Source organism: Lygodium microphyllum, chromosome 22 (assembly GCF_053477565.2).
Source record: "Lygodium microphyllum isolate KBCC chromosome 22, Lygodium_microphyllum_v1.1.10, whole genome shotgun sequence".
Classification (NCBI taxonomy): domain Eukaryota; kingdom Viridiplantae; phylum Streptophyta; class Polypodiopsida; order Schizaeales; family Lygodiaceae; genus Lygodium; species Lygodium microphyllum.
Window position 1 is genome coordinate 20,899,824 of NC_141156.1, and position 72,089 is coordinate 20,971,912.

The following is a 72,089-nucleotide window of genomic DNA, read 5'->3' on the forward strand; positions in this document are numbered from 1 at the left end:
TGACGAATTATTTGATATTGTTTTGGGCGACCTGTCTTGTCCAGTTCAACCTATTGATGTGATGAATAACAATTTTGTGATTACTGATGGTCCATTATTTGGACAATGGAAAATTGATCATACTGATTGGATTCGTCGTGACAAAGTAGCTCGTCGTTATATATTGTATGCACTTCTTGACTCACTTATGTTGGATGTCTTTCATCTGGAAACCTCTCATGCTATTTGGGAGTATCTTATCTAAACGTTTGAGAATAAATTGGTCACCGAAATTTTATATCTCCAAAATTGTTTGAAGAATCTTCAATATAAGGTTGGTACTTCTATGCACTCTCATATCGAGGCTTTTAAAGACATTATCAATCAACTTGGTGCTGTCGGTGCTCCTGTTGCTAAAAATCAGATTGTTACTCAACTTCTTCATACCATCAAAGATCCTTTATATGACAATATCATCACTATTTTGTCTAACAAGGATGATATCCACTTTGACAAAGCATGTATATCTCTTATTGAATATTCTCAACGTCATGAGCATCATTTGGAAAAATCTGATGTTGTTTTGGTCACTCGCGAACAAAGGGATTTTGATGATGCTTTTGTTGCTCGCAAGCATCCCGCTTCACGTTTTCAGCAGGGGACACCCTAATCAAGGTAGTAAATCTTCTCGTCTTGCTTATCCTAACAAACATTGTTCTTATTGTGATAAGAAAGGCCATGTGGCTTCTGATTGCTGGGCACGTCAATATGATGAGGAGCATGGAGTTACTACAAAGCAACCTTGCTCGTCCAAAAGCTTTCCTCCTTGTGATTATTGTGCACATACAGATCATCCATCTCGTCATTGTTATAAACGCAGATATGATGAAGAACGTTCTTGAGCTTATATTGTTCAACAAACTACAACTGATGATGATCATACTCATCAGGAGCTCAATTTCGTCCATCATGATATCTCTCCAGAAAAGGTACTTCATGTTCATGATGGTTCTCTATTCATCGTTGATTCAGGTGCCACTGGAAACATGACATAACAATCGCAGTGGCTTCACATTTATCATTCTCTTCCTGTCAAGAAGTTTGTTTAACTTGCGGATGATACGACTTGTCAAGTCAAAGGAGTGGGTGATTTATATCTAGGGACTGTTTCATCCACTAGAATATTAAGAGGAATTCTTCATGTTCCAGATTTGCAAAGAGATCTTCTTTCTGTTGCTTGTCTAGTTGATCTTGGTTTGTTTGTTGGCTTTGATCATAATCAATGTCGTATAGAGAAAGACGGGCATACTATAGCAGTGGCTCCTCGACATGGTAATCTATTTGAGCTATCATTGAACGATATAGTTGCAAAAGTTGTTACTACCCCTGGAGATGCAGATTGCAAATTATGGCATCAACGATTTGCACACTCTGATTTTGCCAAAATTCTTGATCTTCATCGTCATGGTCTGTGCAAGGTATGGATCTTAAATATCATCCACGTATGGGAATATGTGAGTACTGTGCACTTGGAAAACACCATCGTTCGCCATTCCACACTTCTACTTCATCACATTCCTGTGCTCTCTTGGATTTGGTTCATACCGATATTTGCGGTCCTTTTTCTGCCTCAAAGTCTCAATATTGATATTTTATAACTTTCATTGATGATGTCTCATAGTACACGCATGTCTATCTTCTTCGACATAAGTCTGAGGCTTTATCTATATTTAAACAATACAAGATAAGTGTGGAGCTTCAAACTGGATTCTCTATAAAGACACTTCGCAGTGACAATGGTGGTGAATATGTATCCAATCTATTTGATGACTTCTGTAAGGATCAAGGTATTCATCATGAGTTTACAGTTCCTTATTCTCCTCAGCAAAATGGTGTTGCTGAGTGCAAAAATCGCACTATTCTTAATGCTATACGTTGCATGCTTATACACTCTGGTTTGTCTCGAAAGTTTTGGACTAAAGCACTTCTAACATCTGTTTTTATTCAAAATCATCTTCCAACTACTGCACCTGCTGGTAAATTTCCTATAACAATCTGGACAGGGAAGATACCTTCAGTCTCTCACTTTCTCACATTTGGCTGCATTGCTTATATTCATGTGCCCAAGGACATTCGACATAAGCTGGATCCTCCAGGTTTGAAGGTTATTTTTCTCGGTTATTCAAATCATTCCAAAGGTTACAAATTTTATGATCCTTCTACTCAAAAGGTTATCATTAGTCGTGATGCTATATTTGATGAGAAGACTATGGGTGGCACATGGTCGTCAGATGTTTCAGATGATACGCAGTCTTTGCTTAGTGCATTTCCTTACTTGCTTTGTGATTCTACTAATTCTGATGATCATACCTCCTTCACCTCCAAAGAAGATTGATGAAAATTTGGAGATCTATGTCAATCTTCCTATTGAGATAGAGCATGGATTCTATTCTATTGAATATAATGTCTTTGATGATGCTATGTTTGTCCAAGAGGATCCAATATCGTATATGGAAGCTATCAATTCGTCTCAAAGGGATCAATGGCAAGAATCTATGCAAGCTGAGTACGATTCTTTAATCTCCAAAGGTACATGGATTCTTACTGAACTCCCCCCAAATCGTGTTCCTATCAAATGTAAATGGGTTTATAAAACTAAGACCAAAACTGATGGCTCATTTGATAAGTTCAAAGCATGACTTGTTGCAAAAGGTTACTCACAGATTGCAGGAGTAGATTATCAAGAAACATTTTCTCCCATTATGCGCTCCACAACTGTTCGTATGATTTTGGCTTTTGCAACACTATTTGATCTAGAAATTCACCAAATGGATGTTAAAACAGCTTTTCTCAATGGAGATCTTGAAGAAGAAATCTATATGGAGCAACCTAAAGGTTTTATGATTGCAGGAAAGGAGCATCTTGTATGCCAGCTTCATCGTGCATTATATGGATTGAAGCAAGCCTCTCGTGCTTGGTATATTAAGATTGATCAGTTCCTCACATCTAAAGGTTTTGTTGCATGTTTTGCTGACCCAAATCTTTACATCAAAAGGAGGAAAAATATTTTATTATTCTTGCTCTATATGTTGATGATACTATTCTTGTGTCAAATAATATTGCTTTCTTGGATGCTATGAAGAAGCTTTTATTGACTGCATTTGAAATGGTGGATCTTGGTGAGATACATTCTTGTTTGGGTATTCAAGTTCAACGACACCGACAATAAGGCATTCTTCTTCTTCGCTAGACAAAGTTTATTAATGATATTGTTCAGAAGTTTGGGTTGACAAATGTGCACTCTGCCAACACTCCCATTCTTTCAAGCTCTACCAAGGATACATCTACAAGACGCAATGAAGAATCAGCCATTTATCAACCTTTTTCTAATCTTATTTGTTGTCTTCAATTTATTGGTTTAAACACAAGACCAGATATTTTATTTGTAGCTAACTTTTTGGGACAATATCTTTCTTCCCCTTCCACTATTCATTGGAGTGCTGCAAAACATATTCTTAAGTACCTCAAGGGTACTAAGGAATTTGGTCTTATTTATCATCGTCGAGAGGATTCTTCTTTATCTTCTTCAACTTCTCTTGACCTTATTGGATATACATATGCTAATTGGGCAAGTTCACACTTATCCATGCGATCTAAAAGTGGGAATTGTTTCTTTGTAAATGGATGTTTGGTTTCTTGGTCCAACAAGAAACAACGATGTGTTGCGGTTTCTACAACTGAGGCCGAATATGTTGCTGCATCATTAGCAGCTCGCGAGCTAGTTTGGCTTCGACAACTACTTGCAGATTTGGGACATCCTTCATCATCTAGTACACCTCTTCGATGCGATAACCAAAGTGCTATTAGTCATACCAAAGACTATATACAACATAGTAAATCAAAGCATATTGCTATTCATTATCATTATGTTTGACATGAAGTCAAGAAAGGTTCCATTATGGTGGAGCATTTTCCCAGTGATCAAATGGTTGCAGACATCTTCACAAAAGCTCTTAGTGAAGCTCGCTTTAGTTCATTAAGACATGCACTTGGTATTGTTCCAAGTTCTTGTCTCACTGATTGAGGCATGTATCATTGTATTCAAGAAAACTTTATAGTAAATCATTTTTTGTATTGTAGGTATGTATAGGGGCTCGGGTTTTTCCCTTGTTCTCCCCAAGGGTTTTTTCACTCACAGCCAGAGACCTTTGTTTGAGTGGGGATGTTACAACTATATATATCATCTCTCACTTGACTTGGGTCTCACCTATATATACTAACTCTACATCAATATGAATCATTCTTTGGGAGCATGTCTTGTGTATCTCTCTCGTACTCTCTCTCTCTCTCTCTCTCTCTACCGCACCATCAATAACACTATTTCTGGATGGCTTTCATAGGCTATCAATTCCTTCCTCGGTCACATGCTTGTTTCTTGCTAAATATTTTTCCATACCTTCCCATAATGCACATAATGCTATTTCCTTTTCTTCTTTTTCCTTAGTCTTTTCCCCCAAAAGCACTGTCCTAAAGGCTAAACTTTTCCATTGTCCATGCCTTCACATGTAAGACTCCAAAAATGCTAATAGTACGCTTTCCTTTACAGTAGTACATTTGCTCCCTAAAACCATGTCTTTTCAAACACACACTTGCATAAACAACATTTTTCACCCAACACCAACACCTTATAAGGTCTCTAATAATGATGAAAACAAGGTCATATATGAGCACATATGATCTTTCTCACTTGAGAAACACAGTAATATTTTGTTGTAGATGCTACTTATGATAACGAAAAGTGTCATTTTAACCTCTCATCAAATGTTCTTAATGCATTCCCTTAGCTTGGGATTGCTCATTAGTTGCAACATTGGGAGCTTTCACTTAGTGGATGAGAATCAACAAGAGATCTATCACTCCCTCTCATTTCTTACTCTCTAGAAACCAAGTCATCATTGATCTTGACTTGTGAATGTACTTGCTCAAGGACTAATGCTAGATAAGCTATTAGGTGACCTTGATGTCAAATTTGGGAGCAACTAGGTTTAGCAAGAACACTTTAGTTGTGGAGTGGACTTGAGAGAAGCCTAGGTAAGAAACCTTGTGTTTTTCTTATGAAATATCATGATGAACCAATAAATTGTGTTGTTGAGGATTCCTTAGTGAGGCATGTTACATTTCTTAAGAAGAGGTTTATTACCTTGGAAAAAGTCAATCTAGCATTGACCACAATCCTAATACTAAGGAAAAAGGATACCTTAGAGACACACTCAATAATCACAAATGTCTCATTTGAAAGGCTTCTTATGCTAGAGGAGATGGTGAGATTATAATACCCCATCTCAATATCAAGTAACGTGGTGAGCTTGATTAACTCCGTTAGTTACTTTCATGATTACATTCACATGTAGCATCTCTGGATTACCTTTGTTTACTAGCTTATTTTTAAAATTTTATCATTCCTTTGATCTTATTATCTTATCTCTCTATGACATAGATACTTATCCATCACTCATCCACATCTCTATTCACCCAGGCTTCTACCCAATGCTTACTATCTATCACTTCCATGCAAGTTTCATTGGAAACCATCCTAGTTTTCCCTTGGATCCCTTGTTATTGCACATCCTAGAGCTCATTACATTTGAGTCACATATGAATTTCTTTTTGTGAATGTATCTTTAAACAGTCTCTAGATCACTTTGTATTGCCTCTCAAGCTCTCACAAGTTCAATCCTACTTGGAGCTTCTTGTTAGAAGTGTAGCATGGAAACCTTGTGTAAGCAAGGGTACATGAGGGAAGGTGATGTGTGAATGGACTAGAGGGTCGGGGAAATCCTAACCTTGGAGTGTTGAGATCACCATGGCACCATGGGTTTCAGGGGTCACAATCATCCAAAGCTCCCATAGAACTTTGGTAGCCCCCCAAGTGGACCTTTTAAACCTAAAAGTGTTTTGCATAATTCTCTTTCTCTTGCTCACACAAAGCAAAATGCCAACTATGGGTCCTAATTGCCATGAAAGCTTCATTGTAAGCTTTAGGGTTTTCTTAAACCCAATCATTATTTCAAATCTATCAATTATTCTAATCACTATAAAAAATTTTTATGATCCCATTGCAAGTTTGAAGACTCGTTCTTTAAGGTCCCTCTCTTAAGCAACAAGGAGTACAAACAATTTTACTTAAGCTTCAATCACCTTTCTTCAGTGAGTATCCGATAAGCTTAGTTGAGTGGTGCTTCTAAGAAGCAAGAGTGTGTTTACACATTGAGCCACTACTAGTTGCTATTCAAATCAATGTTTTTTAGAACTTGGAAGAAGATCTTAAAATGGCACAAGTAAAAAAGCATTTGTTTCACATGTATGGTCAACATTTAGACCTACCTACCAATTAGTATTGTAGCTGCTGGCTTGGCTAGAAGGCTAGTTGCCAAAAAGTAAACCACCCTAATTACACACCACCATATTGTCAATTTGATTAGGAAAAAATCATGATTACATTGTATTATAACTATTGGATATTATCTCTAGTACACCCATCAATCATCAATCATTAAGTCATTGCAAACATATCTCCACAATCTACAATCATTATGATTAGTTCCAAGTAGATCTCCCATAGATAAGTAAAGCATGGCGAGAGAATAAATGAACTATATGAGTGTTTTTGTGAACATAAGTATTTGACTGCCCATCCATAAGTGAAGCATGGGAGAGCATATGTGTACTATATGAGTGTAATCATGAATAGAAGTATTGTCCATAATACTCACAATATTTTGTGATGGATGAGCCAGTAGCTCATAACATAAGGCAAAAGATTACAATGAGAGTAATCAAGATTTTCTTTTTTATAATCCTTGAAAGATCATGGGCAAGTCATGTGTTACTATATGGAAGGAAGAACCCATTTGAGACCTTACGTAATCATAATAGAAGTGCTAACACTCGTAGGCAGCAAGTTATATACCAAAATTTTAAGGCCATAGATGTTGTGGAAACACAAGCTTATCTCATCTTTATAAAATAGCACAAGAGTTCAATGCATTTAGTAGCAATATGAGGTTAAATATTAGTATTGCATTGTGCTACATGCCAGAAGAGTCTAAACAATTGCTAATTAGCAAATTTTCTTTTGGTAGATAAAATTTACACCAATTCTATCTATTAGTGAAATAGATAATCCCAAGAAGACGTATCATATAGAAAAAATATGCTAGAATACATCATATCATAAATTATTGAGTATGGCTGCATTTCACACCATAACCTTGAGTATATGCTACAACAAAGTAAAAATATTACATGGATAGGTTAAAGGGGAAATTTTCCATACAAGGTACCAAATCTATAAATGAAGAGAAATGCTGTTATTGCACAATGTAAAGTGATACAATGTATACTAGTAGGCCAAAGAGTATAAAACCATGATATAAAAGTGAGCATAAAGCACTGGTATTGGTGTGCAAATCGGATGTTGGATGTGTACGTAGCAAGCACCAGAAGGTCCCCAAGAACAAAGAACTCTACTTAAGCTCAAAAGGCAAGAAAGAAGATTTGCATGACATGAAGAAAAGAGACAAATTGGGTACAATCTCCCTCCATGCCTTGTGTGAGCGCTTCACAAGGCATGCATTTATAAATTTATTCATCTCAAAGCTAAAAAATAGCCCAATTTTACAAGTAGCATGCTTTAGCTTTTGTCTTTACTTTTATCCAAATAAAGAATAAAGTGATTGGGCGGCCCAAAAGTCAGGTTATGCCCAAGACAGTGTCCCATAATGAAATATTTAAATCGTGTGCCCATACGCATACAAAATAATAAATATTTATCAAATGCTTCAATAAATAAGAGTACCTAAATAAATATTAGTACCACACCTTTAATCATAAGAGGCACGCCCATCAAAAATGATAATTTATTTTAGGTAATTTGAATACACATTATCGCCCGGTGCTTCCCAATACCACCACTACCTGCTCTACACATCAATCGAAGCATTTTCAATTGTTAGAAAATAATAAAATAAAATCGAAAAAAGTGAATACCTAGTATTCTTTAGCTACAGAATAAATAAATAGGTTGGAACTCTCTCCTAACCTTAATTTAATACGAGTGCACTTTAAACTCATTAATGTCCATTAATTTAAATATGTATTTTGCAGAATCACCGACCATGGAATCACCCATGTGCACATTAAATTAACATGACGCCCAAAAAGGACAGGCATCCCCATCAACTTCTCGCACAAGGAAGCCACCTTGTGTACAAGCCCCATCAAATAAATATAGTTTGAGAAATCCACCGTGGAATTAAAAAAACTCATGAAATACACCATGGTCTCATCGAATCCACCATGGAATATGCTTCCTGGCATCATACCCCCGAGGTGGAATAGCAATTGTCCTCAATTGGTACTAGCTCAATGTGGAGCGAGCACTGAGGGGTAAGCACTTATGTCACGGGCGTGCATCCATTGGACCTCTTCAACAGGATGATTTTAAACTTAACCAAATATCTAGAGTATCTATGACCAATTCTAGTAGTCATAAAGTCGGCATCTAAAATAGTTTCAAGTTCAAGGATTTTAGTTTTTTCTTCTAAAAAAGGAGGATTTTCATAGACAAGATGAATAGGTAATTGGCATCTAAAAGGTCGTAACAGACCGATATGAAAATTATTGTGGATTTTTTAGTGTTGGGGTAGTTCTAATTTAAATTCATTGTCATTGATTTTGTGAATGATCTTGAAAGGTCCATAAAATCTAGGGGCTAACTTAACAACAAGGTGTTTCTCAACACTTTCTAATCTTCTCTTTTCAATGCGTAACCAAACATAATCATCAACTTTGAAACTCATGGCTTTTCTTTTCTTGTTAGCTTTTTTAGTGTATGATTGCTAGGCCTTCCAGATTTTTTTAGCTAGAAACTCTAGCTTAATTATTTTATAGCAACACAGAGAACCATGGACACAATCTCAAATGCATCTAGTCTCGGCTAGGGTTAATTGTTGTAACTCACAAAATAACAACTCTTTCTCGCCACAAGGTCACAATGCTCACAAGCTATATCCTAAGAACTCAAATGCTACCTTGTCTTGGATGTATATAGTTATTATAACCAACATCAATAATATAATAGCTAACCAACAAAAATCAAGATCATAATATTTTGAAACAATATGTATGAACCCCTCAAGAATATTTTAAAATTTGAGTCATACTAGTTAAGCCACACACAATCAAAATTATTCTCTTGATTATGTACAAGAAAGCACACTCCACGAGCAACAAGTGTTCAATGAAAAGAGCCTTTAGACAATAATTTCTAACTACTTATCATAACATAAGTTGTTGATTTTTCTCAACACATTAGGCCACTTCTGAAAAAGGCACTATACATTCTCCAAATTTATGTTCATAGATCTAAGTGCCATTGCACATAGTGCAATATCTATTAGTATCTCCAAATTCAACATAGCATTGATATCAACATGCCATAACAAAGGGGGTAGGACATGAACATTCTCTTTTTATTAAATCAAGTGGAAAGGGGATGAGGGACATCGCAACAAATTCTGGATAGATAGGGATAATTTAAACCATCTTGATAGGATAATTTGAGTAATTGTGATAGGGCTAATCTATAACGAACAACAAGGGTAAGAAGGAGATACTATAGGAAAAATAAAACTAATATATAAAGAATTGAAATAAAAATAAATGAAGAAGAAAAAACTAGGATAGATTAAATTGTATTAGGATTATGAAGATATGCTAGCATTTTTCATTGAGAAACTAGATAATGCACAAACACAACTAAAACATAATCATTCAGACAACAACATTCTTCAATGTTTCCATGTCCACTAGTTGAAAACTTACAATATCTTTCTTAGTCTCAGCATGACACTATGAGATTATCTTCTAATTATTTATGGTGAAAATTACTTTCTTTATGAGCATTCATGAACTCTGCAGTTAGTTTTACACCACAAGTGAGAATTAAGTGTCTAGGAGATTTTTTATAGAAAACAATTAAGTGACCCATTTCAATGATCTTAGACAAGTGGGAGAAGAGTTGAACATGTGTGAGAGCCTAGAGGTTGTTGTATAATGTACAACATGCTTTGAGGGTGCATATAGAGCCTCCCATAATTGGGAAAAGAAGCCAAGGAAAGATCATACTATATTCTCCTCAAACAGAAGGAAAAAGCAAGGAAAAAGCTGGAGCAAACATGGAGTAGATAGGAGAAGACTCATTAATACTTGAGGATTCATGAAGAATGAGAGATATGTGTATTCTTGTATGCATTATACATTCTCGCGTTCTGTTTTTCAACATTATATTACATAATTTTCTAATACGATATCACTTTCATTTTCTCTATCTACTACTCTATTTTTCAACAATGAACACACTTAAGGAAGCACATACAAAAACATATATAAAAGTTTCTCTAAAGAATTTGTCTATACTAGCATTTTGCTAAATTGTACCTTAAATTCTTCATCGATGCCATGGATGCAATCCTCTTTCGAAAAAGGTAGAAAATTTTCATCATTAAGTTCACTATCAATTAGAATAGTGATGACTGATAGTTCTTCAAGTCTCTAATTTTAGTGAGAGTTCAAGAAAGAAGAAAGTAACCATTAGGTGCATAGGGAGCCAAGATAGTATGAGATGATAGTGGTACCAGGAGAGGCATATTCCATGGTGGATTTCATGACTATATTTACTTTTGTTGGGTTTTATCTAATTATTTTCTAACAATTGTGAATTCTTCAGTTGATGTGTAGAATAGGCCGTGATGGTGTTAGATAGCATCAGGTGATGACGTGAATCCAAATGCCTAGAAGAATTACTATTTTTTATGGTGTGTTCCTTATCACTTAAGGCATGGCACTAAGATTTATTCAAGCGCACTTATTTATTAAAAACATTTATTATTTTGTATGCGCATAGGCACTTGGTTAAATATTTCATTATTTGATATTTGTATTTGGACAGAGCAGGACTTTTGGATACCCAAACACCTTACTCTATAATTGGAAAAATGCATACGCAAAAATAAAAGCATGTTATTTGTAAAGTGGGCTATTTTTTAGCTTAAAGATAAATAAATCTATAAATACATGCATTGTGAAGTGCTCATACAAGGCATGGGGGAAGATTGCACCCAATTTGTCTTTTTGTCTTATATTGTGCAAATTCCCTTTTGGCTTTCATGAAGGTTTATAGAGTTCTTTGTTCTTAGGGACCTTTCGACATTTACTACGTATGCATCTAGCATTTGATATGTGCACTAGTGGTATCAAAGCGAAGCTAAAATCAAAAGCTTCCAATCCCTTACCATCTCGTGCGAAGGCGAAGCTCTTGGAACAAATGGGCTCTGTAGGTTGTCTCGCGAATGAACTATTGACAGAGGCATGTTCTTTGCAGTGAAGAACCCCCTGATGTACCCTCTAATCTCGAAGGACCTCTCACATCAAGCAAAGGACCACTCGAGAATTCTCCTCTTCAAGTCACATTTATCAAAGAGAAAGCAATTGATGCTAATAAGAATTGTTAAGATTTATGACATCTTAGACTTTAACTCCACAAACTTGATGAATTGTGGTGGAAGTATGTACTCATGGCTGTTAATTCAATCAAGGGCATGCTACCATCCTGCGCACTGATTCCATGAATTGCTTAAGCTTTTTTTTTTAATAAAAAACTTTAAGGTACTAAGCTTAATCAAAAGCTTAATGTTTAATCATCAATCTCTTCCATAGTAGGTGTTCATACTATGGTACTCGTGAACTGGTTTGAAGCTTCAGTAAGCTCCTGTTCCCACCTGCAACTTGACTAAGTGGACTTACAGCAAGTAGGCTGTCATGTGCAGTCTATGAGAAATACTATTTTTCTTGGAAGAATACCATTTTCAATTGTCATACCCAAGAAAAGCAAGATCGTAAATAGCAAAGGCATACTAATCAACAAAGCAAGTTCATTAGTGAGCTTCTTCACACATGACTAAAAGACAAGCGATGGATCTTCAATCAAATCCAAGATGTTGCATCATAATATGGATGATTTTATGGGCGAAGGCGATTCACCATTGCTGACCATGGAGAAAATTTTGGATCTAATCATGAGCAGAATTTGGATCTAATCATGATGTAGCTTCAAAAAGAGCGAAGGGCACATCAAAACTTACAAGCACCACTACAAGGATATGGAGGTATAGCGACGTCGCTTTGCAACGCAAAATAGTGGCATCATTATTTGTGTCGCTATTAGCATTTCAAATACATTTGCGACGCAAATAACAACGGTACTCAGATGAAAAAAACGCAGGCCAAAACTCGAGTGCGTTATTTTGCGCGTATACACGAAAGAGAGAGCGAACATCTTGCATTTGAGAGGGAGAGGGAGAGAAAGAGAGAAAGAGGGAGAAGGAATGCTTCTCGCCGCCACCGCCGCCGTTCGCAAGAAGAGGAGGAAGTGTATGGAGGCGAAGAGGAGCCGTTGTCGTGAAGAGGAGCAGCCAAACCCTTCTTCAAGCCTTTACGGAGTGCATTGTTCCTTCTTGCTTTGTTTTTGTGTTTTCTCTTTCTCTTTTACTTGTTTTTGTTAAAATTCATGTGTATTGAGAGAGGGATAGGAAATGAGAGAGAAAGAGAGGGAGAGAGAGAGGGAGGGAGAGGAAATGAGAGAGGGAGAGGGAGAGGAAGAGGAAGAGAGGGAAACATTAAACATAATAGGGAAAGAGAGAAAGAGAGGGAGAGGGAGAGGGAGGGAGAGGAAAGAGAGGGGAATATTAAACATAATACGGAAAGAGAGAAAGAGAGGGAAAGGGAGAGGGAGGGAGAGGAAGAGGGAAAAAGAAATGAGAGAGGGAGAGGAAGAGAGAAAAAACATTAAACATAATAGGGAAAGGGAGAAAGAGAGGAAGAGGGAGAGGGAGAGGGCGAGGGAGGAAGAGGAAATGAGGGAGGGAGAGGAAGAGAGAAAAGGAAATGAGGGAGGGAGAGGAAGAGAGAAAATGAAAGAAGGAACGAGAGAAAGAGGAAAAAAACATTAAATATAATAGGGAAAGAGAGAAAAAGAGGAAGAGGGAGAGAGAGGGAGAGGAGGAGAAAAAATGAAATGGGAGAGGGAGAGGGAGAGGAGAGAGAAAAAAATTAAACATAATAGGGAAAGAGAGAAAGAGAGGGAGAGGAAATGAGAGAGGGAGAGGAAGAGAGAAAAAACATTAAACATAATACGAAAATTGAGAAAGAGAGGGTGAGGGTGAGGAGGGAGAAGAAATGAGAGAGGGAGAGGAAGAGGGAGAGGGAGGGAGAGGAAAGAGAGGGAAACATTAAACATAATAGGGAAAGAGAGAGGGAGAGGAAGAGAGAAAAAACATTAAACATAATAGGGAAAGAGAGAAAGAGAGGGTGAGGGAGAGGGAGGGAGAGGAAAGAGAGGGAAATATTAAACATAATAGGGAAAGAGAGAGGGAGAGGAAGAGAGAAAAAACATTAAACATAATAGGAAAAGAGAGAAAGAGAGGGAGAAGGTGAGGGGAGGGTGAGGAAGGGAGGAAGGGAGGGAGAGGAAGAGGGGGAGGGGGAGGGAGGGAGAGGAAAGAGAGAGAGAGGAAAAAAACATTAAACATAATAGGGAAATGAAAGAGAGGGAAACAGTAAACATAATAGGGAAAGAGAGAGGGAAAGGAAGAGAGAAGAAACATTAAACATAATAGGGAAAGAGAGAAAGAGAGGGTGAGGGTGAGGGAGGCTGAGGAAATGAGAGAGGGAGGGAGAGGTTGTTTTCTTGTTTATTGTTGTTGTAGTAGTAATAGTAGTTTTTTTTCTTTTGAACTTGTTTAATGTTGTTTAGTTTTCTTTCTTTTTGTAGTAGTAGTAGTAGTTTTTCTTTTCTTTTCTTGTTTATTGTTATTGTAGTAGTAGTAGTAGTTATTGTTGTTGTTGTTGTTGTTGTTGTTTTTTATAGTGGTAGTCATAGTCGTAGTCGTAGTCGTAGTGGTAGCCGTAGCCGTAGTCGTGGTTGTAGACATAGTCGTGGTCGTGGTCATAATCATAGTCGTAGTCATGGTTGTAGTCATAATCATCGTAGTCGTGGTTGTAGTAGTAGTGGTGGTTTTCTTGTTTATTGTTGCTGTTGTTATTATTGTAGTAATAGTTTTTTTTTGTTTTCTTGTTTATTGTTGTCTAGTTTTCTTATTTGGTGTTGTTGTCATAGTAGTGGTAGTAGTAGTAGTTTTTTCTTTTTTCCTTGTTTATTATAGTGATAGTGGTAGTGGTAGTGGTAGTGGTAGTGGTAGTCATAGTCGTGGTTGTGGTCGTGGTCATGGTCGTAGTCATAGTCATAGTCGTGGTCGTGGTCATAATCGCCGTCATAGTCGTGGTCATGGTCGTGGTCGTGGTCGTGGTCGTGGTCGTGGTCGTGGTCGTGGTCGTGGTCGTGGTCGTGGTCATAGTCGTGGTCGTAGTCGTGGTCATGGTTGTGGTCGTGGTCGTGGTCGTGGTGGTGGTGGTGGTCGTCGTGGTCGTGGTTGAGGTTGTGGTCGTAGTCATAGTCGTAGTCGTGGTCGTGGTTGTAATAGTAGTAGTGGTTTTCTTGCCTGTTGTTGTTTTGCTGTTATTGTTGTAGTAGTAGTAATAGTTTTTTTTGTTTTCTTGTTTATTGTTGTCTAGTTTTCTTATTTATTGTTGTTGTTGTAGTAGTGGTAGTAATAGTAGTTTTTTTTTTCTTTTCCTGTTTGTTGTTGTTATTGTTGTTGTTGTAGTTATTGTTGTTGTTCTAGTAGTAGTAGAGAGAGATATATATTTTGTTAAAGAAAATGAGAGAGAGGGAGGACAAGAAAAAGGAAGAAGGAACGAGAGAGAGGGAATAAACATACAGCATAATAAAGAAAGAGATTTTACATATGTTAATTTTTGCTGAGTTATAAGAGAAGAAATCCCTTCTCAAACAATTTAAGAAAGAAAAAAAGAATGATAATAAAAACAAATTGTTTGTCGTAATATAGACAAAATGAAAAACGATGAAGGTCTTGATGTTCAAGATCACAAGGCATATCTTAATCAGCATGTCCCATGTCCTTGCTCTAAATGTAAGCTGAAAATTAGACGAAAAGACCCATTTTCTATAGAATATGTACAATGCTTTGGCAAGTTTCAATCTGAGATCATTGATCAAGAGATCTTGGATTTTCAGCAAATGGTAAGAAAAGTTAATATCAATCGTTCATTGTTAATGCAAGCTAATTGAATACCATATACAAAAAGATTGGGTGTAGTTGGCAAATTTTCTATCCAAGGAGGCGACGTCTCGCCCCAAGGAGGAGTGCATCCTTTGCGGCCAATCAGAAGAGTTTGTGGACATGTGATGGATGGAGTGCTTGAGCCAATCCACCACTTGGAATGTACTACCCAATCTATACCGTCAATACCAGAGGAGACAGACAGCTTTCGAAACCATCCCTCAAAAAGTTCTTAGACACTTTTCGCTTATCTCCTGCATAAACCACATGTTTCGTACGTCTAGCATGCCGAGCTTGACAATGTGGCATGCACAGAATAGGTCCACAGATTGAGTTCAACAAATATCAATGGATTCACATGCATCAAGCCACATTGACTCTACCTTCCCAGGCTTTGCCCGAGAGCTAAGGAATCTTCGGCTCGGTCTTGCAATGGATGGCGTGAACCCATTCAGTCTGCGCTGAAATTCTTACAGTGTGTGGCCTATAGTCCTTGTCAACTACAATATCCCTCCATGGCTTTCTACGAAGAAAGGACATCTCATCCTTAGCTTACTCATCCCCGATCGCTACAAAGTCAAAAATATGGACGTGTATCTTCATCCATTAGTCGATGAGCTTAAGATTGTGGGAGAAGAGGGTCACCGTGCAAGATATGAGAAAGCACAATGATCGACGGTCTGCCAATATTCGAGTCATTCTCATGTGGACCATGCATGACTTTCCGAGATTTGGAGAGTGCTCAGGTAAATAGGCTTCCGTTCTCATTGGTAATATCTATCATAGATCGTTCAAGTTTGTATTCACTGGATAGAGGTGTTGGGACATGTCTGGTTACCTCACGTTATCATGCATGTCCATTGTGCGAGCCACAGCTAGACTCCCAAAGGTGACGAACCACGAAGAAGATGGTATATCAAGGACACGCCACTTTCTTACCAGAGGGTCATGAACTCAAGGAAGGTTTTCTTAGACGACCTCAAACACATATGAATGCCCAAAGCCAGTACGAGCTAAAAATGGTCCACGCGGAGTCACATCCAAAAAGAATACGATAGTTCTCAATTTTCTATGAGTTGCCGTATTGGACCAACTTAGAGATTAACTACTTATTGGATCCCATGCATATTTTCAAGAACACGAGCAGCTTGCTATGGGACCACATCACAGGAAAGAGAGACATTATAGGGGAACGAATGGATTTGAAGGAGGTAGGAAAGATGGAGGCGCTTTGGCCGCAGTCGAGTGCTGATGCTCGTGTGTAGCTACCTCGTGCTCCTTAGGTTTTGTCCACTAAAGAAGAGCTCATTGTGAAGAAAATAGTCAAGTCTAACCGCACTTCGACAGGTATGATGCATTCTCTTAGGTCTGTATTTTCTAAAGATGACCAATTATCAGGGCTAAAACCCCATGATTGGCATAATATATATCAAGTTTGTACTACAAATGGATTGTGCACATTTTTCTATTTGGAGTGTAGTCAATGTTCATAATGCTTTCTCATTTGTGGAGGTTTGTACTACCGATCGTGATCACAAGATGCCTTACTCCAGAAATACGTGGGGCCATTTACACGTTGTCGACTTTAGTGCAATGGATCTCACAGAAGGAGATTAAGACGTCCTCTATTGAATCTGCGAGGCGAGGAGCAGTGGAGAAGGTCTGTCTCTTTGAGAAATACCTGCCTACCAGCATGCTCACGATACAAATCCACCTTCTTGTGCATCTTGTAGATGAAGTGGAGATTTCTCGACCTTTCCATACGCGATGGATGTTTTTCTTGGGGCACTTCATGAAAACCCTGAAAGGCTTTATGCAATAACGAGCTCGGTTAAAAGGTAGCATGGCTGAAGGTTGGTTGGTGTCTGAGGCGCTAGTTCATATTTCAGAATGGCTACCAATAGTGGATTCAGACAACAGTATGCTATGGTCATTGAAGGATGATGATTCTGACCGAAGATGTGGTGGTTGAAAATGGGGTAGAAAAAAGAATGGATGATGCAATGGAGGAGAAAGTGAATTGCTTTTATATGTTGCACCATGCCTCCATGGAGACGTGGCTCGCTAGGTACTAGCAAGCTAGGAAAGATCGGGAGGAAGCGCGATTTGAATTTTAACGTAGTACGTGCGATCGATTGATTCAATATCCCGAGGGCATGGAGGAGATGCCGCGGTTTATGTCAACGTGATGGTTGCATGAAGCTTTGACTACAGCGTCTCGTGAAGGGGCAGATGTCTCAACCGAGGAGTGGGAATTCTCAAGGGGATGTAGTCCAAAGGTGATGATGTGTTTAGGGTTTGTCGTATCTATATTTTATATGCGACAACTAATTGAGTGTTTCAATGTACAGTACAAAATATATAATGCAGCGTGGTCGCACGGATGGCATTTTCACGTGGATCGTATTGACAAAATGTGCTCCACAACAGACTGTGGTATCATGGCAAGGTTCGAGCAAGAGATCCGACGATGAGCAATGGATCCAAACACGGTTATAGATGAGATGGAGTATTTTGAAAACTTGCAAAGTATTGTTACGGTGGACTACCATATCTTCTCCATGATATTATTCGATGTGTAGTGGTTCAAAGTGGTACTTGAAGGAGCTGGAGCAACAGTTCGACGAGGTCCATCTAGATTTCTCCAAATAGATTCCAGAAAAAATGGAAGGATTTTCGCGGCACCTTTGTGTTGCCTGACCATTGTGAACAGGTGCATGAACTCATTTGTTTGTTAATTGTCTTATGATATGGTACATGTCACAATAGTTAAATCTCTCTTGTACATATTTGTGAACATGTAATCTTCTATCCAAACCCCCGACAACCTCAATGGTGGTATGTTATACCTTCAGCTTCGCGAAGTGCGAGAATATATGATCAAAGCAATGTTTCGAGTATAGATTAGGATAATATGCAAATAGAGGGTTCGATATTGCAAGGGGTAGAGGCCACCGAAAGCTTGGAGCAGTAGAGGAGCCAGCATCGGGTAACAATGATGGAAATATAGGAGTCCAAGAAGTCTTTGAGAATGAGATGGACTCATCCTTTTGTGGCAACATGTCTATCGACCTTCCAGTTTATTCCGAGTTATGTCAGGAGATTAACATGGGACCATAGGATACTTCATACTTGGAGCATCCACTTACTCAATTTGTTGACTAATCACTTATAAGGGTACATAAGATATGCATTTTAAGTAAGATCATTTTTTTAAGATTTATATTACCGTGCTTTTTATGATTTAAATTGATTATGCTAACATCATTTTTTGTCTGTGCAGGTGGCATTTGTGGATACTTAGATCATCAGGATGAGTCGAGGGATGAGTGATGAGGAGTTGCAGGATATATTCATGCACATGTCTCCAAATCAGATGGCGAGATTCAGAGACATGGCGGACCAGGAGCTGTCTCGGACATCGTCGAGCCACTCTATTAGATCTACTTTGGTGCGATCAAATCCTTCAGTTTCGAGCAAATGAGGTCAATGCTCCAGACTTGGGTCAGACGGAGGGAGTGCTTCAGGGTCAGGTAGTTGATGCAGAGATACAGATGCAGTGAGCCCGCAATCGGCTCGGGATATAGGTGCTACTCCTCGCTCTCGTGGTGGTTCCAGAGAGCGCGGCTCAGGTGGTTGCTGTGGAGGCACGGACGCAATGTCTCCGTCTTGTTGTTCTGCTAGAGTTGCGTCACCTCAGGGATTTGTCACACCTGTGGGGACGTCTACTCCAATCACACCGGCTTTTGCTCAACCGTCCACAAGTGGCACCCCTATGGGTGCTATTCCGAAAGATACTACCGCAGTCGGTACACCAAATGTACAAGGGTCTCCTCGATATGCCCAAGAGCGTGGTCGCAAGTGGGAGAGGGTCCATCTTAGGCATATCCCAGTGGGGTATGCCTACCTTTTAGATGATAGGTTATGAGCCATCATCATGAATGATGAGGGGAGGAGGGTGATAGCTTACATGAGACAGTTGTGCCAATAAGTTTTTTGGCACAACGTCTTGGATCATTGGAAAAACATACTAGAGGGGAGCAAGGACTACATAGTAGCATCCTTGTATGAGGAGTTTCCGGTACTACCAGCCGCAGCAGATAGGTTTTGTATGGGTTGGATGATTGAGTGCATGCGTGTATATATGTCACACAGACGATCAGATGCACGCAAGGCACTCAAGAGTAGGATTGCAAAGCCCAAGTGGCTAGACGTGGACGACTGGCGCCGACTAAGGGAGGAGGCTACAGATTCTCCACGACGTTGGAGACAGCAGCGCAAGGTAGCGAGGACATGACTAGAGGCAAGAGCGGTCTGTCATCTTGGGAGTGGCGGCCATATGACATATTTGGAAGACTTTGTAAGTTTTTCTTTTGTTTTGCTTGCTTATTTTTTTGCAATATCCTTTATATTGACAATCGTGTTTCTAACAGTTAGTATTTTGTTTCCTTTGCAGCACTCCATTACAATCGCGATCCGACCAGCCTTGAGACTCGATATGTAGAGAGGCACGGCCTCATGGACACGGTAGCCCTGTAAGTCACTCATCTTTCTTATCCGTAGTTACCATGTTTAATTAGAATGCATTATTGTATGGTGGGCTGATGTGTAGTTGTTTCTTTTTTTGCAAAGTCCATTCGATGCTCCTTTGCGGCGAGACGAGCTTTTGGATGGTGAGGGTCTATAGCTCGCGCCCTTGGATCCCTGGAGCTCACACACCCTTCTTTTTTGGTCATGTGATCTGTGTAGACATTTTTTATGTAGTAGTGATATCTTACCATGATTGTACCAGCCGCTTTCATTATGGGATCATGTATTTATTTCATCTATTAGTGCTATGATTTAAGTACACTTTGTCTTTATTTACACGAGCATTATACACAGTGCAGAAACTATTTTGTATGGCCCAAATAAAGCACATAGTGCTATATGTGGCCTACCCTGCCACAAAAGTTTTTTTCCATGTTATAGTAGCTATCAGCGTCACAAATTTACCTGCATGTGTCGTTATTGGCATCATTGTTAGCGTCGCAAAGCATCGTTATCAACGTCGGTATTAGCGTCACAAAATGTGACGCTAATAGCGATTGTTCTATGGCGTCGCCAATAACGACGCTTTTTGCGACGACGGGGGAAATTTTCTTTATTTATATTTTTGTCGCTTTTAACGTCGGTATAAGGCCTATATCTTGTAGTGCACAATTGGCTACACTTCAACAATCCACTGTCGATCAAGACAAAGCACAACTTGAAGATGTTATTCGACGTACTATTGATGTGACACTCAATGCACAAGCTCTTAGTAAAGAGGCCAAGATAAGTAAAATAAAATTTAAATGCTGTACTTTTAATGGGCAATGTGATGGAAAAATTGGTCTTGCTTTCATTAGTCAGTTTGATGACTATTTTCATGAAGAGCAATATGCTGAAAAAGAGAAACTTAAATGTGTCACTAACCATCTAGCAGAGAGGGCATCATTATGGTGGACTATTCCATGAGAAAGCTATCAAACAATGGGATCTCCTGCAACAAAGAGATCCCGAATCCATCCCGCAATAATACACTAAGCATTTTTGGAGTACTTTACTTCAACTTTGAATGCTTGAAGATGTTCCTGAGGCAACCCACAAGCGCAAGTATATGTCCGCAATTTGCTTGGTCACTTCTATGTGGAAGTGAATATGTTCAAGCCAAAGACTTTGGAGGATGCGATTTCTTTAGCACATGATGCGGAGGATAAAAGTTGTGAACAAGAATCCTTGGTCTAGTTTTGTGCTTCAATAGAGTCACATGGGAACCAAGGGTTTTTTTAAAGTATTAAGCTCCTAAATGGTGAACATTCCTTCCTCTTGGGTAGAATGAACATGGTCTCTTTCAAGCTTGTCAATGGTCCACAGTGCATGCAAAGGATATACAAAAAGTGAAAGAGACAAAAAACAAACTCCTTTGATAGTGGTCGTTATTGGTCAACACCAATTTCTAGAAAGGATCATGATAATGGACCATGCCAACAAGCAGCAATCTCGGAGCCTGAATAGAACTTAGATGGTCTATATTTTCATGTGACATTTCTAGATACATCCTCAAAAGTGGAGTCCTCAAGTCAAGAAACAAGTACCCACAACTCACAATAGAGACAATCCTCATACCATTTCAACATTTCGAAGGATTTATAGAGTTTCAATAGAAAGCAAAGAAAGATGGATCTACTAGAGTGTCAAAGGAAGGAGCTACTTTCTTAAACGAGTCTGACCTTTATCTAGAAGTAGTACGATGACCATTCATCAAAGAGATAGAAGGAGAAAATTAGTTGACTTTTACTGATAAAGATGGTATAGAAAGACATGAATAAGGTAAATGTTAAAAGGCAGATGATGAGATGAATCCTTCTATTCTAGGAGTTTGATTTTGAAGTGGTCAGTAAACTTGCTTGTTCACATGTTAGCTAATCATCTATCGCAGATCCCTCAAACTATGACCCCTCAAACTAGCATATTTCTTTGCTAGAAAGGATGATCTAGATCTTCCTGATGTAGCTCTATTTCTACTTGATAGTGTGACCTCATGGTTTGCATATATTCCCAATCTCTTGGCCACACCACAGTATCCCCCTGGGCTCTCTAGTAGAGATAAAAAGAAGCTTTTGTTGAAATAAGCCCCCTACACTTTACTAGGTAGCACTTTGTACAAAAAAGGTAAAGATGAAGTATTACCATGATACATATTAGGAGGTGAGATTGGAATCATCTTGAAGGCATGCTATGATGAGCCATATGGTGGACACTTCGCGGAAGAAGTGACAGCCAAGAAAGCTCTACTCATACAATACTAGTTGGCCAGCCCTCCACAAAGATGCCTACGATTAGTGTAAGTGATGTGACACATGTCAATGAATGGGAAAGTCCACAAAAGCTAGTGCCATGCCATTATAGCCTATCCTTCCCTAAAGGCCATTTGAGAAATGGGGCATTGACTTTATCGGTCCAATCGATCATCCAACCAAAAGAAAGTAGAACTGATACATACTGGTCTATACTAATCATGTGAGGAAGTGGTGTAAAGCCAAGACTCTCAAACAAGATGATGGCAACAATATAGCTCTAATCCTATATGAGAACATTATAATCCATTTTGGTAGTCCCTTAGTTAGTAAGTGATCATGGCATTCATTTCTTGAATAAGATCATGGAAGAGCTGAGAAATCTACAATATCTGCCATCGTAAGTTCACACCCTATTATCCTAGAGCCAATAGCCAAGTCAAAGTCACAAATCACATCCTCTATTTGATCCTTACAAGGATGATTATTGCATTTCATGATTGGGATGATCAACTTAGAGAAGCTCTGTGGGCATATAAAGCCTCTCGTAAGGCCACAATAGGACAAACACCTTTGCAGTTGGTCTATGGTACATAAGCTATCTTTCTTTGAGCTAAAATTGCCCTCTTTGAGAGTCGCTATCATAGAACAATTAGGAGCTGCAGACTCCCTATAGAGCGGTCTCCTACAATTAGAATATCTTCACAAGAGTCAAAGGATGGCGTTACAATGTATGGAAGTCACAAAGACCTTATATAAAGTCTAACATGATAGCTTAATTAAACAAGAAGAATTCAAAGAAGGTGACCTTGTCCTTGCCTATGATTTGTGCTTTACCAAGTTTTTTGGAAATCTTAAACTGTGGTGGATGGGTCCTTACAAAGTACTTGCAACCAATCCTAATGGCTCTATTTAGATGGAGGTTGTGGATGCATCTAATAATCCCTTCTTGATCAATGGCTATTACATGAAGAAATATTTTTTCCCCTAGGGATCTTGACAATCACAACTGACAATCCCTTTCCCCTTTTGGCATTACTTCTTAATGCTTCTTATGTAGCTTCTAGTAGTCAGCATCATGTGGATTCCATTGACAAAGCCAATGATTTCTTCTATACCCTTTGTTCCAGCTCATGCCCTATTTTGTTCCCTTTCCTTCCAATCCAACAAATGTGGCAGGGTTGGTTCTGAACATTGGTACCCTTTTCCTTTAAGAATTAAAAAAAGACAAAAAATGAACATGGGAGAGAATGACTTTGTTCCTTTTCATACTAATCTACTCTTCAAGAAAAGGCAGAAACATCCTCGAGAGTAGGAAAAATAGAAAATAAAAGAAATGAATCAATTTATTATGTGAGAAAAGGAATAAATTTCCCATCATAATAGGCATCAATCCAAGAAAAGGTAGTAACACCATTTAGTGGAAAGTTTGCTTTGGAAAATGTAGTAACACCAACTCAATTAACTCATCAATGAGACTTTCGACGAAAAAAAATCAAATCAAAATTTAAAAATTTTAAAAAAATAGTGAAAAGAAATCAAGAACATATCCATAAATTTTGGATAGCAAATATCATCTAAAAATTACAAAAAAAAAGATAAAATAGAAAACCCACTAACAACTTGAAATTTTCATTAGAAATCTTTAACAAATTCACAAAAATAACTGAAAAGTAGCATAAAAATAAAAATAATCTAGAAAAAGTCTCTAAAATCCCAATCAAAATTTCAAACCTTATATTATTGTTTGCCTTTTCAATTAGATTATTTTGATCATAAAATTGAAAATGAAAATAATTAAAAATAAAAATATTAAATATTCATAAAAGTAGAAGAAAATACATGCCATATTTTTGTTTATTTTTCTCACATTGTAAATTTTTAGACTGGCTGGATTGTATTTTTAATATTTTTGTGGAGGTAGCCATTAGTTTTTAGTGTACACATTCAGATTAGGTTACATATACATATACACTTTTAGAAGATCAGGGTACCTATGGGTTCTATTTGTATGCTTTTCTAACATACTCTACCCTTGCTAGGAAATTCCATCACCTTTTGAAATCCTTTTAGTGATTCCTCCTCCTTAAGAAGATCTTAAACCCATCCCTAGAGATAATGATTCTCCTCCTCCTCTAGTGATCCAAAGAAAGTGTTTTAAGCCTATGGCTGAAACTATTCCAATTCCAGTTTCTCCACTATTAGTCTGCGCTACATCAAGAAGTGCTCTTTCTACATGCCTTACATCTACAAATGTGTTTAAAGCACACACAGATGGTAATATAGAAATATCAATTTCTTCTCAACACTGCCTAATAGGAGGATATTCCATTCCTTTCTTGTGTAAGGATATTCAAAGCTCAATCGAGATATCAATTGCTACATGTATTCAATAGAGAATATTGAGTGATATCACTCTCTTGCTATATGATATTGACAAAAATATGCATAGTGTATTCATGTTTATTGATTCAAGTTTCAAATTTCATCATGTAGACTTTATTTATCATATAGAATCTTTGTCTTGAACTCTATACAACATATATATCCACTTATAGTCTATTGATTTGAGGCTATTTCTCACTGAGATCCCAATCTAATTGAGTCCACCACGTTCAATGTTTACTATACAAGAATGCAAGCACAAAACAACTTGTTTGTGGCTCAAAATTACATGCTCAAAATATACATAGAATAGCATGATACCAAAATATTCTAGATACATCAAAATACCCCATCATCCTAACGCTGCACAAATAATATTTTTGAGCCTAAAATGCTTCTTTTGATTCACCTACAATGATGCAATAATTAAAGCTCAAATTTATCCATGATATCTCTCTAATCGCAATAGTTAAGAGCAAGATATTGCATTTAATTCAAGGTACAACTCCTTATATAAGCAATAAATAACATTGGATAGCATGTTTAATCTATGTAAATCAATCTATAGCAATCTATGGATACAGAGATCTCTCCTTCTTCATGTATCCAGAAGTAATAGCAAGACTTCTCCTATTTCTCCTTGTTTGCTCCAGTTTTTTCCTTACTTTCCCTTTGTTGCGCAACATAATATGCTTTTCCTTGACTTGTTTCCCCAACTATGGAAAGCTCTATAGGCACCCTGAAAACATGTCATACTTTTTAGAGAAACCTTTACATATTTAATGTTGGTCCAACTCTCCTACCACTTCTCTTCAATCATTAAAATGGGTCTCTCAACTATCCACAACGTCCTAGACACTTGATCCTCATTGGTAGAGTGAAACTACTTTTGGACATCATGATAGTTTATCATAAACAAAGTAAATTTCAATATTAACAATGATAGAATAATACTATAGACTCATAGATGAAATACTCACACTAAGAGATCTTGCAAGTCTCAACCTATAAACATAAACCATTAAACAATGTCACTATCTAATTTATTATGTGTTAGTTGTGTTTGTGCATTTTATGTTCTCTCAATGCAAGCCGTAGCATATCTTGACCCAAACCATATGATCTAATCCATCCCAATTTGTTCTTATTTATTTCTTCATATTTTGATCCTTCATATATTAGGTTTTTGTTTCCCCATAGTCTTTCCTCCTTACCCTTGTTGTGTGCTATAGATTAATCCTATCATGGTGATTTAAATGATCCTATCATGATCATTTAAATCAGCCATGTCTATCCAAAATTTATAGTGTTGTTTCTCTTTTCCTTTACACTTACTTCATTCCAAAAAGAGCACAGATTTCCTACCCCCTTTGTTACACAATGATATAAATCCTATGTCGGATCTCCATTTGCACTATATAGGATTATGTATCATGATAACTTAGATTACAGGGGAAAATAATTTGGTCTTCTATTCAACTTCATCATCACATATTTTTTGTTCAATTTTATTGAGCAAAACATATGTGATGATCAAGGAGGACAAGAGACCACCACCATTTTGTGAGAAATCATGGAGCTATTTTTGTTGGGAGATGTGTTTGTGGATGATATGGCCTCAACAAAAGCTATCACATATATTTTTCCTTTTTTTCTTTAGAAAGTATGCAAGCATAATAATTTATAATTCCATATTCATTTTCAAAATGCAACACGAGGTAGCAAAAAGTAGGCCACAAGCATGCCACGCTCATTTAATAGGAATGGGAAAGAGGGGATGCATCGCAAAATTTATAAATATTTTGCACATGTTCTCATATATTCTATTTCATACACAAGTGGTCTTGTTAAATCACTCTTCTGTTTATAAACAAATGAGAGATTATGATTGTCTATCCACTCATGAAAAGATAGAGTTTTTGACATCTTGCAGTTACTAAGATTTATACAAAACACTTCCTTCTAGGACAACCTTTTTAAAATGCCTACGTACATTGAGGAATCAATGTAATTTTCAAGTAGCACTTTATTCAACTAATAGACATCCCGCAATATGTAGGTGTACTCAGAGCTAAGAACACCAATTTTGAGAAGGTCATAAAGTCTTTTTCAAAAGTGGCCAATTGTGTTGAGAAACATCTACAACTCGTGTTGTGAGTACTACGCAGCAATCGTTGTGTAACAATTCTTTTCATTGCATATGTGTTCATTGTGCACTGTGTGTTTTCTTGTGTGTAATAAAGATAATAGCATCAAAGAGGAGGTAGCATTTGATTGCTTAGGATAGAGCTTGATAGCATTTTGACGAAGTGGGAACTAGAAAAAGTTCTTATTTTGTGAGTTAAAAGGATTATTAACCCAAGCTGAGTCTAGAACCAATTGAGATTGTGTCCATGCCTCTCTGTGTTGCTTTAGAAGAATTAGTGAAGAGCACCTTGCCACGATACCATGAGAACCACGAACCGGCAAGGTAAAGGCTGCAAATACATTGCTAGCCACAAAAACCTGCAAGAAACCTTTCCTCCTCACCAAGAACCATTGCTCCAAAACACACAAGAGGAAGGCACACAATAAATTTAGAGAAATTCTTCCATCCTCACTCTCTTCCTCTTCCTCACTCTCCATGAGATCATGCAATGAAAGCACAAGAGAGGGAAGCAAGAACAAGAAGGCAAGTGTTGTGCCAAAATGAGAGAGGAGGAAATGAAGCGTGAGAGGAGAAGATAAAGGAAGAGAGAGGGTGTAACCACCTCAACCTCCCACCTCCTCAAATCCCACGATTGCAACCACCCTTTTCCTTTTCTTGCATTATAAAATTCAAATTTGCATACATGGACTAAGGTCTAAGGACCTTTCATTTTTAGCATGAGACAAAAAGGTTTGAACTTTCCTTTTCCTAGCAATATTTTATAGTGTCTCTTTTGGACTACACATTTTACATTGCTTCATATTTGAAATTTTGACAAAAGGGTACAATTGCAATGAGTTATTTTACAAAAATTTGTTTCCATGTGAGCACATATTGGTGCCTTTATTTGTACTGATTTCCCGGTCATCAATTAGGCTAGAGTTTCTACTTAAAACAATGAAGATCATGATGTCATTATTTTGTGTTAGCACTCCTTTAATTCCAAATGTTAATAGAAGAGGGCTTATTTGTTATTTGCCACTTGCTTATTACTGTCACAATACATATTATGAATGCTTCACACAATTAAGAAAATTAAACAATCACAAAAGTATTTTCTAGCTACAAAATGTACAGCTTTATGTCTTTACTTGTGTTGGCATCTATTCTACACAACTAACACGATGTATATGGACGTGAATATAGGAAGTGACTTTGCAAAAATTCATTAAAAAAGCATTTTCAATCAAAACCAGCATGAATCACAGCACATGTTCTCCAAATAATGCATGTTACATTCCCCAAGGTGGGGGCCCCATACATGTGGCACCTAGACATGGGATCCTAAAAAAATGCAGTTATGTTTTTTAAATGAAAAAGGTTCCTTTTGAATTCAAATGTGAATTTTTCTCCTCAAATTGGTTGCCCACAATCAACATTCTTGATTTTTTAAATCTCAAAACCACTAACTTTTGAAGAAAACCACATTTTGTGGACCAAACATGCAAAAGGAAGTGGATAAAATGTGCACACTATCTCCCCTTTCATTCTTCTACATCATAATCCTTTTCCTTAGCAAAGTGGTTAACTCCTAATCTAAAATTCTCTTTTTGAGTCCATACTTACCCTAATGTAAAAAACACTAAACTCTTTGTGATGGAGGGCACATGTAATACATCTAATAGACTCTTTGTCTCACCCTCATATAAGGACAATGAAATTTTCTCAATTTGTAAAATTAGGTGTCATGAATCATAACCCATCTACACATAATCTAAATTTTGTAAATCCTACATATCTCCAAACCAATTATCATGGCTTGTCATATGATTAAATGCACCTGAATCAATATACCATACATCACCATATGTCCCGTTTCTTGTGATAGCATGAATCAGTATGTTCATAATCAATAGATACTCATTTTTAACACCATATTGGGGAATATGAAAATTTTCCATAAGTTTGGGACACGTGGTCAAATCTTTGGATTTGTCATAACTTGAACATTATAACTCCAAATGAAGTGCTCTATAGCTCAATAGATTCCATTTTTGAAGCGCTTTCCAATGATAAGTCACATCATATGGTTTTGAGAAACTTATGGACATGTTATCCGTGTGCCACCTTTTTAGTATTTAAAAAATGGGAATCAGGAGATTCCCAAACTCACTAAGATTGTGTTTTTTGTCTTACCTCTAACTAGCATTTATCATATGTCCCCTTTGACTAGCATTCATCATATGTTCCAAAGACGCAATTACTACTCTTGTATTACCACGCAAGAGTCTTACCTCATTTAATTAACAAAATGGTGCAACATAAATATTTCTTCAGTTTATAATTTTTATAAAGCCCCTTAAAACTTAAATTTTAAGTTTGAATAATTAGTAGTATTTATGTATGTTTGACTATATATTTTAAAAATAAAAAATAGAAAAAAATAATTTAAAATGGCATAGATAAATTTTTATAAAAAATCTAGTTGAACAATTATGAGATATGTTATTTTGATCATGAACTCTATACTAAAAATTTTTCAAATTTTTTTAGAAAATTTAAAAGATATTTAAGATGTTTTAAAAATAAAAAATAGTTATTTTGAATGAAAATTATAATATTTACTGATAAAAATCATATTTTTAGTTCAAAAAAAATGGAATCTAGAAGAAAGCTGAAAGTATGGATTTTGACATTTTATGGAATTTTCTTGAAGTTAAGGAAAGAGAAAATTAATTTAATGTTATTTCTTTAAGAAAATATTCATATAAATACGGCGTTTTCGATTTTATGTAAATTCAGAGAGTACACAAAGTGCTAAGTTATATCATATGGGGCAAAGGGGAGCATAAGAGTATTCTCAATTATTTCTAAGATGGATAAAATTGTTAAAATTTTATTAAACGGATAACTCAACGGGGAATAACTATAATCTAAAAATTCATACATAGTAGCAAGACTGACAATTGATTTCTACAATGGCATGAGGGGAAGTGACAACATCTAAACAGAAACTCTCTATTTTATTTTCTATAAAAATTTCTTGAGTAATCAAGAGAATTAAGAGTGGAGGGCTGCTAGGGTAATTTAATAATTAAGGGAATACATTGGGTTTAAAATTAACTATGTATGTGGACGTGTACAAGTGTGGAGAGAACTTATTTTCGTCATGATTGATGTTTAGTTAAAGAAGAAGAAAGAAAGTATGTTACCATTGGAAAATAAAAAGGAATTAATTATCTAATTAACATTAATAGCAACGACGGAATGTGCAATATGGAGAGGGGAAACGTTTCAAAGGGAAATTAAGGTTTATGGGTTTGAGGAACGTTAGATTAATTGTTTTGAATGGTTGTTGAATAATAAGTAAATGAAAAGAATTAATTATATAATGACAGAGAAGAAATAACTAAAAGGAACCTAAACGGAGGTGTACTGATAGATCCATTGGATCTATGCCCTAAAACCAATTCCCTAAGGGATAAACATGTTAGGCTTAGTATTCTAGTGTCGAGTGTAGAGACATAGCCGTGAAGCTTAGAAACAAAAGTAAAGTGTAAGATTAAGTAAGTTTACTGAGGTCTACATATTTGCATGAGAATAGTTGGACTACTGCGAACGCTCGTAAATATCAAGGAAAGCTAAATAGAGTTATTGCAGTTACTTGCAAAATAATCACGTATCTAGTGCAACAACTCTTAGGAGTTAGCTTGGCAACCTCGTTAAAAGTGGCTTGGTCTTTGGCGGGTCATGAACACCATTGAGCAACCTCGTTAAAAGTAGCTTGGCAACCTGGTTAAAAGTGTGCATCTCCCTTTCTCATATAAAGCCATTGATCAACATCAATAACATAAAAGTCAATATTGACAAGTTACTCTCTGATGTTGTTAGACCATACTCTAGGTTCTTGCTTCAATCCATGGAGCACCTCCTTTAATCTCCATACATGTGTGGGATGATCTAAAACCTCATAACATACTGATCGCTCTAGATACACCTCTTCTTATGATTCACAATGCAAGAAGGCATTCTTTACATCCACTTTTTGCAAACTCCAACCTTTGGTTATTGCCAAAGCATTCAAACATCTAACAATTGCCATCCTGGCAACTTGACTAAATGCCTCTTCATAACCTATGCCCTATGTTTGAGCATAGCCTTTTGCAAATATCCTAGCCTCATACCTACTAATTAGAAAGGTCTACATTATTCTTAACTATTTAGATCCACTTACAATTAATGGCCTTGTTGCCCTCATTCAACAACACCAGCTCCTAGTTCTTGTCTTTTATGCAATCATCTCCTTATCCATTGCTACATCCCAATGAGCATGATCAACAACATCCTCAAAACAAGTGGGATCAACATTCTCAATCACCTTAACCATATAAGCATAATGGTGAGCTGCATGACCTTCAAAACCAAATCTTTTAACAAGGTATTTGACCTTGTTAAACCATGGTACCATTGGATCACTCAATGGACCCTTTACATTACGATGTGCTCTCTCTAGACCTACCTCCTGATTGAAAGAATATCATGCTCATCATCCAAAATCTTTGAGCCATTAGAATCTCCATCTAATCCCAAATGACTAGAAGATGTATCATTACCATTTGATTGTTTATTCTTCTCTTTGTCTTTACCTACAATACTAGTAGATGCACCTTCAGATGTGGGATTGTTCCTTAGTCTCTCACACCAAGAGTGAATTGTAGATCTAGTAGTAGATAATGTTTGTAGTCCACTAAGGCACCATGATTCTTGCTTCTCTTTCTACACATGACTATCATGAGCATCATCATCATCCAATCCATCACCACCAAATGCATTCCAATTGCTCATCTCATCAAAACTAACATCCTTGCTCACTCTCAACTCATCCATGATAGGGTTATAAGAGTAATACCCTCTCTACTCTACAGATTATCTAATGAAAATATATTTTTTAGCCTTTGGATCAAGCTCCTTTTGTAGCTCATTTGACACATGATTATATGCAATAAATTAAACAATTTCAAGTATGACACATGGGGCTTTCTACTTGTAAAGGATTCTTCATGATCATTCCATCAATTGCAATTATGGGAGTTCTATTCATAGTATAGACAATAGTATGAATAGCTTTAGATAAAAAAATATTTTGGCATATTTTTTTAAATCCATCAATGTACATGTAATTTCTACAAGATACTTATTTTTTTGTAACCTCATTTTGCTATAAGATACACCTGCACAAGTAAACTATCTCTTTATCCCATGAACCTCAAGAGGTTACTAAAATCATTAGAGAGTTACTCTTACCCTTTGTCTAATCTCAAGAACTTAACTTTCAAGCATGTTTCTACTTTAATAGCAACCTTAAAAGTTTTGAAGTGCTCAAACACATCACTATTTTTCTTCATGAAATACACCTACATCTTCCTTGAACAATCATCAATAAACATGAAAAAGTATTTATTACCACCAAGAGAAATATTCTGTGTGTAGGCCCCTAAACATCAATATGCACAACATCATGTATATTTGTACTCATATCCCTATCATGTAAAAAAGGTTGTCTTGCATGCTTACCAAACTGACATGCTTCATATACATTATGAAATTTTGCAAATTTCAAAGAAAGCAAACATGTAGTCAATCCTTTGGCCTACATTTGTTTCAGCCTTTGCATGTTTGCATGTCTAATATATTTATGCCATATATCAATGACGACAATAACTCATTTGTCTTTAGCATACATAACAGCATTCATAGTAGGAATTCCAATGTCTAAAGTAAATATACAACCAACTCTAGTTATCCTTTTGCAACCAACTTGCACTTATCATTAAAATTGTAAGAAGCTGGGAATAACAAATTAGTGTTAATAACATTGATATTATGCCATGTCACACTGACATTGGTATAAAAGGAGAGGAGATGTAAAATTTCACATCTTTTTGACACATTAATACAATTACAGTCTTTCTCTCCCTTCTTGCTCATAGCTTCTATGGCTTCCCCTTCTTTCCTGTCTTTCTCTCTCTAAATCTAGTCTTTGTCTCTCCTCATCACTCTTCTTCTCTCTCTTCCTGCAGTTTTTCTCTCTCTTCTGCAGTCTTCTCTCTCCTCTTTCTCTCTCCCTAGTTCTCTCTCTGACAAGTGGTATCAGAGTTTGAGTCTTTGATCCATTCTTTTCTTCCATTTTTAGTCCCATTTTCCTATTTCAAAATCAATTTCAGACAAAAATGGTACAAGACAGTGACTAGTGGAGTGCTGCAGGACATCTAAGTTAGTAAGAGACTGCATCTAGAGATATCCAAGGTCAGATATGGCGGATAATGGCTTAAATGGCAGGATGTCATCAAACTTCATGCAAAAATGGAGGTAACTAGGGTAAAGGATGGTTAACCGGGCTTAGTTAGAGACTAAACAACAGTTACTTTTCAAAAGAGAGCTTCTCGTCTCTCTCCTTCAAGCTTTTAGCTGAAGCTTTCATGGTGGCTGTCAATAAAATTCCAAATACCTCTCTGTGCTGAACATTTCTCACTACCAAAGCATAGGGCAAAGGTTCCTTACTGCATGAGTGTCAGGAGGAGTACCATGGTTGATGCATGATGCAGAGTGTGTGCCAGATAGCAACCCGAAAAATGCGCCGAAAAATGCGTTGAATTCCCTGCTCCTTCTCCCTGCTCAGCTTGCTCCAGATCTTCAGCTCATTGATGATAGTTCTTGAAGGCTTCATCAAGCACTTGTTGACAACAATCTTCAGCCACCACAGAAGCACCCTGATCAACCATTCTTTTGTTCAAAACCCTAATACACAGCAGGGTAGCCATAGCCACAGTCTTGAAAGCTTGAATTTCTCAAAAATTTGGACTTCCCCGACCTCCAAGGCTTCTCTAATGCTAAGTACAAGCTGGATAGACTCCAAGATTGAAGACGTTGAGGAGATTTCAGCCCGTGCATGACATTGCTTCTAAAAATATGATAAGCATTGTGATAATACCAATGAAAATGGTACGACACACTAATTGCATGTATTTCAAATGTGTCTATCAACCCAAAGTGTGCTACTAATAAAACTATGGTTTGTATGCAATCGTTATAGCCCCAACTCCAAGAAGATAATTGTTATATGTCCACAATCAATTGTGGGCCAAAATATTTGCCCCACTCTACTAATTTTGTGTCTCTTGCCCAATTCAATATTCTCCTTTGGCAATCCTGGGGCTAATTCGAAAAATAGTCCCTTAGAAAAGAAACCTCATGTTCACTCATAAATACCTAGGATTTAAATATCCTAGTGACATCAATCACTCTTTCAACTGCAAAAACTAACCAGCCAAACACCAAGCCAATTTACCCAGGTTGCCAAGCCAACTCCTAAGAGTTGTTGCACTAGATACGTGATTATTTTGCCACTAACTACAATAACACTATCTAGCCTTCCCTGATATTTAGGACACTTGTTCATAGTAGTCCAACTATTCTCATGCAAATATCCAGACCTCAGTAAACTTACTTAGTCTTGCACTTCACTTTTGTTTTTTACTTTCACGGCTATGTCTCTATACTGGACACTAGAATACCAAGCCTACGATGTTTATCCCTTAGGGAATTGGTTTTAGGGCCTAGATCCAATGGATCTATCAGCACACCTCTGTTTAGGTTACTTTTAGGTTATTTCTTCTCTACCTTTATATAATAAATTCTTTTTTTTTAAATTTTAGTCAGCAACCATTCAAAACAATCCATCTAACGTTCCTCAAACCCATAAACTTGAATTCCTCTTTGAAACGTTTCCCGTCTCCATGTATTGCACATTCCGTTGTTGCTATCAATGTTTAGATAATTAATTAATTTTTATTTTCCAATGGTAACATCCTTTCTCTCTTCTTCTTTAACTAAACATCAATCATGACAAAGACAAGTTCTCTCCACACTCTTACACATCTAGATACACAGTTCATTTTAAACCCAATGTATTTTCTTAATTATTAAATTACCCTAGCAACCCTCCACTGACTACAAGGAAATAGGAGAATAGGGATTGCCATTCCGATGCATATTATCGGTGTCGCTATTTGCAATGCAAATAGGGACAGTATTCAGACGAAAAAAAGTGGTCTGAAGCTGGAGCGTGGCATTTTGTGCGAAAGAGTGAAAGAGGGAGCGAAAGAGAGAGTGAACTGCATCGTGTGTTTGAGAGGGAGAGGGAGAGAAAGAGAGAGAAGGAGAGGTTCTCACCGCCGCCATTGCTGTTTGCAAAGAAGAGGAGGAAGTGTACAAAGGGCGAAGAGGAGCCGTCGTTGCGAAGAGGAGCCACTGAATCCATCCTCGTACCTTTATGGTGAGTGCATTGCTCCCTCTTGGTTTTTTTTTCTTTTTCTGCTTTTATTTTTATTGGTTTTTTTAAATATGATGTGTACTGAGAGTGAAAGAGAGGAAACGAGAGAGGGAGAGGAAGAGTGAAAAAGAAAGAAGGAACAAGAGAGAGAGGGAATAAACATGAAACATAATAAAGAAAGAGAGAAAGAGAGGGAGAGGAGGAGATAGGGGAGAATGAATGGATAAAAAACAAAGAGAGGGTAAGATCTTTTTCTTTAATTTCTTCTTTTCTTGTTGGTAGTGGTAGTGGTAGTGGTAGTGGTAGTGGTAGTGATAGTGGTAGTGGTAGTGGTAGTGGTGGCTTTAATTTCTTATTTTCTTGTTTTTTGTGGTGGTGGTGGTAGTGGTGGTGGTGGTGGTAGTGGTAGTGGTGGTGGTGGTGGTAGTGGTAGTGGTAGTGATAGTGGTAGTTTTTTGTGGTGGTGGTGGTGGTGGTGGTAGTGGTAGTGGTAGTGGTAGTGGTAGTGGTAGTGGTAGTGGTAGTGGTAGTGGTAGTGGTTATTTAATTTCTTATTTTCTTGTTTGTAGTAGTAGTAGTAGTAGTAGTAGTAGTAGTAGTAGTAGTAGTAGTAGTAGTAGTAGTAGTAGTAGTAGTAGTAGTAGTAGTAGAGAGAGAGAGAGAGAGAGAGAGAGAGAGAAGAGAGAGATGTTTTGTTTAAGGTGCACCTTGGGTGTGTTCGATGCTTCCAGAGGGCGAGTAGTGATGTTGGTGGTGGTGGTGGTGGTGGTGGTGGTGGTGGTGGTGGTGGTAGTAGTAGTAGTAGTAGTAGTAGAGAGAGAGAGAGAGGTTTTGTTATAGGTTCACCTTTGGTGTGTTCGAGAAGGTAAGTACTAGTAGTAGTAGTGGTCCGGTGCAATACCATGGGGACAGGAAACACTCGGACATAGGGTAGCTACTCCCTCATCCCCATGCATAGCATATTAAACTTTACGTACTGTAGGCCCATCCATAGGCAGGTAGAGGGTTTATATACGTTAATTTTGTTGATTTACAAGAGAAGAAATCCCTTCTAAAACAATTTAAGAAAGAAAAAAATAATGATAACAAAAACAAATTGTTTGTCGTAACGTAGACCAAATGGAAAACGATGAAGGCTGTGATGTTCAAGATCGTGAGACATATCTTAATCAATGTGTCCCATGTCCTTGCTCTCAATGTTAGTTGGCAATTAGACAAAAATTATGATTGTCTATGGAACACATACGATACTTGGGCGAGTTTCAATCAGAGATCATTGATCACGCGATCTCAGATTTTGAGCAAATGGTAAGAAAAGTGTATATCAATCATGCATTGTATTTGTAAACTAATTGAATATCATATACAAAAACATTAGATGTGGTCGTAAAATTTAATATAGGGAGGTGACATCTCATTCCAAGGAGGAGTGCACCCTTTGCGGCCAGTTAGAAGAGTTCGTGGGCGTGTGATGGATTGAGTGCATGAGCCAATCCACCACTTGGAAGGAACTACCCAATCTATACTGTCAATACCAGAGGAGATAGACAGCCTTCTATAATTTTCTGCAACCTTGGAGCTTGAGATGGAGGCAGTGATCAATGCATTGATGCCCATGGATGTCGAGACATCTGATCCGCTTAGAGAGAAAGCATCCATACCATTATATAATGGGTGCCGAGTATCTCACCTGAAGACATTGCTTGCACTCCTAAGTGTGCAAGCAAAATATGGGTGGAGCAATGCGAGTGTGACCAAGTTATTCAGGTACCTTCTATGTATGCTTCGTTGATTTCTTTTCAGCACTATCATAAAAAATAATTGTGTTTTTTCAAGGTGTTGTATGATTATTATTTTTAGGTTACTAAAGTATCATATATTATTACTTGCAAATACCATACCTGAATCTTGTGATGATCCGCGACATGTTTTACAAAAGCTTGGTATGGACTACAATAGCATCCATGCATGTATCAATGATTGTGTACTATCTCGAGGAGAATACGAGACTATGGAGACATGTCCAAAGTGTGGTGCTCACATGTATCGACAGGACTTGGAAGGGCAAACCATCCCTCAAAAAGTTCTTAAACACTTTTCGCTTATCCCTCGTATACATCACATGTTTCGTACGTCCAACATGGAAAACTTGATAACGTGGTATGCATAGAATAGATCCACATATGGATTCCAACGAATATCAGCAGATTCACATGTATGGAGCCACATTGACTCTACCTTTCGAGGCTTTGCCTGATAGCCAAGGAATCTTCGGCTCGGTCTTGCTATGGATGGCACGAACCCATTTGGTTTGCACTCAACTTCTTACAGTGTGTGGCCTATAGTCCTTGTTAACTACAACATCCCTCCATGGCTTTCTAAGAAGAAATGACACCTTATTCTTAGCTTGCTCGTTCCCGGCCGCTACAAAGTCAAGAATACGGACGTGTATCTTTGTCCATTAGTCGATGAGCTTAAGATTTTGTAAAAAAAGGGGGTTGTGGTGGAAGATATGGGTAAGCATGATGGTCAATAGTCCGCCAATATTCGAGCCATTCTCATGTGGACCATGCATGACTTTGTGGGATTCAGGGAGTGCTTAGGTAAGTAGGCTTTCGTTCTCGTTGGTAATATCTATCATAGCTTGTTCAAGTTTGTATTCATTAGATAGAGGTGTTAGGACAGGTTTGGTTACCTCAGGTTATCATGCATGTCCATTGTGTGGGCCATAGTTAGACTCCCGAAGGTCACAGACCATGAAGATGATGGTATATCAAGGACACACCGCTTTCTTGTCGGAGGGTCATGAACTGAGGGAAGGTTTCCTTGGATGACCTCCAGCACAAATGAATGGCCAAAGTTGGTACAAGCAAAACATGGTCCACACGGAGTCACATCCAAATGGAATGCGACGGTTCTTAGTTTTCTACGAGTTGTCATATTGGACCCACTTACAGATCAACCACTTGTTGGATCCCATGCATAGTTTCAAGAATGTGGGCAGCTTACTATGGGACCACATCACAGGAAAGAGAGACACTACAAGGACAGGAGGTAGGTAAGATGGAGGATCTTTGGCCGCAGTCAAGGGTGGTGATGGTTTCTTGCAGCTACCTCGCGCTCCTTGGGTTTTTTCCACTAAATAAGAGTGCCTTGTGAAGAAAATTATCAAGTCTATCTGCACCCCGATGGGTATAATGTGTTCTCTCAGGTCCGTATTTTCTAAAGACGACCAATTATCAGGACTAAAATTCCATGATTGGGATAAGATATGTCAGGTTTATACTACAAATGGATTGTAAATGGCTTGCATATTTTGCTATTTGGAGTGTAGTCATTGTTCATAATACCTCTTCATTTGTGGCAGTTTGTACTACCAATCGTGATTGTAGGATGCCTTACTCCAGAAATCTGCAGGGCGATTTACAGGTTTCTAAATTTAGTGCAATGGATCTCATAGAAGGAGATCAAAACATCCTCTATTGAATCTGCAAGGCGGAGAGCAGTGGAGATGGTCTATCTCTTTAATAAGTACCTGCCACCAGCATGCTCATGATACAAATCCACCTTCTAGTGCATCTTGTAAATTAAGTGGAGATTGCTGGACCTGTTCCATACGCGATGGATGTTCTTCTTGGAGCACTTCATGAAAACCTTGAAAGTGTTTGTGTGACAATGAGCTCGGCCAGAAGGTAGCATGACTGCAGGTTGGTTGGTGTCTATGGCATTAGTGCATATTTCACAATGGCTGCCAACGGTGGATTTAGACAACAGTATGCTATGGTTGCAGTGAAGGACGATGACAGATTGTATGGTGGTTGGAAATGGGGTGAAAAAAAGAATGGATGATACAATGGAGGAGAAAGTGAATCTTTTTTGTATGTTGCACCATGCCTCCCTAAAGACATGACTCGTTAGGTAATACGAGCAAGCCAAGTAAGATGGAGAAGAAGCCCGATCTAGATTTTGATGTAGTACATGCCATCAACCGATTCGATATCGCGAGGGCATGGAGGAGATGTCACAGTTTATGTCAACGCGATGGTTGCATGGAGCATTGACCGCAGCATCTCCCGAAGGGACAGAGGTCTCAACTGAGGAGTGGAAATTCTTGAGGGGATGTAGTCCAAAGATGATGATGTATTTAGGGTTTATTGTATCTAGATTTTATATGCGACAACCAATTGACTGTTTCAATGTACAATACAAAATATATAGTGTGATATGGTTACGCAGACGGCATTTCCACGTGGAGCATATTGACAAAATGCACTCCACAACAGATTGTGGTATCATCCCAAAGTTTGAGCAAGAGAGCCGAAGACGAGCAATGGATCCAAATACTGCTATCGATGAGATGGAGTATTTTGGGAACTTGCAAAGTATTATCATGGTGGATTACCGTAGCCTCTCCATGATCCTATTTGATGTGCAGTGGTTTAAAGTGATACTTGAAGGAGCTAGAGCAACAGTTCGACAAGATTCATCTGGATTTCTTGAAATAGATTCCGAAAAGAGATGGACGGATTTGCACGACACCTTTGTATTGCCGGCCCATTGTGAACATGTGCATAAACTCATGTTTTGTTTAATTTTATTACGACATGATACATGCCACAAAAGTCAAATCTCTCTAGTACGCGATTTTGAACAAGTAATTTTCTATCCAAACCCCTAACAACCTCGATGGTGGTATGTTGTACCTTCAACTCCCCAAAGTGTGAGGGTATATGATCAAAGTAATGTTCCCAGCGTAGATGAGGACAATATGCAAATAGAGGGGTTGATATTGCAAGGGGTGGAGGCCGCCAAAAGCTTGTAGCATGTAGAGGAGCCAGAATTGGGTAACAATGATGAAAATATAGGAGTCCAAGAATTATTTGAGAACGAGATCAACTTATCCTTTTGGGTGACCTGTCTATCAACCTTCTAGTGCATAGGGAGTTGTGTTAGGAGATTGACATGAGACCATAGGGTACTTCATAGTTGGAGCATTCACCTACTCAATTCGTTGACGAATCGCTTATAAGGGTATATAAGATATGTATTTTACATAAGTTCATTTTCTGAAGATTTATATTACCGTGCTTTACTTGATTTATATTGATTATACTAACATCAATTTTTGTTTGGGTAGGTGACCTTTGTGGATATTTAGATTGGCACGATGAGTCGAGGGATGAGTGACGAGGAGCTACATGACACCTTCACATGTACGTCTCCAGATCAGATATGGCTCGATTTAGAGATATGGTGGACCAAGAGCTGTCTCAAAGACCATCGGGCCGCTCTCTTAGATCTACTTCGGCGCACTCTGATGATTTAATTTGTAGTAGACAAGGTTGACGCTCTAGACTTAGGCCGGGCGAAGGGAGTGATTTTGGGGGATGCTACAGAGACATGGATGCACTGAGGCCGCGGTCATCTCCGGATACAGGTGCTACTCCTCGCTCTCGTGCAGGTTCGACAGAGCATGGCTGTTGTGGAGGTACCAACGCAGTCTCTCTGTCTCGTCATGTTGTGTCACCTATGGGATTTTTCACACATGTGGGGATGTCTACTCCAATCACTTTAGCTTTTGCTCAACCGTCCACCAGGGTGCACCCCTATGGGTGCTACTCCAAGAGATACTACCCCCATAGGTACACCACATGTACAGGGGTCTCTTAGATATGCCTAGGAGTGTGGTCGCAAGTGGGAGAGGACAGATCTTAGGCATATCCCAGAGGGGTATGGATACCTTGTAGATGATAGGATAGAAGCCATAATCATGAATGATGAGGGGAGGAGGGTGATGACTCATATGAGAGAGTTGTGCCGACAAGTTTTTTTGCACAACATCTTGGATCATTCGAAAAACATACCAGAGGGGAGAAAGGACTACATAGTAGCATCCTTACATGAGGAGTTTTCGATACTCGCTATGGCAGATAGGTTTTCCATAGGTTGGATGATGGAGTGTATACGTGTGTACATGTTACACAAATGATTGGACGTATGCAAGGAACTTAAGAGTGGGGTCTCAAAGCTCGAGTGGCTAGATGTAGATGATTGGCACTGACTCAGGAAGGAGGCTAAAGATTTTCTAGGACATTGAAGATCGTAGTGCGAGGTGGCGAGGACATGATTGGAGGCAGGAGTGGTCCATCATCTTGGGAGTGGCGGCCACAGGACTTATCTAGAGGACTTTGTAAGTTTTTCTTTTGTTCGGCTTGCTTAATTTTTTGCAATATCCCTTGTACTGACAATCGTGTCTCTAACAGTTGTATTTTTTCTTTGTAGCACTGCATTACAAACTGCGATCCCATCGGCCTAGAGACTCATTATGTAGAGAGACACGATCTCACTGCATTGGTCGATCGATTTTATGGACGCGGTGGACCAGTAATTCACTCATCTTTCTTGTCCATAGTTACTAATTTTAATTAAAATGCATTATTGTATGGTGGATTGATGTGTAGTTTTTTTCTTTTGGAGAGTCTGTTCAATGCTCCTTTGCGGCATGATGAGGTTTCAAATGGCGAGGATCTATAGCTCGACCTTGGATCCGTGGAGCGCACATCCTCTTCTTTTTTGTTCATGTGATTTATGTAGGCATTTTTTATGCACTATCTTATTATCATCCTTTGTATCTTGCCATGATTGTACCGTCGCTTTCATTACACGATCTTGTATTTATTTTATGTATCAGTCTTATGAATTCAAGTACACTTTACCTTCATGGAGATGAGCATTATATACTTTAATGTAACTCTTTTATATGGCCCAAATAAAGCACAGAGTGCTATTTGTGCCACCCTGCTAGAAATTTTTTTCCCTTGTAACCGTCGCTATTAGCGTTGCAAATTTACTGCACATGTTGCTATTAGCGTCGCAAATCGTTGCTATATGTATCACTATTTGTATCTCTATTAGCATCGCATATGCAATGCAAATAGTGACACATATAGTAATTGCTCTATGGCATCGCTAATACCCACGTTTTTTGCGATGATAGGGGTAAATTTTTTAATGTACATTTTCATCACTTTGAACATCGGTATGAGGCCAGTATCTTGTAGTGACTCTTTATTCTCTCAATTAGTGAAGAAATTTTTACAAAAAATAAAATATAGAGTTCCAGTTTAGATGCTGAGGCTTGCTCTCATGCCATCGTAGAAATCAATAGACAGTCTTGCTACTATTTATGAATTTTTATGATTGTAGTTATTTCTTGTTGAGTTATCTCTTTAATAATAATTTCTTAACAAATTTATCAATCTTAGAAATAATTGAGAATACCCTTGCACTCCCCTTTGTCCTATATGATATAACTTAGCACTTTGCGTACACTCTTAATTTGCATAAAATCGAATTATATGAATATTTTCTTAAAGAAATAACATTAAATTAATTTTCTCTTTTTTTAACTACAAGAAAATTCTATGAAAAATCAAGATCCATAATTTTAGCTTTTCCCTAAAAGATTTCAATTTTTGTTGAGCTAAAAATATGATTTTTATTAGTAATTACTGTACTTTTTAGTCACAACAACTATTTTTTATTTTTAAAAGATGTTAAATCTCTTACAAAAATTTCAAAAATTTTCCACCAAACTTTGAGTATTATGGAATTCATGAGAAAAATAATATTTCCCATAATTTCTCAATAAGATATTTTATAAAAATTTATATTTGCTATTTTAAAGCATTTCTTGCCATTTAAAAAAAATATAGAATCAAATATAATAAATGCTAAAATTTATTAAAAGTTAAAAATAAAATTTTAAGAATTTTTATAAATATGATAAATTAAAAATATATATGTATTGCATCATTTATTTTTGTTAAATGAGGTAAGACACTTACATGATGGTCATAATTGCGTCTTTGGAACATATGATGAATGCTAGTCAAAGGGAATATATGATGAATGCTAGTTATAGGTAAGACAAGAATGAGTATCTATTGATTATGGAACATATGATGAATGCTATTACAGGAAACAATACATATGGTGATGTATGGTATATTGATTCAGGTGCATTTAATCATATGACTAGCCATGATAAATGGTTTGGAGAAATGTAGCATTTACAAAATCTAGGTTACGTGCAGATGGGTTATGATTCATGCCACCTAATTTTACAAATTGACAAATTTCCCTTGTCCTTATATGATGGCAAGACAAAGAGTCTATCAGATGTATTACATGTGCCATCCATCACAAAGAGTTTAGTGTTTCTTGCATTAGGGCAAGTATGGACTCAAAAAGAGCATTTTATATTAGGAGTTAACCACTTTGGTAACCAAAAGAATGATGATGTAGACCAATGAAAGGGAGGATAGTGTGCACATTTTATCCACTTCCTTTTTCATGTTTGGTCCACAAAATGTGGTTTTCTTCAAATGTTAGTGGTTTTGAGATTTAAAAAACCAAGAATGTTGATTATGGGCAACAAATTTGAGGATAAAAATTCACATTTGAATTCAAAAGGACCCTTTTTCATTAAAAAAATGTAAGTGCATTTTTTCAGGATCCCATGTTTAAGTGCCACATGTACGGGGCCCTCGTCTTGGGGAATGTAACACACATTATTTGGGAAACATGTGCCATGACTCATATTGGTTTTGATTGAAAATTAGTTTTTAATGAATTTTTGCAAAGTCACGTGTATGGGGTTTGAACCTATGACTTACTAGTCAAAGGGCTATGAATCTACTATTAGGCTATAAGCCAATCTTGTGATGAGACTTAAAAAGATAAGTAAGTAGATAGTTTTTTTCATTTTTCATTTCTTTTAGCCAAACCAAATTTTATTTTTTCAAAAATTACTTTTCTTCTCATCATGATATTCAAACCCCTCTAAATCCCAAGATTAGAAAAAGTAAAATTTTCTTAATTCATTTTTTTGCAGGGCCCTTTTGGAGTCTATAGTTTTCCTAATGGTTAGATGGTAGAGTAAGGGATATATATTTTATTTAATGTACAAGGCTATTTTGTGGAAGATTTTTGTCAGAGAGAGAACTAGGGAGAGAGAAAGAGGAGAGAGAAGACTGCAGAAGAGAGAGAAAGACTGCAGGAAGAGAGAGAAGAAGAGTGATGAGGAGAGAGAAAGACTAGATTTAGAGAGAGAACGATAGGAAAGAAGGGGAAGCCATAGAAGCTATGAGCAAGAAGGGAGAGAAAGACTGTAATTGTATTAATGTGTCAAAAATATGTGAAAATTTACATCTCCTCTCCTTTTATACCAATTTCAGTGTGACATGGCATAATATCAATGTTATTAATACTAATTTGTTATTCCCAGCTTCTTACAATCCATCCCTTCCCAAAAGTTTTTGTCCTAAAAAAAAAAAACCTAGAAACAACTAGAAAGAAGATGGATAGAACAGAGTACTACTCTGTTTTACAGCTTTACAAACGGGAAATGAATGAAAGATGACCACTACATGAGCTGAATTTGAAGAACAGAAGTAAGCCCCAACTATATACATGATTTGACATATTTCAGAAGCAAATGGAGCCATAAAGTCTTCAACAAATAATCCCAGAACAAAGTAGACAGCTTGCTGAGTAAACAGTCCCTGCTGGACCAAATCTGCCATAATTTTTGATAGAAGTGTCCAAATGGGATGTACCATATATCAAAATGAAGCTCTTGAAGAGTACTTTAAGCCCCTATAGATAGCTTAATTCTGAAAATTAGATACGATAAAAAAACTGTTCTAAAACAATGTGCTGTCGTGAACCAGTCTGCATCATTACTAGCTTCATAAGCAATAGGCTTCAACCACCAATGTCTCCCTCAAGTATGGATACTCATCCAATATAGAATCAGGTCTCCAAGAAGCCTCTTCAGATGGTAAACCTCTCCATTTAATAAAAAATTCCACAATAGAACGTGATCGAAGCTTCTTTTCACGCTGACCTATAACAACCTTTGGGATGTACTGAACAAGACCATCTTCATCAATGGGTGGCAGCTCATCAACTATATCCATTGGATCACCATAATAGGGCTTGAGCTGACTAACATGGAAGACATTATGAATCTTTGTAGAAGAGGGAAGCTCTAGTTTTTATGCCAAATCTCCAATTCGCTTAAGGATCCTGTAAGGGCCATAAAACCTGTGGGCAAGCTTATTACTAGATCAATCTTTTAACATAGAGTACTTAGATTTGGGCACCTTCAACAAAACTAGCTCCCCTTCTTGGAACTCTAAAGGCCTCCTCTTCTCATCAGCGTACATCTTCATTTGATCTTGAGCCTTCCTTAGATTCACCTTACATTGCTGAAGAAGGGTCTTCATTCTTTCCAACTCCTCCTTCCCATGAGAATTGATCTTTTCATCAAAGATGACTGTGGGTAAGGGAACCTTGTAACCATACAAAGCCTCAAAGGGTGAAACTCCTATGCTCGCATGAGTGAAATTGTTATAAGCAAACTCAGCTAGGTGTAACCAAGAATCCCATGAGGTTTGGACATCATAGCAAAAATGGCGAAGATAAGTCTCCAACCATTTATTAACTCTCTCTGTCTATCCATCAGTTTGAGGATGATAAGCCGTAGATGGAGCCAATTTAGTGCCCATAGATGTAAATACCGCCTGCCAAAAGTTACTCATAAATTTTGAGTCCCTATCATGGACAATCACTTGTGGTAATCCATGTAGTCTAAAAATATGCTCCATAAACTGGTTGGCCACTTGAGAAGTAGTAAACTGAATCTTTGTTGGGATAAAATGAGCTGCTTTGGTGAGTCTGTCAACCACCACATAAATACTATTCCACCCCTTCTTAGTAGTAGGTAAGCCAGTAATGAAATCCATAGTAATATCAGTCCATTTACCCGTAGGATATAGGCAATGGCTGTAACAAACCTCCTGGCTTATGGGTGCTATCCTTATTTTGCTGACAAGGCAAACACTTCATAACAAAGTCCTTGACATCTTTTCACAGTCCTTTCCAATAAAAGCTTTTGCTGATCCTGTCATAGGTCTTGAAAACTCCCAATTATTCAGCTAAAGGCGAAGAATGTAACTCCTCCATAATTTTCCGCTTAAAAGAAGAAGTAGAGGGAATAACAATCTTGCCTTTCCACCAAATAAGTCCATTTTTAAACTGGTAATGCGAGTTTTCTTCCATAAGAGCTTGCTGTAGTTTCTGAAAGATTTGGCTGAATTCCTCATCCAAAAGATAGGCCTCTTGTAGTTCTTCAATCCAGTCATTATGTAATTCTGTCATAGCTGAAACTTTGCAGGCCCACATACGAGAAAGAGAATCAGCCACTATGTTATCTTTGCCCCTTGTATGAGTGATATCAAAATCATAATTTTGTAATGTAGCTATCCAATGACATTGCTTTGGAGTGAGATTTGACTGAGTAAGAAAATACTTGAGTACCCGATGATCACTATGTACTCTGAATCGGCTGCCATATAAGTAATGGTGCCACTTCTTGACTGCATGCATGATAGCCAACATCTCCTAGTCATAAACATTCATGGCCATCTCCTTATTTGTAAGCTTACGGCTCTCAAATGCAATTACTCCATGCTCCTGAAGCAAAATAGCCCCAATGCCACGGCCACTAGCATCACACTGTATAGTAAACTCTTTGGAGAAATCCGGGCATACTAAGATAGGAGCAGAAGGAGTTCCTTTAACTGGTTGAAGCTACTATCTGCAAAAGCATCCCAAAAGAAAGCCTCCTTCTTCAACCTGTTAGTCAAAGGAGCTGCAATTGCCGCATAATGCTTTATAAATCAGCGATAGAATGAAGATAGACTAAGGAATCCTCTAAGAGAGGTAGTAGTAGTAGGCGTTGGCCAATCTCTTATGCATTGCACCTTCTTGGGATCAGCCTGTATTCCTTTTTCACTGACTATATGTCCCAAGTATTCCACTTGAGTCTGCATGAAAGAGCATTTCTTCTCCTTAGCAAAAAGCCTATGATGTCTCAATACATCAAAAACCCTCCTCATATATGCCAAGTGATCCTGTAAACTCTTCCTATAGATCAAGATGTCATCAAAGAACACCAAGACAAACTGAAAGAGGAAAGGTTGCAAGATCTTATTCATCAGGCTTTGAAAGGTAGCTGGAGTGTTTGTAAGCCCGAATGGCATCACCAAGAAATGATAGAGCCCACGATCAGTCCTGAAAGCAGTCTTGACTTCATCACCCTCTCACATGCAAATCTGATGATATCCTGATCTCAAATCAATCTTCGTGAAGAATCGAGCCCCCTTAAGCTCATCAAGCAAATCATCAATCCTGGTTATAGGATACATGTTCTTCACTATTATCTTATTGAGATCCCTGTAGTCAATGCACATTCTGAAAGATCCATCTTTCTTTTTGACTAACAAGACTGGAGATGCGTAAGGTGAAGAACTTGGTTCAATGAATCCCATTTCAAGAAGTTATTTGATTTGCTTGGCTACTTCCTCTCGTTCACACTTTGATAATCTGTAAGGTGGCTTATTGATTGTCTTTGAGTTGGGCTCCAAATCAATGGAGTGATCCACCACTCTCTTAGGAGGCAATGAAGTAGGTACTTCAAACAAATCTCTATACTTCTCAAGAAGAGCTGTCAAGGCTGGATGGTTTGCTAAATTATTGGGCTGATCCTGTATTTCTTTATTCAAATGCAAAACAAATATTTGTGAGCACTTCTTGTACTCTCTTTTGAGTTGTTGAATGGTGATAAGCTGAAAATCAGATCTACTAGGAATTCCCTATAAATGGATAAGCTGTCCATTGGAGATAAACTCCATATATAACTATGAGAAATCCATAGTGATCCTACCTAATGTCATCAACCAATCACAACCAAGTACAATATCTATGGGCCCCATTTCCAGAGTGATCAGGTTTACTTTGGCTTCAAAATTTTCAGCCAACTGCAAAGAAACCTCTGGGCAAATCTGTGTGCTGATTTCTTCGTTACCATTAGCCACTTGAACTCTAATGGGCTGTTGTAAGTCTGTGGGAACACAATTTAACTTGTCCATGATGGACTTATTGACAAAACTATGAGTACTGCCACTATCTATCAAGATGAACACTGGCTTTCTACATATACTTCCCTTCATACGAAGTGTATTAGGGCTCTTAGATCCCGTCCAAGCATCCATAGAGATAGAACAATTAGTGGCAGCAAGCGACTCATCACAAGGTCCACCAGGGTCAAACGGAACATTTCCACCCGGATTGAAAGGAAAAGATTCGGCTGGATCATAAAAGTACTCCTATCCAACTTCCTCCTCAAGATCTTCATTTTCAGCATTAATTGCCACTGCATTAGCTTCATCTATGTCATCTTCAAAATCCTCAAAACCCAACATACTCTGAAGCTTAGGTTTGGCATTTTTGTATACACACTTCAAAGCATGATCAGGTGTATACTTTTCTCTGCACTTGAAACATAAGCCTTTGTCCTTCCTTTTCTTGTAAAGATCCATGGGAATAGATTTGGGATTTGTATTAGCTGAAATAGACTTAGGCTTGCTGTCCCCCTGTTTGAATTTAACTTTTGGACTGTTTGCTATCCTGAAATTACTTTGAGGCCTAGAAGCATTAAATGGAGGATAAGTTGGTACCCCTAAGCTCCCATTAGGCACATGATTACTGCCATACGTGTTACCAACTTGTCCTTGCTTTAAAATAGTCCTTGGCTGTCCAAAACCAGGTTGAAATGAAGATTCTTTTCTATACTTTCTTCCATAGCGCTTCGCAAGCTCAATAGCCTTAAAAAGTGAAGTAGTATTTTGTGCCATAACATCAGCTGATAAAGATAGCTCCAAACTATACATAAACTTGTGAAGCTTAGCCTCATCACTGATGCTTTCCACATACATGGTCAAGTTGAGGAATTGGTTTGTATATTCTCTTACACTTAGGCCCCTTTGTTCCAAACCATACCATCTCCGAGCTAACTTCTCTTTCTCAAGAGGCGAAACAAAGACTTCAGCCATAAGTGCCTTGAAAGCTTCCCAATTCTCTACAAATATATTTTCTTTCTTAATATATCTCCACCAAGTATGGGCAAATCCTTCTAGATGCAAGGAAGCAAAGTGAATCTTCATATCATCAGTTTTAGGGTATATATCAAAGTAGGACTCCATCTTAGAGGTCTATTCCTCTAAATCAGATGGTGAAGATGACTGGCCATTAAATTTGGCTAAAACAATTTTGTCCTTAAACTACCTTTCATGAAAGGGTTCCTGTCCCAAAATTGGCTGATCAGGATTACCAAGTACAGAGCCTCCAAATTGAGACGGAAATCTTCCAACAGGTGGCTAAGAATTACTATGTAATCTTCCTGTTGGTAGAGCACCCCTAGAATTTTGAGTATGCAGTACAAAAGCTTGAGTATTGGCCCATTCAAGCTTTCCAAATAGTCATCATGCCTCTGTGAAGCTTTTCCTACTTCGTACTGACTATTTGGAATGCCTCTTCTTCCAATAATCCCATTTCCATGACCATTTTGGTTAGATGGCTGATGTGGGACTGAAGGGCCACTATTTAAACAAGCCTTCTCATTAACTTCTCTTGATGCCATTTGCAACTGCATGAATTTAGAAATTTATGCCATGAGTTGTTCATTGGATTCCACCAACTTATCAATAGAAGCCTTGGTTTGATCAGTATAGATAGAACCATCTGCTCCATTCTTGATAAGATGGCCTCATGTCGTTCCCGATGTCTTTTTTCATGGGCACACAAAGTATTATTGAGTATACTGACTTCTCCTTGTTTTTTAAGCTCTTCAGGGTTCTCATGAAGTGTACTATCCATCATGGAATCCCTGATTTGCTGAGCATAATCTTCCTGGACCTTAGTTTTGCCTTTATGTCCTGCCATATTAGTGCAGTCCTGCAGTACCCCCTGTCAGAAAAACGGCTATAACTTTGGCTAGGAAGATCCGATTTCAGAAATTTTTTATGCAAATCAAAGCTAAGAATTCCTTCTTTGAGATGAGCTATAGCATGCTATAACAGGTTTAGGACAGAAAATTCAGTAGCTGGATTTCAGAAACTGAACTGTCCAGTCCTGCACCCTATCTAGACCTGTAAGTGCCCTATTTTGATCCTGTAATGCAAGATAGTGACCCCAAATGGCTACCAAACCCTGCAAAAGGGTATATAGGACCTGTGGGTACCCTATAGTACCAGCACCTGTGCTTCAATAATGAATGGTGTACCTGTAACCACCTGTAAGTACCCTGTAAGTGACCTGTAAATTTCTTGTTTTAGTCCTGTAGGTACTTGAGTCCTTGGAAAGTCTTTGAAATTCAATTCTCCACTCGCTGTACCTGTGTGAGGGATAAAACAGCATGACAGGCTCCCTACACGGGCTCCGAATTAATGGGAGGTGGGCAAAGTTTCCCTGGGTCGGTTGGTTACACCCCTTTGGGATCTTCGATAGTGAGGGAGGGTCACCTCTCTTTTGTCCCACTATCTCCCCCGGCATCCACCTTTTTCCTTGGTGGGAATATCAACATGGCAGAGGCTAGTGTTCTAAGCAATCAGCATGATATGCATTTCTGAAATATTCATTCAGCCTTTCATGAGATGCAATTGAATGAGATTTTGAAAAATTGGGATAGGAGAAGGGTCTTACCAATGCAATTCAGTGACTCACTGATTGCTAGTACTTACCCTTTTACAATATTTCAGCTTGGGTGAAAGAAATTCAACAAAACAAATCAAGGTTATGCATCAAGCCGGCACACCCATGGAATGTTACGGGATTTGCGATCTAGGTCTTCCCGCGTCTGCCACGTAGCGGAAGTACCCTCACCGTTCCCACTTAGGATCGATCGGAATTAGGGTTTTCTTGATTGGTCATTAACTAACAGCAACTAGCATCGGACCCGAGCGAACTACTTTACGCAGAAACGCCAGGTCCGAAGCGGATTCACGCTGCACTTGGTTCAAGGAGAATGGGAAACGAGAGGGATGCAAAGCTCAACCTCTCTGCCATAAGGCATAGTCCCATTCCGTTCCCCTAGAACAGTGTAAATTGGGTAAGACATAACTCTAGGTCATCACTTTCGTTATTCATTTTGATGATCATCCCGTTGTTCTTTGAGATTTTTGAGAAAAGTTCCCGGCTAACCGGGACCACCCAACCATAGGACGGACCCATGGCCCATCCTCCGCACTTTCCTCGGTTTGTTTTTAGTTATGTAATTATCTAACACATTGATTTAACATATAACAATCAGCTTCTTTAATTAATCCATTAAGCAATGGTTCCTTCACGTAATCTTATCACGTGACATAGAAAAACAATATCAACCAAGTTCTTTATTAACATTTCATCATTTTATCTTTGAAATACAATGAGTTCCGCCCGTAGGCTTGTCCATAATCTACCCGAAGGCTATCCAGTAATCCGCAGGGATCACTATTCCAAGCTTCCACCCGTAAACTAGTATGCGGGCCTCAAGATCCAATCCCGAGTCATGTTAGTCTCTTGCTCAGGACCCAGAAGGTGAGGGATTTACGACCAGAGCCCCCCTGGCACCCAAGCGTCCTCCTGCTCCAAGTAGAGCTCAACGGAGAGACCTCTCACGGCAGGTTCGGTCCACATTCCCGGTGCGGTCAACAACCCCCTTGGTTAGGGTTAGGCAGGCAGTCGGGGGTAACTGAAACTGCCTCTCCCTTCAAGCCTTCAACCTGAAGTATAAGTATTCATTTAATTTGTAATTCATAATTCAAACAGTGCTAAAAAAAAATCTCTAGCAAGCACAAACATTTCCATTAAAATCGACCGTGTTGTTTGGCAAACTGTTAAGGAATTATTCTTTCCTTTTGAGTATATTAGCACTCATTCCCAAGGTGTCTTGTAACTTGGCAGGATCCTTTATAGTCCGGGTTAGGGCGTACCTTATTAACCCAACTTGGTCAACCCTAAAGTTCATTAGATACTTTAGTTTCTGGTTTATAACTTTCCTTATTTAGAAGGATATTCACGAATATGTCCTTTTGCAAGATAACTTGCGTAAGGATCTGCCATCCTTGTTGAGGTTATTTACCCTTTCGTCTTGTGAACCAGTCACAAGACTTCATGACTTCATACTTGCTGCGCAAGTCCTGCGTTGAAATAATCCGTTTAAGTTTCTTTAAGCTGACGTATGTCGAACCTAGGGTTTCTTTTTAAGAACCTCAGGGACAAACCCTAGTTCCTTATCTTTACAAATTTATTGACCCTACAATAAGGAAAGTAGTCAAGTGCTTAAGGTATAAAAGTTTCTTTGGTCTTTAAATCATTTCTAAGGCATATTTTTCTCTTCAACATGGTATTTCTAAGTTTAGATTGGTTTGGTTATCTTTTGGAAGGTAATATTGATCGTCTTGTCACGGTTTTGCTATCCTTGTGACAATTGATTTTTCAGTCGATACAATTCCTTTTTCCTTACAGACGAAACTCATGCTGAATAACAATCATTTCCCTTGCTAAGATGTGCAATAACTTCCTAGTAATTTGAGCAACGAAAGAAACCTTTCATGAATTTCATGATGAATCGTTGTTAAAGGAATAGGGTTAATGGTGCAAGATGCAGCTTTTATACCTTCAGGAATTTAACTCAAATATACTACTATAGTAAGTAGATAATCTTGTCCGTAATTCATTATAAATGCATAATGCTACTCGAAGGAAACTACGTTCCACACATTATCATTTGTTCAATTAAACTGAATAACTCGGAAAAAAAAAAAATCCTATCCTTAACAATTTATCTTTACATGATTTGACTTAAAACCTGATATAAAACCAAGAAGGAAAAACCTGGATTTGGGATGAGATATCCACATGTATACCGGGAGACGATCCTCCCGCAGCTACTCCTTGGACTTTCTTAGGCGGCATCGCAGTTCGATCGTGAAGGCAGCTTTTACTCTTTCTTCCGAATTTCCACCGTCTCTCTTTCGAGGCAAGGTGCCGTTTAAATGGTTGATCACAAGAAGGAATGATAGGACCTTTAGATTCTTACATTCTTTGGAGAGGGAAAGATTTACAAAACCTAAGAAGGCCCTTTAGGGTCTATACTTGGCAAAAAGTCTATGGGTGAGTGTGGTTTTTGCAACCACATGAACCCTTGGAGAGCTTTGGGCTTGGGGTAAAAGGTATAGAAGGAAATTATTCTCTTTCCTTGCACTTCCTCTACTTTTTTTCTTCTCCTTCCCTACTCCTCCGCCTTCACTCCTCTTTTTTTTTCTCCCTTTTTACCATTCTACCTTCCTCTATTCCTTCTTTCTTACCTCTTTTATCTTCTTCTACCCTATTTCACTCTACTCTTCTTTCTCTACTTTATCTTCTTCCACCCTACTCCTCTCTACTCTTCCTCCTTCACCCCTCTTCTTTTCTTTATCTTCTCCCACCTTATTCCTCTCTACTCCTCACGGGACAACATCCGGGGCCCATGATGATGGTTTGGATTTGGGGTCCAGGGGGGGGGAAGAAAGAGGTAATGGGGACACGGGGGATTAAAAAAAAGGTTTAGGGGTTGTGTAAAAAAGAGTTATGAGGGGGGGGAGGGTAAAAATGTTAAAAGGGATATAAAGGGGGGTGAAAGGGGGCTTGGAAGGAGGCCTTTAGAAGTTCTAGAAGCTTCTAGAGCTTCAGGTTGCAGTCGTGGCAGGGAGGGGAGATGGAATGATGAAGTCGAACGTGGCCCAATGGCCGTGACCCAGCGAGCAAGTGGCGGCTCCTTGTACCAGCGGCAGTCTGATCACCAGTGGCGGTGGCGATATCGCGGACCTCCCTCTCTTCTCACAGCATGTCGACGGCAGTAGTATCAGATTCGTCCCTCCTCCCCTCGTCCCTTGCAACTATAGCCCTTCCTCCTTATATAGGGGAGGGGAGGGAATCCTTCCCCCCCTTACCTGTCAGGCTCCATGGCGGGGGAGCTAAGAAAGCTCTAGCGACGAGGAGCTTGCTGGCTCCTCCATCCCCCTCACACACATGCCAACTCGATGCGCCGCCGTGGGGCGAATAATAAGAAAAAATATTCTTTTATATTTTTAATATATTACATTCTCTCCCCCTTAGAAGAATCGAGATGTCCTCATCTTGAGATAAACTGGGGATATTGATGGTTGAGAGTGCCTTCATCTACCCAGGTGGCATCCTCTTCGGAATAATATTTCCATTGGACGAGGCATTCTCTCAAGGTTCTAGATCTTAACTGTCTCTCCCTAACATCTAAGATCTTATCCAGCCTTAATTCAAGGACTCCTTGACTAGGCATTACAATTTGTTGGTCATCGAGTACATGGTTAGGGTTGGGTACATATCTTTTCAATAGGCTGATATGGAATACATTGTGAACCTTTAGGTTCTCAGGGAATTGCAATCTATAAGCATTGGGTCCTAGGCATTTGAGGATTTTGTACGGCCCACAATACCTTGGACTTAGCTTCTTGCAATCTCCTAGGGATAGAGAACTCTTTTTAGGTCGTACGTGAATGAAGACCATGTCTCCTTCTTCGAAGACTCTATCTTTACACTTCAAATCTGCGTATGCCTTTTGTCTATCCTTGGCCGTTTGTATGTCTTGTCTTATTGACTTTATTTGATCATCCATCTCTTCCAACATCTGCCTTGACGCTTCAACCCTTAGGGTCGGATCAGAAAAGTTTAGAGGACTTCGACAATCATGACCATATAATGCCTGAAAAGGGGTCATCTAAATGCTCTGCTGGTAAGAAGCATTGTAGGCAAATTCAACTAATGGCAAGAATTGAATCCACCTCTTCGGCTCTCGACAGCAGTATGCCCTAAGCATATCTTCGATGACTTGATTTACTCGCCCTGTTTGGCCATCCGTTTGGGGATGGTAGGCGGTGCTAAAGCAGAGTTGAGTCCCAATAGCTTCAAAGATAGCTCTCCAGAAGTGTGATGTGAAGAGAGAATCTCGATCACTAATGATTCTTCTGGGTAACCCATGTAGCTTGAATATCTCCTTGATAAACAATCTTGCAATGTCGGAGGCTTTATAGTTTGTCTTTACTGGAATAAGGTGTGCAACCTTAGTAAGCATGTCAACCACAACCATGATGGAGTTGTATCCTCCCTGGACTTGGGGTAAGCCTAAAACAAAATCCATACTGATGAATTCCCATTTCATTTGAGGGATGTCAAGCGGTTGCAGTTTCCGTGGCATCAAGACATGTTCGGCTTTGATACGTTGGCAAGACAAACACTCAGTGACATATTTGAGAATGTCACCTTTAAGCCTCTCCCAATGGTAGCTCTTCCTAACTGCATTAAGAGTCTTAGCATAGCCAGGATGTCTTGCGAAAGGGGAATCATGAGCTTCCCATATTATCTTCTGCTTAAGTGACTGGCTTGCTGGTATACACAACCTTGTTCTGTAGTAGACAAGTCCATTATCAATGGAAAATTCCTGATACTTAGCTTGCAACTTTTGATTCTGCTCCTTGGTAGATATTTCCTTTAGCATTGTTTTGTAGGCCAAATCATGGCATGCTTCCTCTCTAGCTAGTATAGGGTTGTTTGGCATAGATACTTTTGTAGCCAGAGATCTGGCCGTTGATGGGTTTTGCAAGATTAGGGAATTTAGGAATGCCTTGCGACTGAGTGCATCGGCAACTACATTCTCCTTCCTTGGTCGGTACTTGATATCAAAATCATATTCCTCCAACACCAATCCACCGACGTTGCCTCATGTTGAGCTCGTTCTGGGTAAAAATCCATTTGAGACTCTTATGATCGGTTACTAGAGTAAACTTGTTACCCAACAGATAGTGTCTCCAAAGCTTTAGGGCATGGATGACAGCTAGTAATTCCAGATCATGCATGGCATAATTCTTTTCATGACTCTTCAATTTCCTTGAAGAGTATGCTACTGGATGACCTTCCTGTATAAGTACACACCCCAAGGCAAGAATGCTAGCATCTGTTACTACCTCAAACTCTTTATGGAGGTCTGGAAGTTTTAGAATAGGTGCTGATACCAAACTTTGCTTCAATTTGTCGAAGCTATTTTGTTCGGAAGTCCACCATGTAATGGAAGTCTGCTTCTTTAGTAAATCCGTCAGAGGTGCTGCAATCAAAGTATAGTTTTTGATGAAGACCCTATACCATCTTGTCAATCCAAGAAAGCTGCGTATTTCTTTGACAGATATTAGTGTTGGCCATTCAAGCACATCTCTGACCTTGGCTGGGTCTACTGATATTCCTTTTGATGATACTATGAATGCCAGATATTCAATCTGACACTTGAAGAATGCACACTTCTTCATTTTTGCATACAGCTTATGTGACCTCATTGTCTCAAGGACAATCCGAAGTTGAGGTTCATGATCTTCTTCCTGTTTAGAATAGACTAAAGTGTAATCGAAGAAGACAAGCACGAAATCATCGAGATATGGTCTAAAGATATCCTGCATTAATCTATTGAAGGTAGCAGGTGCATTCGTAAGCCCGAATGACATAACCAGGAACTCAAAGTGCCCATATCTTGTATTGAAAGCCGTCTTTGGGATATCTTCTTCCTTGATCCTTATCTAATAGTAACCTGACCTGAGATCAATCTTGGAGAAGATCTTTGCACCCTGAAGACAATCAAGAAGCTCATCTATTCTAGGAATAGGATACTTGTTCTTGACTGTTGATTGATTCAACCCTCGGTAATCAATACATAGTCGAAGTGTCCCATCTTTCTTTTTCTGGAATAGTACTGGAGCTCCCCACGGTGAATTGCTAGGCCGGATTTAGCCCTGATCTAACAGTTTCTTGAGTTGTTCCTTCAACTCTATTGCTTCTGGTATGGACATTCTATAAGGTCTCTTTGCAATTGGCGCAGCTCCAGGCACTAGCCTAATCTCATGATCTACTTCTCTTTGAGGTGGAAGTTTAGTCAATTCCTCAGGGAATACGTCAATGTATTCCTTTAGCCAAGAAGGTCCTTCATGAGACTCTTGCTTTTGATCTAACTTGTTGAGTTTGATCAGGTAAACGGGTAATCCTTTTCTGACTCCTTTTATGATCGGAGATACTTTGGCCAATTGGATTCTTGGCACTCTTGCCTCACCTTGAGTTGTGATAAATTCCCTTTCAGAGTTTCGAAAGGAAACTTGACCCTTTCCATAGTGAATGTGGGTGTCATTGGGCTTAAGCCAATCCATTCCGAGTAGACACTCATGGATACCTAAATTCATGACTCTGAATTTGACTGAAGTCTTATTTCCTCCTAGAAAGAATTTCACCTTAGCAGTTTGCCTGGTACAAGTTATCTCACGACCATTTGCCAATTCCACAAGCAGGGTAGGTGCTTCTACTGTGGCTATTCCTAATCTTTTTGTACATGTTGGTGAGATAAAGGAATGTGTACTGCCACAATCAATCAAGGTTTTGAAACCTTTACGTTGATAGTCCGATAGTGTCTGAATCACCGAGAAACTGGCGATTCGGCCCTTTCTTGTGTAAAGCGGCATGGAATGTTGCTCTTTCGAATTCTGCTTCCATAGTCGGATCTTCCTCTTCTTCTTCTTCACATTTTTGCCTATTGGCAATGCGGGCAGTTCTTCCTCTTCCACCGGTAGCAGCTCCTTGACCACAGCATGCTCCTTGGAAAGGCATTTGGCGATGTCCTCTGCTGAGCTTGGGACATTGCCTCTTGAAGTAACCAGGTTCGTTGCAGTGGAAACAACGGAGGTTTCGGCCATTACTTTGAGTAGGAACAAAATTGTTGACATTATTTGTTCTTTCTTTCTTTCTTTGTCCCTGATTATGACCTTGAACTCTCTTCATTTGAGGTCTAAATGCTCCTCTGTTCGGGTCACTATAAGACCAAGTTTTGTTACCCCTTGGTCTAGCTTGCACCTCCTGAATTATAGGCACCGCTCGAATGAGTGCATCCTGAAGATCTGATGGACGCATAGATTCGAGACGGGTATTTACTGGTGGATTTAAGCCCGCACAAAATTTGGACACTTGCTTGTCCATCTGTGGCGCATACTTTAAAAGTGAGACGAATTTAGAGTAGTATGCGTCAAGAGTGAGTCCTAGCTGTTTTAGCTCATAGAACTCGTTCATTTTCTGCGTGCGATATGCAGGTGGTAAGTATTTACCCTGCACGGCTTTCTTCAGCTTCTCCCAGGTAACGGATCCCTCTGCGATCCCTTGATCCCTGCACCATTGCTTCCACCAAAGTCTGGCTTCGCCGGTGAGCTTTAACTTGGCGAGTATAGCCTAATTGGTAGGTGCAGTACCGGCTGCTTCGAAGTAATCCTCCATGGATTCAATCCAAATTTCAGCATCAGCCTGGACAAACCTGCCTCTCCCATCAAACTCGGGTGGCTTTATCTACTTGATGTAGGAGGCGAATTTGGAACTTGTACCTGAGGTTGTGCCTGGATAAAGGTTTTCTTAATGTTATTATATGATAATCGACGTTAGCTTATCTTTCATTTTTAGTTCAGCTATCTCGTAAACAATGTAGCTACTTAACTTCTTAACAACTCTTATGCATAGCCAGATATTGATAAAAAGAAGTCTTTATTTGTATTTACATGGGCATAGCCTTTTTGAATACAACGTTTCATGTAATGATAAGCCAATCGTTACATTCAGTTTGGGGAGAACAACGTTGTATTGCATTTGTCTGCTGGAACTATGTAATGGTAGGGTTTTGGGTCATGGATCTTTAGGAATCGATAATTCATTGGAAGTTCAGGATACCCTTTCCGTTGGAATCCATACTTCTCATGGCGGCTCAACACTTTAATCCTGTTGGTTGGGATTACACGGGTTACTTTCTCATATACATATGAGTTCATATCAACCCTCCGACCTTGGATATGTAGAGTTGAATTTACCTAAGCTTCCACAAAAACGAACAGCTTCACGACTTTCAAGTCTTCCAACCACCTGATGCTCTTTAGGTTGGTCTGTAGATAAGCAAACCGGTGGGCGGCTATATAGTAGATTCCTGAAGACCCCGTCCATCTTCGTTCTATGTATAAAGGTGATGGATTATAAATCTGCTCCAGGATGTTCATCAGCCCAATTCTTTGTCTATAAAGCGGAGAATGCATTGCAGTCATAAACATGACCTGAAATACCAAAAACTTGTTCCACGCTTCATAATTCCGTAAGACAGTATTGAAGGTAAGGAAATGTTTTGGACAGCAACAATTTCTTTGCTTCTTTTAATTAATATTTTATAAAATCAATTCCGTTATTGGTCGGCTCTGATACCAACTGTAACGTGTCCTCTTAGTGTCATCCAGGACACGTCTTAGCAGTCCATCGGAAAGGATGTCTGGAAAGCTCCACCTGGGACTCCCATGGAATGTTACGGCATTTGCGATCTAGATCTTCCCGCGTCTGCCACGTAGCGGAAGTATCTTGGCCGTTCCCACTTAGGATCGACCGGAATTAGGGTTTTCCTGATTGGTCATTAACTAACAGCAACTAGCGTCGGAACCAGCGAACTACTTTACGCAGAAACGCCAGGTCCGAAGCGGATTCACGCTGCACTTGGTTCAAGGAGAATGGGAAACGAGAGGGATGCAAAGCTCAACCTCTCTGCCATAAGGCATAGTCCCATTCCATTCCCCTAAAGCAACATAAATCGGGTAAGACATAACTCTAGGTCATCGCTTTCGTTATTCATTTTGATGATCATCCCGCTGTTCTTCGAGATTTTTGATAAAAGTTCCCGGCTAACCAAGACCACCCAACCATAGGACGGACCCATGGCCCATCCTCCGCACTTTCCTCGGTCTGTTTTTAGTTATGTAATTATCTAACACATTGATTTGACATATAACAATCAGTTTCTTTAATTAATCCATTAAGCACTGGTTCCTTCACGTAATCTTATCACGTGACATAGAAAAACAATATCAAGCAAGTTCTTTATTAACATTTCATCATTTTATCTTTGAAATACAATGAGTTCCGCCCGTAGGCTTGTCCATAATTCGCCCGAAGGCTATCCAGTAATCTGCAGGGATCACTATTCCAAGCTTCCGCCCGTAAACTAGTATGCGGATCTCGAGATCCAATCCCGAGTCACGTTAGCCTCTTGCGCAAGACCTCGAAGGCGAGGGACTTACGGCCAGAGCCCCCTCTGGCACCCAAGCGTCCTCCTGCTCCAAGTAGAGCTCAACGGAGAGACCTCTCACGGTAGGTTCGGTCCACGTTCCCGACGCGGTCAACAACCCCCTTGGTTAGGGTTAGGCAGGCAGTCGGGGGTAACTGAAACTGCATCTCCCTTCAGGCCTTCAACTTGAAGTATAGGTATTCATTTAATTTGTAATTCATAATTCAAACAGTGCTAAAAAAAAATCTCTAGCAAGCACAAAAATTTCCATTAAAATCGACCTGTTGTTTGGCAAACTGTTAAGGAATTATTCTTTCCTTTTGAGTGTATCAGCACTCGTTCCCAAGGTGTCTTGTAACTTGGCGGGATCCTTTATAGTCCGACTTAGGGCGTACCTTATTAACCCAACTTGGTCAACCCTAAAGTTCATTAGATACTTTAGTTTCCGGTTTATAACTTTCCTTATTTAGAAGGATATTCACGAATACGTCCTTTTGCAAGATAACTTGCGTAAGGATCTGCCATCCTTGTTGAGGTTATTTACCCTTTCGTCTTGTGAACCAGTCACAAGACTACATGACTTCATACTTGCTGCGCAAGTCCTGCATTGAAATAATCCGTTTAAGTTTCTTTAAGCTAACGTATGTCAAACCTAGGGTTTCTTTTTAAGAACCTCAGGGACAAACCCTAGTTCCTTATCTTTACGAATTTATTGACCCTACAATAAGGAAAGTAGTCAAGTGCTTAAGGTATAAACGTTTCTTTGGTCTTTAAATCATTTTCAATGCATATTTTTCTCTTCAGCATGGTATTTCTAAGTTTAGATTGGTTTGGTTATCTTTTGGAAGGTAATATTGATCGCCTTGTCACGGTTTTGCTATCCTTGTGACAATTGATTTTTCAGTCAATACAATTCCTTTTTCCTTACAGACGAAACTCATGCTGAATAACAATCATTTCCCTTGCTAAGATGTGCAATAACTTCCTAGTAATTTGAGCAACGAAAGAAACCTTTCATGAATTTCATGATGAATCGTTGTTAAAGAAATAGGGTTAATGGTGCAAGATGCAGCTTTTATACCTTCAGGAATTTAACTCAAATATACTACTATAGTAAGTAGATAATCTTGTTTGTAATTCATTATAAATGCATAATGCTACTCGAAGGAAACTACATTCCATACATTATCATTTGTTCAATTAAACTAAATAACTCGGAAAAAAAAAATATCCTATCCTTAGCAATTTATCTTTACATGATTTGACTTAAAACCGGATATAAAACCAAGAAAGAAAAACCTGGTTTTGGGGTGAGATATCCACATGTATACCGGGAGACGACCCTTCCGCAGCTACTCCTTGGACTTTCTTAGGCGGCATCACAGTTCGATCGTGAAGGCAGCTTTTACTCTTTCTTCCGAATTTCCACCGTCTCTCTTTTGAGGCAAGGTGCCGTTTAAATGGTTGATCACGAGAAGGAATGATAGGACCTTTAGATTCTTAGATTCTTCGGAGAGGGAAAGATTTACAAAACCTAAGAAGGCCCTTTAGGGTCTATACTTGGCAAAAAGTCTATGGGTGAGTGTGGTTTTTGCAACCACATGAACCCTTGGAGAGCTTTGGGCTTGGGGTAAAAGGTATAGAAGGAAATTATTCTCTTTCCTTGCACTTCCTCTACTTTTTTTCTTCTCCTTCCCTACTCCTCCGCCTTCACTCCTCTTTTTTTTTCTCCCTTTTTACCATTCTACCTTCCTCTATTCCTTCTTTCTTACCTCTTTTATCTTCTTCTACCCTATTTCACTCTACTCTTCTTTCTCTACTTTATCTTCTTCCACCCTACTCCTCTCTACTCTTCCTCCTTCACCCCCCTTCTTTTCTTTATCTTCTCCCACCTTATTCCTCTCTACTCCTCACGGGACAACATCCGGGGCCCATGATGATGGTTTGGATTTGCGGTCCAGGGGGGGGGGGGAAAGAAAGAAGTAATGGGGACACGGGGGATTAAAAAAAAGGCTTAGGGGTTGTGTAAAAAAGAGTTATGAGGGGGGGGGGGGGGGGGTGAAAAGGTTAAAAGGGATATAAGGGGGGGTGAAAGGTGTCTTGGGAGGAGGCCTTTAGAAGTTCTAGAAGCTTCTAGAGCTTCAGGTTGCAGTCGTGGCAGGGAGGGGAGATGGAATGACGAAGTCAAACGTGGCCCGACGGCCGTGACCCAGCGAGCAAGTGGCGGCTCCTTGTACCAGCGGCAGTCTGATCACCAGTGGCGGTGGCGATATGGCAGACCTCCCTCTCTTCTCACAGCATGTTGATGGCAGTAGTATCAGATTCGTCCCTCCTCCCCTCGTCCCTTGCAACTACGGCCCTTCCTCCTTATATAGGGGAGGGGAGGGAATCCTTCCCCCCCCTTACCTGTCAGTCTGCATAGTGCGGGAGCCAGGCAAGCTCCAGTGAGGAGCTTGGAGCTTGCTGGCTCCTCCATCCCCCTCGCACCCATGCCAACTCGATGCGCCGCCATGGGGGGAATAGTAATAAAAAAAATTCTTTTATATTTTTAATATACTACACATGGCTATAGCCCGTAGCAAATTTTGAACTACGATCTTTGTTTAGAACTTTCCACAAGGGAGATTCAATTCAAGATGTACCTAATCTAGGTCTAATATCTTTATTTAAGGAGCCCAAGGAACATGTGTGGTTTGATATTACCCAAGATTTTGGGTTAGAGATATTATTTAGAGAAACAATGGCTCGCAACCCTATCAAATTAGCTGACTTCATGCAATTTGGGGGACTATGGGACGAGGAAGCCGATGCGCATTTGCAAAGATTTGAGGTGACCTATGTCACTAATGAGATAGTAGACAATGACCAAAAGTTTCATATCTTGGTTGTAACACTAAAAGATGAAGCAATGAGGTGGTATGGGAACCGAGATGCCCAACATAAAGTAACTTATGCTACCTTATCAAGAGCATTCCTAGAAAAAATTCCATGGTAAGGTTTCCAAGATAGACTAGCCTTTCAATTGGATTATTTGTCCAAGGAAAAATTGAAAGCGTTGAACATTACATTGAACGTATGAAGATAGACTAGCACTTCAATTGGATTATTCGTCCCAAGGAAAAACTGAAAGCGTTGAACATTACATTGAACGTATGGAGACAATTAATTGAAAGATGATTCCAGCTCTTGATGAGCCCATGCAAAAGTGTAAAATTTTTGATGGGCTTAATCCTAAAGTTGATGAGCATGTTAGCCTACAACAGCCAGATACACTGGCTTATGCTAAAACACATGCTAGAAGGTCTGAAGAAGTGCAACTTAGCCAGCAATGATGGAGGGACTTATTCAAAGCACCTCAAATGGAATATCCAAGCACTTCAAGCGGGATATCTAAGAATGTGTCTTATGTGACCATTCCTTTAAATCGATCGGTAAATGCAAGTTCAAATGTATGAAGTGTTTCTTTAAATCCATATACTTGAATTCCAACCTATATGATGGAGACAAGAATGCCTTCTATGTCGCAATCTCAATCCCTTCTTAATGAAGCAAAAATAGCTAATATTATTGCAAAATCCTTGGGAAAGTTGAAGGAAGAAATCATGGGTACAATGCAAGCACCCTTGAAAGAAATTTATTCAATAACAACATAGTCTTCTAGTGCACACCCTTGAAAGAAATTTATTCAATAACAACATAGTCTTCTAGTGCACAACAGCCTTTGAGCAGCTCTCAACCTCAAATCCACCTAGATCAAATATTTGGTGTGGTAAGTGCCATGGTTATGGCCATGTGGCTTCTGAATTCCCAACGCCTTCACGATTAATGCCTGATCATCCTCCACTTTGTACTTTCTGTTAAAAAACAAAGCATTTAGAAACAAATTGTTGCCACAAGATCGGCCAATAATAGCAACAAGATTGTGCGATGCAAGTAAATTACATTACATGGATCTCAATAATACTACTGACGAGATTACACCACCCAATCAACCTTTTAAGCCCCGTGGATTGCCTACCCAACGCAAACCTCTAGTGCCACGAAACAATTACAATAGTGATGGAAACTGAGGAACAAATTCTGTTTTTAGGAGAAACAATGGTAATTTTCGTAATCCAATGGGGCAAGTGGACAACAGAGACCTAGGGGACGAGTATTTTGTTATCGTTGCCAACACGAATGTCACATAGCTACATATTGTCCAAATGTGCGTAAAAATCAAAACTATAATCCTCTTTGTAAGAGGTGTAGTGGTGAAGGGCATCACTAAGAGAATTTCCCTAAGCAAGAGGATAACAAAACTAATGATAGGGATAAGCAAGTTTCTAATGAACCCTCAACCTTGAAGTAGAAACAACAAGGCGAGAAATTGGGGTTAGGTCTAAATTCTTATCACGTAAGGTGACCTTTAAGGCTAACCCCATGATTGGTGTTGTTACTAGAGCACAAAAACAATAAGAAAAGGAGCATGGGCCAGATGAAGAAATTCCCTAATCAAAAGAAGGAGTGAGGGATAAATCTAAGGACATAGATCCTAACGTAGAGCTACCTAAGTCAGATTTCCCAGACTATTCCTCTAACCATCCATTATTGCTTGTGCCCCTAGCGAATCCTAAGATTCAATTGGGGGTAGCTCCTTTTTTTAAAAGACTCGTACCTCCAAAAGAAGAGAGAAAAGAGCAAATAGAAACAATAAATAAAACCTATAATCTTTGGGCAAGCATTGGAGGAACTAAAATTAACAATTAATCTGAGTCAACCGCTTGAAATAGTGCCTATATGTCAAAGGTAGCTTTATCATAAGCTAGTTTTCCGTAGGAGGAAAAGAATTGAGACTGACGCTTCTAAAGTAATTGCAAATGCATCCAAAAGGAGAACAACTGAGGTAAATTTCGTAGATTTATTTGTGGATCCAGGAGCACCAGTTATAGACACTACCATCAATGGACATTTAATGAGTGAAGTACAATTGGATAGTGGCTTAGCAGTCAATTTGATGATAGAACAAACAATGCAAGAATTAGGGTTGAAGAATCTAGAGCTAACTCACATTGTTTTTCGTGTGATTGATCAAACGAAAGTGACTCCTTTGGGGTTACTTTGCAATGTGAAATCTTTAATTGCTAGATTAGAATTTCATGTCAATTACCTACTGGTTTGCTCATTGTCAAATATCTCTTCATATTATGTGTTTCTGGGCCAACCTTGGTTATACGAAGCAAGGTGCACTCAAGATTGGTATAAAGGTTCAATTGGGATTGGTCCTCGAAATGATAGGGTCAAGATTCAAGTTATCGCAAAAGGGTTTTTGAGGGAATTAGGAGATGAAGTAGTTAGTGAGATGGGTGAAAATCCAATAGTGAGTTCTATTATTTAGAAGTAGAGAGGACCGATAACGAAGGGCCTTATGCTTGGTTATTTAAAACACAACGACCATCAAGAGTAGAAAAAGTAGAGGTGAATATTGTGCATAAGCCTAACAAAGAAGAACAAGTACGTATTGGTTTCAACAAAGGAGTCATTATGTGATGAAATATTAGAGTCAACAAAGCCCTAGACTATTTAATGGTTTCAACAAAGGAGGATAATATCCTGTGGATGTAATCCATGAATTCAATGATTTGAATGATTCATTTTTTAATGCATATCCATGATTCTGTAAATATGAGAAAGAAGGTGACCTTGGAGATGCATTTTTTGCATATGAAAGACGGATAATCTTTTCCCCTAATGACTTAGAAGAGGAGGAGGAGAATGAGGAAAGAACATCACTCTTAGACAAAATTTCAACAAGCTCCTCAATAACTATGGAGGAAGTCGATACTATTGAGAATGATCATGATGAACCTGAGGAGAGTTTAGTTACAACATTTCCTTATGAGGTAGATATTCAGTCTTTTGGGTTCGAACAACTTCTAGTTGTTGCTAAAAGATCTTACTATCGCCACCTAGAAAAGAAAGCAAGAGAGAGAAGAAAAAGGGATAATTGCAAACCTTTACAACATCACATATTACATGATGATAGAGATGATCCATCCCTAGCTTTAAATAGATTTGCTCAAACTTTTAATGAATGTCGTGGTAATTATGATAGGATAATCAAAGATGTAAATGAGGCTTTGGAAATAGAACATGAGGCAGTAATGGCAACTATGAATGAAGCAATGAAGAAAATTTTTGAGCTACAAAAAGAAAAGTCAGAATTCCAATTTAGGGAGAGGCGATATCTAGAAGAAATTTCACTTCTAGAGATGTATTTAGAAGAGCAAGAATCTAAATTAAATAATGATGTGCAACAAATAGAAGAAATATCACCTCTTCCTAGGAAATGCTCAATGGAATGTGAGCAAACAAATGAATTTTATACAAGTAAATCTCTAGCTACTTCTAAAAATTGGATTGCCAGTGAAAAACTCTACCGCTCCTTGGTTATATCATTCCCTTAAGCACTCTATGAGCAATAGGGAAAAGCTGTATTATTATTCTAAAGGGCAACTAGGGAGATATCATAGAAGGCAATTGAAATCAAGCAAAGATTGCTTGCCAAGTATATGTGAGGTAGTATTACCTCATCCCAAAGAAAGAGTAATGGATTTTACTATCTATGGGGATGGAGTTGATCCAAAGCTTTGATGGTTTGAACCTCTGGCACCTAAGGACTTTCTAGAGCTAAAATGGGTGATCCATTATTTAGGGTGTCAGATCCAAGGTAAGGAAGATGAGGATTTACACTCATTAATTCCTAAGCTTAGTAGTACTCAATGGTCTTGGGATTTGAATGACCAAGAATGTTTGGAAAAGAAAAATAGAATTTTACATCGTTATCATCAAACATTACATGCTCAATTTCCATGTGATCAAGAGCAAGTTTCTCGGATAATAGGTTCTATAAATACCACATTCACAATCAAGAATAATAGAAATTTGAAGCCTATCTCACATGGGTTGAGTAAAAGACAAGGAAGCTATACTAGTAAGCTATTTCCTGATATATTGGATGTCCATATGATAGAAATGACTGAGGGTACTTGAGATAATTTAGCTATTGTTCCTTATAGGACTTTACCCTTGCTTCACTCTATGAGTGCAAGGGAAGAAGAACCAAAATCTAGTACCAGGCATAGTTTCTTGAAAATGTATCAATGGAAATGTGAAAAGATGTGCCTACGATCAAGCCTAAAAAATAGTCTCTTTGTTTATTGAAGAGCCTAAAGTGGAAATAGTTAAAATAGAAATGGCAGAAGGAAAGTATTTAAATCTAGGAGCTCAATTGGAAGCCTAAGATGATCGAGAAAGGTTGGAGGAAGTATTACAAGCACATGTTGGGGAATTTGCTTGGTCTTATACTGACCTTAAGGGTATTAAAGTTGAACCTTGTCAACATTATATTGATCTAGAACTAGGCACAAAACTCGTATGTCAATGCCAACGACGAACAAATGTTATCTATGTAGAACTAGTCAAAGCTAAGATTACTAAGCTTCTTGATGCGAGATTTATTTATCCTATTGCATATAGTGAATGGGCTTCCCCTATTATGGTAGTAGCAAAGAAGAATAGTAAGAAAATTCGCATTTGTGTTGATAATAGGAAGCTTAATAGTAAGACACGAAAATATCATTTTCCTTTGCCTTTCACACATCAAGTACTAGATAAGGTCACATGCCATGAGCTATATTCTTTTATGGATAGGTTTAGCGGCTACAATCAAGTGTTAATTCATCCTAAAGATCAATCTAAAACTACTTTCACTACAGAATGGGGTACATTTGCTTATAAAGTAATGCCTTTTGGTTTGTGCAATGCACCCACAACATTTCAAAGGGTTATAATTGCAACTTACCAAGACTTTGTTCGACAATGGATGAAAGTTTTTCTAGATGACTTTTTTGTCTATGGGACAGTAAAAGAAATCCTGATAAATCTCGATAAATGTGTTTTCAGAGTGCCAAAAGGAATGTTGTTGGGGCATATAGTTTCTAAAGATGGAATTGCTATGGATCTAGCTAAAGTTGCCAAGATTTCTACACTTCCTCCACCAAAAACTCTTAAACAACTTCGATGTTTTTTGGGAATCTAATTTATTATCAATGATTCATTTCCGATTTTGCAAAGGTGGCCTCACCTTTAAAAAATTTGCTATGAAACGATACTCCTAATTGGGTTGTTGCCTCTCAAGAAGCATTTGAATTTCTTAAATAGAAGTTAATAGAAGGACAAGTATTAGCATCACCGAATTGGACAAAGGAATTTCATATTCATGCAAATGCATCTATGAATGCTGCAATTTTATGTCAAGCACATGATAATAAGATGGATCATCCGATTTATTATCCAAGGTGTAATTTAAGTGATACGGAAAGGAATTATACTACCACTAAGAAAGAATGTTTATCAATGGTATTTGCAGTGGAAAATTTTTGCCATTATTTATTAGGGAATAAATTTACTATTTATGTTGATCATGAAGCATTGAAGTATTTGCTTAATAAACAAGAACTTTCAGGACGTGTGATTCATTGGATGTTGTATTTCAAGAATTCAATTTTCAAATAGTTACTTATCCTGATAGAGCTCATGTTCTAGCAAATCATCTTTCACGATTATTAACATCTGATAAGGAAGAAGGTGTGGAGGATGATTTACCAAATGCATCACTTTTTACTATGGAGATGCAAGCTCCATGGTATGGTGATATTGCAAATTTTCGTAGCACAACTCAATATCCACCTGGTGCAGATAAACAATGAAAGCAACAAATTTTAATGCAAGCACACTCCTATGGATTATTAGGGGGCTATCTTTATAAATTTTTTCCAAGGGAAGGTATCTATTGGCATTGTGTAAGGGAAGATGAAGTCCCTGTGGTTCTTAAGGCATTGCATGACGAGTCATGTGGTGGCCATTTTGCTAGTGAACTAACATCAAGAAAGGTTTTATTAGCTGGGTATTGGTGGCCTACATTATTGAAAGATGCTTATTATTATTGCCAAAATGTGATGTATGTCAAAGAAGTGGTTGTATTTCTAAGAGTTTTGCTACACCTTTGACACCTATATTGGCATTAGCGCCTTTTGAGAAGTGGGGAATCGATTTTGTGGGCCCATTTGATCCACCTATGCAGTATCGATGTAATCATTATATCTTGGTTTATTGATTATATCACCAAGTGGGTAGAAGAGAAAGCACTTAAGACAAATAAAGCCATTGAGGTGGCTAAGTTTATGTATGAGAATATCATAACATGTTTTGGTTGCCCACTAGAATTAGTAAGTGATCGAGGTTCCCATTTCGTGAATGGTTTAATAAGCAAGTTAACAGAACTATATCAAATTAAGAATTGCAAATTAACACCTTATTATCCAAGGGCTAATAGAAGATCTTAGGGAGTTTGAAGTTTTTATTTTAGATATTTTGTTTTCTTAGTCTTTTCGGTGCCATATGAATTGATTTCATGTTATCATTGGCCACACACCAAGCATTGTCAATTGCAATTAGCCGACATCTAATTAACATAAAAGAACAAGAGCTAGTCACATCCCCTTTCAATTGCATTAGTGGCTTTCAATGTAAGAGAGAGCTCATAATCGTCATCTATTTGGAGAAGAAATGAGAAGAAATAAGGGTGCCTTGCAGAAACGTCAAGGAGAAGGGGGAGCCTGGTAAAAATTTATCTATGGGCTTTATAGAATGCATCACCAAATCAAGTAAAGATTTAAAATCACTTGCAAACAATGGCAGACATGAACTTGATTGCAATCTACCTTACTCTCCTTCATCGCCATGTCCTGGTAGTAGAGATCAAATGGGAGCTTCAATATGCCCATCTAAACTAAAGTGGTAGGTTTGGAGAAGAATTTCTCCTCTTCAAATCACTTCACTTCACTCATGATTCTACGAAAGAATGATGGAGATATTCACTCTTTTCCCCTTCAATAGTCCTCATCTTCAAATCTATGGAAGCCATAGTTTTAAGTTTAAGATTAATCCAAGATTAATCTAAAATAGTTATAAGGGGTCATTCCTAAGGGAACCATGCAATTGGCAAATGAAAATCTTGTATTCAAAAAGACTAGGCAGACTTCTCCTTAGACTGTAAAGGACACGGCTTCCAAAGGCACAATTACAACTCCTGTGTTATCACATAAGTGTCTTACCTCATTTAATAAAAATAAACGGTGCAACATAAATATTTCTTTAATTTATAATTATTATAAAATATATTAGAACCTAAATTTTAACTCTGAATAATTGTTAGCATTTATGTATGTTTGATTGTATATTTTAAGAATAAAAAATAGCAAGAAACACTTTAAAGGGCATAAATAAATTTTTGAAAAATATATTGTTGAACAATTATGGGATATATTATTTTTCTCATGAATTCTATTTTACTCAAGGTTTGCTGAAATATTTTCAAAAATTTTAAAAGATATTTAAGATGTTTAAAAAATAAAAAAAGTTATTTTGAATGAAAATTATAGTATTTACTGATAAAAAGCATATTTTTAGCTCAACAAAATTTGGAATATTTTAGGGGAAAGCTAAAAGTATGGATTTGCATGTTTTATAGAATTTTCTTGAAGTTAAAGAAAGAAAAATTTTATTTAATGTTATTTCTTTAAGAAAATATTCATATAAATATGGTGTTTTCGATTTTATGCAAATAAAGAGTACATGCAAAGTGCTAAGTTATATCATATGGGACAAAGGGGAGCACCAGACTGTTCTTAATTATTTCTAAGAGTCATAAATTTGTTAAGAAATTATTAAACAGATAATTCAACAAGGAATAACTGCAATCATAAAAATTCATAAATAGTAGCAAGACTGTCAATGATTTTCTACGATGGCATGAGAGGAAGCCTCAACATCTAAACTAGAACTCTATATTGTATTTTCTATAAGAAGTTCTTGAGTAATTGAGAGAATTAAGAGTGAAGGACTGATAGGTAATTTAATAATTAAGGGAATACATCGGGTTTAAAATGAATTTTGTATGTGGACGTGTAAGAGTGTGGAGAGAACTTGTTTTTGTTGACATGATTGATGTTTAGTTAAATAAGAAGAGAGAAAGGACGTTATCATTGGAAAATAAAGATGAATTAATTATCTAAACATTAATAGCAACAACAAAATGCGCAATACGGAGAGGGGAAACATTTCAAAGGGAAATTAAAGTTTATGGGTTTGAGGAACGTTAGATTGATTATTTTGAATGGTTGTTGAATAATAAGTAAATAAAAAGAATTATTTATGTAAAGACAGAGAATAAATAACCTAAAATGAACCTAAATGGAGATGTGCTGATAGATCCATTAGATCTATGCCATGAAACCAATTCCCTAAGGGATAAACATCCTAGACTTAGTATTCTAGTATCCAGTATAGAGACATAGCTATGAAGGTTAAATACAAAAGCAAGGTTAAATATGTATAGTAACTTCCCCGAGTGTGCTTCTCCCTTTCTCATATAAAACCATTGATCAACATCAAGAACATAAAAGCCAATATTGACAAGTTACTCTCTGATCTTGTTAGACCATACTCTAGGTTCTTGCTTCAATCCATAGAGCACCTTCTTTAATTTGCATACATGTATGGGATGATCTAAATCCTCATAACCTATTGGTTGCTTTAAATACACCTCTTCTTACCATTCACAATGCAAGAATGCATTCTTTACATTCACTTTTTGTAAATTCCAACCTTTGGTTAATCGCCAAAGTAAATCAAACATCTAACAATTGCTATCCTAGCAACTTGACTAGATGCCTCTTCATAACCTATGCCATATATTGTAGCATAGCCTTTTACAAATATCCTAGCCTTATACCTGCTAAATAGAAACATCTACATTATTCTTAATTTTTTAGATCCTCATACATTGCTACATCCCAATGAGCATGATCAACAACATCCTTAAAACAATTGGGCTCAACATTCTCAACCACCTTATAAGCATAATGGTGCACTGCATGACCTTCAAAATCAAATCTTTTAACAAGGTATTTTCCCTTGTTAAACCTGGGTACCATTGGATCACTCAATGGACCCTTTACGTTAGCATGTGCTCTCTCTAGACCTACCTCTTGATTGAAAGAATATCATG